This window comes from Sander lucioperca, chromosome 5 (assembly GCF_008315115.2).
Source record: "Sander lucioperca isolate FBNREF2018 chromosome 5, SLUC_FBN_1.2, whole genome shotgun sequence".
NCBI lineage: Eukaryota > Metazoa > Chordata > Actinopteri > Perciformes > Percidae > Sander > Sander lucioperca.
Genome location: NC_050177.1, coordinates 10,143,552 through 10,214,979, shown reverse-complemented (window position 1 = coordinate 10,214,979; position 71,428 = coordinate 10,143,552). Strand labels below are relative to the sequence as shown.

The window sequence follows — 71,428 nt, the reverse complement described above, 5'->3', positions numbered from 1 at the left end:
TTTCTGAAACATCCAAGATGTTCCAGGGTGTTGGTTTGAAGTTATTATGCCAGTGAGCTCATCATCTTCTAAGAAGCATCAAAAGATCATTGCTGTTTTTTGGGTGTGCACACAGTCAGCCTCTTCCTCTTTCCCTTTCTGTCTTTCTCGTGGGTGTATCTTTAGATCAATATTTGAGCGACCACATCCGCGTGAGTTTAACCAGTTAATGAGCGTAGAGAGGACATAGCCCTGTGTCTGGTCCCTCTGGATGTCTGGTTTGGCTTGGCTCTGGACTTGTTCCCTCTGGCCACTCTCACTGCATCTCTAGCTTATTAGTTTTCAGTCCAGGCCCTAGCAACAGGGAAACATTTACACCAATGCATAAAAGCACTCAATCAGCACAAGCCATTAATTAGGCCACTGTTTGTTGGATATTTCATGGAGGAAATGGAGAATTGTTGATAGAGAAGAGTAGCGAGGTGAGAGAGACGCTTCCTGTGCCAGCTGCTGCTTCTCTCTCTGCCCAGGATGAATAAGCAGCCAGCTGCTGCTGTCTGGACTGCCTCTCTGCAGCCTAGTATACATTTAAGGTCAATACAGGAAAAGGTTGTGGCATTGTCTGCATCTGTATTCAGGGCTCTTTGTGCTGCTGAAAACTGAAGGTGTGCGTCCACCGAGCGTGTTTTATTGACCATATACCATTGGCATATAAAGAGAGGGAGCTTAGCATAACAAGATGAAACACAGCCTCAGCTGACACTGATACTAAACACACAGTCATGTTTTCTCATCTGGTTTTAACACCAAAGTACCGACACCGCAGTCATGTGCTGCTGTTACAGAGGCTTGAATCAGTTTCGATTTGGCTCCGTCCAGGATACAAAATGTTTAATCTTCCTGTGGGATGACGGGTTACCAAAACTCTGAGCATTTCTTGTAAATCCACAAGCATTGCCGTGGTTCGCTTACAATTGGGCGGCGTTACGAAAACACACCCAAAACACCAACTAAACCCTGCTCTTAGTGTGACGACACTGAGATAAAATGCTCATCTTGTCTCGTAATATTAAAATACCATTCTACGGAGTACTTTACATGTATGCTTTCTAATCCTAGTAATAAATCACCAAAAAAGTGTGTCTAGTAGTAAAGCTAGTGTCCAGACAGTATTCCAGGGAACACAAAATGATCATTCACTATAGAAATATACCAGCCAAATCTAACCTAAGGGGAGAACACAAAGGGACTTTTGAAAGCAGTACAGACATTTTTTTTTTTTTAAGAAAGCCGGTAGGTAGTGATTAGAGAAGCCATGACAACAGTATTCTAGATGAGTTGTAAGGGCTTAGAACATAAGGGGAGAGAGCAAAGATGCCGAGACGAAGCTGCAGATAAAACTGCATCCTGAGCAGCTTCCAGGAAGTGAGTGTGAAGCAGGTGCCTGCATTTATGTTTACCACAACTGCTCTGGATAAGTAAAGATTAAAGCTCTACGTTGCCAGCATGATTGACCGACTGCCCTGCTGGTTTTGATTCTGGTTATCTTATCTGGGACAGGAAACCAGCAGTGCTCTGCATCCTGAGCCCTGGTCACAGGTCTCATAGAAGACACAACTCTCTTGTATTTGCTAGGCTTTACTTTTGTAACCTATGAATAGTAAAGACTGCGTCTAACCTCGACCCTCTCTTTCTTCAGATTGCAGGCTTTATCAACGCCATTCACCCATTTTGTGGCGACGCGGAGAACCTGACAGCCTTCCGCTTCTACGCCCTCAACCCCATCGTGGATCCCTGGGTCTTCATCATCTGCCGCAAGTCTGTGTTTCAACACCTTTGCTCTCTGCTGAGCTGCCGCTTCGGCAGAACAGCTGTGAAGACGACAGCACACTGTGCTCTGTCTTTACCCCTTGACGCTCACACTCAGCACAACTCCCAAGACGGGACAGTTCCACAGACCAACATGTTCTCCAGTTTACCTCTGTGACCCGAAAGAAGCCCTCGGGCAGTGCGGGGTGGCTGGAGGCTCGGAGGCCTTGATGCCTGATAAAACATTGGAGCAAATTTGTGAAATGAAACGTTAACATTTGCATACAGGACTCGCAATTTTAAGGCACAAAGACTTTGACAAAGAAGTATCCGTCACAATGGAAATCTTTCCCCATGAACAAAACTATTGCACTGGGTTTTAAACTTCCATTGACTAATGAAAACTTCCCAAGTTTCATGGAGAGTTGTGCCATGAACAAACAGCACTGTAACTTAGCACTAAGAAACACATGAAACCATATCATGCCTATGAAAAATCTAAATATATGCACTCGGGTAAAAGATATATGGGTAAACAATATGCATGAATGTATACTGTCTTCTTTTTTCTCTCAGCCTTTTCTTTAAGACTACTAGGTTGTCCACATCTACTGATCCATGACATGAGATGCAGATCACACTCAACATGAAGATGACGATTTATTTACAATTATAGTATTATGTAGTCAGTGACAGGTGAGTGTGATGTCACTTGGTTTCCCAGACAAGGTGAAGTATAAATAGAAACCATTAGCAGGCTAACAGTAGCCTTAATCTAGAGTAGTGTAACTAGAGACCCTTCCCTATCTCTACCCCCACTACTTCGAACTCGGCCTTCATTTTGATCTCAACTAGACACCTGTAAAGTTTTGTGACTGCATCTTGCACAGCAGCATGCCAACATGCTGATGTTTAGCAGGTACAATGTTCCCCATCTTAGTTTAGCATGTTTCCTTGCTAACATTTGCTAATCAGCACTAGACACAAAGTACAGCGGAGACTGATGTCATCAGTTTTGCAGATATTTTGTCATAAAACAAAGTGCTGAACAAACGTTTTCACCCGATGATGGCACTAAATGAAAACTGCCAAATTCACCAAAGTTATCATAATTCATCATCCTAGCACCATAGAGAACTGTGCCAAATATATGGCAATCCAAGCATGTCAACCTCAAGGTGGCATTCAACAAAAAGTCAGGGGATCACCAAGAGTCATCAGGCTTCATCTTCTCAGGAAACATGAATGTCTGTACAAGGTTTTATGGCCATCCATCTAATAGTTGTTGAGATAATTTAGTTTGCACCAAAGTGGTGGGCCAACAGACATCTCCAGAGCGATGCCGCTAGCGTGGCTAAAAAGTGGTTTTCTAAAAGACAAATCTTGAATTTGGATAAATGACTTATTTACTATAGAGTACAAGTCTGGCTTCCAGCTGTGTTGCATTTACATCATACCTGTGAAAATGGTCTTGGAAATGTGTACTTGTCTCGACTCATAGTGCAGCACTGTTCAACCTGCACTGACTGTAAACTATGAAACGTGAATATGAACATTATATGGGAATATATGCATTAATAGATTAGAATCACATCTTGTCAGTTGCTGTGGTCAGTTCGAAAAGGAACAACCTGTTGTAAAAAATTATCCAAAGCACTGTCGCGATCCTAAAATGCAATGAATTACAAGTACAAATAGATTGTTTATAGTTTGTTTTAGGCTGAAGTTGATCTGAAGGTAAACCTGCCTTTTAGCAAGTTATTAATCCAAGATGTAGGACTATTCCAGAGCTGAGATGATCAGGTTTAAAAGACTATTTTAATCTCAAGCGAATATTTTCTATTCCTGTCCAGCTGATAATGTTATTGTATTGCATGCACATTGGCTTCCACCCTTCCTTCTACTTCTCACTGATTTCTAAACTACCTATGATGATTGCCTGTGAATGTTAAAACTCTGCTGCTGCAAAATGCACTGTGAGAATTAGTTTTATGTTGTTGTTGTTGTTGTTGTTGTTGTTGTTGTTGTTGTGACTTTAATACCGTTACTGCATTTAAATGTAGTGTATTTATGCCTTTTCACTGTGCTATAATCTTGTGCATCCTTACAATTGTGCTGGTTTGGTTTATGCAATGGACTGCAGAGATACAGGGATAACAGACGTGGGGATTTGAGTTCAGTTTTTTATATATATATATATATATATATATATATATATATATATATATATTTTATTTATTTATTTTTTTTGGCTGTGTTGCTTTTTGCTTTATAGTTTTTACTCAGTCTTGCATGACCCGAGGTAAGTCAGACACAATACCACTTGCACATTTGGTCTTTGAGGGTATTTAAATTGAAAGAATACATGTTTAGATAATAAAGTTGTATTCATTATATGGTACACATTTTGTTCATGTGAAATAAAATATGAATGTAAGAAAAAAAACATCTCACAACGTATGTCTGTGTTTCCAGAGAGTAATGTTTATGCTGAATTTTTTCATACGTATCAGTCATACGTATTAAAAACAAACACTGCTCTCAGCCCATGTATAGTTCTTGAGTGTCATTAGACCTGAGTGTACATTTACAGGATATGAAATGAGAGAAGTGACGAGATAAACAGAAGATGATTTTGTTTATGTTTAGACAATCATTTATTTTTGTCTTGTTAAAACCCCTAACATCAATCTTGACTACTGGGTAACATTTTATTTGACATGCAGTGCTCTGTTTGAGACTGTAGCCATTTGGAAGTGAAATTAAGTTACATGACAACCATAATATGCTCCAGTACAGTAATTGATTGTTAACTTTGGAAATTACATTTTCCCCATAAATGTTATTGTGACATTCCGATTCCGGTTGCACTGTGTTTTTATTTTTATGTTCACTATTACGGAGAAAATGAAGCATGACATTTTAAAGGTTATTGCCTGCAAGTTGTTGTTATTGTAGGTAAACTGTTGTGGCTAGTCATGATGTAGCCTGAGGAAAGCAGACTGGTGGTTTTGAAATCCAATGTGGTTTTGACAGCACAGAACTGTAAAATGATACATCATTTATTTGAGGTTCTTCAGAAGTGAAAGGGCGTAAATTTCTAAAATGTGACGTGTTCACAGACGTGATTCAGAGTAATAGAAAGTGTTAATACATATTTACATTCAAAACTGCTGGTTTATGTGGGAAATAAGGAGGGCTCTTTTAAATAAAAAATGAAATGCAACAATAATGCAAGAGCTGAATGATAACAGCGTATTATGTAAACAGTCTCATTTTTATGTATTATTCTTTCATGATGATGTAAAACATTGAACTCAAAGTCTCATGTAAAATGTATAGTAAAAAGAGCAGCAGAGCTGTGGCTGGTACTGTAGCGCCACTATGTGGTGAACTAGTGTACACTTCTTAAACTGAATGTGCATTTGCAAGTCACTAGGTGCTTAAATTGCCTCCTCGACTCCTCCACTTGCCTCCCTTCCTCATCATCGGAGGAGAGGAAACAAGCAAATGTGCTTTAGAGGGATGGTACGTCCTTTACTCTGAAGCGTCACATGAAATAAGAGCTTTGAGACAGTCTTCACCGAGGAGGGACAGCACAACTTCCGGTTCACCCGAGAACTGAGGAGTCAAGGAGCGATCAAATAAGAGACATGAGATGCAGCTATAGTTTCTCCTCAGGCAACCACTTGTCAGTGTCAAAAAGGGTTAACTTAATATGATGTAAATCCTTGTAGTTGCAAACCGTGCAAGTTTGCTTCCCAGTTTTGAGTTGTGCAACAAAAAGATCACCCGTGGGGTTTGAGAGAATAATTCACATACAAGAGTAATTACAGTGGGATGTGGTTCCCAAAGTGGTTTATTTGATACTGATGCAGCGGGATTTCTTCATTACAAAAGCCACATGTTCGGAAGAATTACTTCTTAGAACTTAACCATGAAATTTCAAAAAGTTTCTTTGACGTAAAAAAAAAAAAAAAAAAAAAAAATGTCTGCTTTAAATCATGGGTGGAATACTTAACCTTGAGTTCAGACTGTCTACGCATTGAGTTTAGTCTTTAACTGTTCTTGACTCACATGCACAGCATCCTTCCCCCCCCCCCCCAGCACAAACACAGCTAAGTCACTTATCATTTCAACCAAGTCTAAAGCTGCCAGGAACCCGAAATACAAGAAAAATGACGCAGCAAGTGATTTTAATCCCAACTTGCTTATGTGCCCTTTTCATTCTATGCATGCGTGTAAATCAGAGAAAAGGTTAACTCTGCTTCAGCAATTTCAACTGGTTCTCAGCTCATCTTTACACGATTTATAACTTAAAAAAGGTATGTTACTGTAAATACATGCCCCGTGCATTCACCGATCATTTTTATTTTTAGTGACCTCTGAGCACATACCCATCACACCTTTAAAAACACAATTGTGTCAGACATTTGTCATTTTGAGAAGGAAAATTCAAATCCCAGAAATCTCCACGTAACTGACTCCAGAAGCTCTATGAGTAGCTTCCTGTTTCAAACAGTTTGATGACAATGGCTTCGTGGGGCCGCACTTCCAGCGTGTCCAGAGTTGTCGACCCCAAACGGTCCATTCTCGTGTTGGTCACGAACACTCCAGCTTTGGGCAGGCTCGGGGCCCAGGCGGGATCCAGGGAGTGAACCTCAGGCCCGACGTTGAGCAGAACGAGGAATTGGACACAACCCCAGGAGCGCAAGAAGGCCAGGATTGGGGGAGATGAAGGAGAGGGAAGAGTGGAGTTGGAGGAAGAGGAGGAGGAGTTGGAAGTATTGAAGGGGAGGAAAGTGAAGCTGCCAAACAGAAGAGCTTCTTCTCTTGCTCTGGAGTGACTGAGGGTGGTGAAGAGAGCAACAGCTTGCTTTTTCTCCTGTTCCTGAGGGAGGGATGGTGTCAAGATTTAAACATTACGACACAACTAATGCTTTGTGTCTTAATTTCAGCTTTACATGACTTAAATGTACTCAGGATACACTTTCTAGGAGGGAAATCTGGATCTATTACTCACTGTATGGGTGTCTGACGGTTCGTTCGCGTCTTCATGTGACGAGCCGACTTTCAGAGACACATTCTGTGAGACAGAAACGTTTCATTTGGTAATGTGAACTTTGAAAAATGCATCATTTATGGACTCAAAAGTCTCCCCACCTGTCTTGGGTCGAGGTCTTCGTCATACTGGACTGCAGGTGATCCTGGCAGTGTCATCATTAACACTAGGAGTAATTTCTTCAAGTCATGGGATGCGTTACCTCCAACCTGCAGAAACACATTGCAGTTGTACAATAACAACCTCTCTGCACCAAAGGGCTTTAAAGTGACATAGTACATTATTTATGTCATTCAGTCAATGCAGAAACGATTAATCAATCAGCAGAAAATTAAAATCGGTAACTCTCTTGGTCATTGATTGCACATGCATGCGTCTTACTGTCCAGCTGGGCCATATGTCTTCTTCTCTTGTTTGCAGGTGTGTCTCTATGGCGTCAGCGACTTCCTCAGGAGACAAGAGGTGTTGTGAAGTTGGCAGAATTGACCTCATGACCACATCCACCAGCGTAACATTGCGTTGGCTGGAGTTCTTCAGAGGAAGCAGAACGTCTCCCGTTTGTTTTACCACCACAATCCTAAAGAGACACACACACACACACACACACACACACACACACACACACACACACACACACACACACACACACACACACACACACACACACACACACACACACACACACACACACACACACACACACACACACAGGCACACTTATTAAGCTTCATTTCATAATGAAAAAAACTAAAACCTCTATCCACTGTATAATGATACCTTTCCTCATCCTCACTGCTGAATTCTTTAAAGACACCTTTCCACTCCAGGAGAGTCTGAAATGTTAAATATATTTTATTGGATGTAAGAGTGTGTGGAAAAACTTCTTGTTAGAAAACAAAACTTGTGTGTGGACATCATTTTACCTTTTCCGAATACGCTGCATCTGTGTCACAGATTGCAAAGCCTGCCACACCCTGCTCCAACCAGAACCGGAGTGCATGCTGTGGAAAAATATATAAATATATCATGTTTTAAGAAATCCAGCATCACAGAGAACTTAACATGTTTAAGTAGCATGACCAGAGAGCAGGTTTTACATGTGCTGTGAGGTTTGATGTCTCGTCTGGGTCTCCTGCTACACCCTGAGCTCCCAACAGATCCACCTCACAGACGTTTAACACCACTTTGAGATCTGCAGGTCCAATAAAAAAAAAAAAAAAAAAAAGCTCATTAAGTCTGCCTATGCAGGCTGTTTGAGAAAAAAGGAAGTCCTTCACTCACCTGCTCTGTTGCTCTCTGTGAGCACATGTAGGATCTGAGGCAGAGTCCCGAACCTTTCACCAGTCGCATTGAGGTTTAAAGGAGAAGCCTTCTTATCAAACAGACCCTCCAGGATGAGAGCTCCTATACCCAGGGACCTGAGGTAGGGAAGCTGCTCACACAGCGCTTCAGAGATTAAACATTAGACGGAGTTATTTTTTACATTTGTAGTACATTTTACATTTTGTAGTTACCATGTTTATAAAGTATTTAGAGCTTTTCTATGTTTTGTTCTTCATGTGACAGATGCAGATCATATATAATGTAGTAGTATGTAGTTTTTAAGGAGACTTATCTGCACTTCACAACTGTACATATGTTAGTTATTCAACTTTCCTGTGAAGGATCAAAAACTCTAATATTGTCAAAGCAATAAAATACCAGTGCTCTCTTAATCTCTTTTCTAAGTAAAATGCAAGAAGCATGCAGAATGCAGCATGCAGTAGCCTATGTGTAGTTTTCTGCCCTGAGGAAAATGTTATCTGCAACTCTTGGAAGTATGACAAACGTTGGGCTCAGATGGGTATTCTCAGCAATCCAAGAGCCTTAGTATTGCGGTCAGATTGAATTTTCGAATACATTGTGAACATAACTCTGATAAATATCAGGCAGCTGGAAGAAACTGGATCTCCACCATTTAACGATCTCTGAGCAAGACTACGTTACTAACCAAGCAAAAAAAGCAAACTTCTCTGGGACCAGGACAGCTTCAAGTTCACCGTTATGTCAACTGTTTTGTGCCAATTTAATATATTTTAAGGGATTTTGCACCACTAAATCCACAGTATCAACCAACATGATGAGGACCTTAAAGTGGGTTCTGCTTCTTTACATGAATCTTGAAATTATGTCTTTAAGAGTGGCCCTGTGTCAAGATTCACTTTAAGAACCTGTAGGCTATTATTTTGTTTGTTTTGTACATTCTTAATGTATTTTATTTAAAATACCACACAGCAAATATGGGACCAGTTTGTAAGCTATTATTGCAGAGAAATACTGAATGCATTGCACAGAGGGTGGGAATAACTGGAGATTAATAAGGGCCCAGCAGTTCATGTCTTTGCTCTAAGGCCCCCCAAACAGATTAATCCGGCCCCTGAAACTACACCAAGGCTCATTAAAAGGTCACTATAAAAACTCTAAGCAGCACTATGACGTTTTTCTTTTGATTTGCAAAAATGTTTGAAAAGGAAAACCTTAAGTGGCCACAAGGAGACAGGTAGTCAAAATTGTTGTTCTTTTTGATTTTGATACCGGGGTTTCCTCACCATTGATGCCCCCTGACCCCTCGGCCTGCAGCTGGTAGAACAGAGACTTCTGCCACCACTTGAGCGACGTAGCAACCGGCCGGGGGCTCATCATTACGATGGCGATGGAGGTGGCGAGCATGGCCATCCACGCCAGCCAGAACAGCAGCAACAGGTAACAACGCACCTTCCTCCACCCCGGACCCCCCGCGGCGACCTGCAGCTCGTCCTTGGTCATGGGCCGCCACTGCTGGAAAGGCTCCGGTTCAGTCTCCGGGATGAGCAGGGTGGCCGACTCTGCGTCGCCCACCCTGCCCGACAGCCTGGAGCCTGCCACGCTGCCGTACCCGGCGTCTCCTGCGTTCAGAGGCATCCTGCCCGGCTGCAAGTAGGTGACATATAGTTAGATTTGGTGGTTTAATTTCAGTGTGAATAAGCATGCAGACACTCGTGTTGTAGCAGGCAAGAGTTGGCCAACTGGTGCTGGGCTTAAGTTGTTTGGATTCTATATGTTTGGTTTATCCATTCCATACCTCATCAGCGGCCTCTTTATCACTTTGCTCCATGTGAACCACGAAGGGACTAACACAGGTGCTGCAGGATGTAACGTTTCCACACTACGCGCACACACAAAGCATGCAGCTCTGCCAGGACCTACAGCCAACTTCCCCCTGCTACTACCTGTCTCACACAGGTGTTTAAATGAATGAAATTAACCCTTGTTGTCTTCGGGTCACATTGGCCCGTTCTAAATTTTAGTTTTATATCAGAAAATATTGGACGTAGAAATAAGGGCTGAAAATGTGTAGAAGAAAAAGCAAAAACAAATTGTGAAAAAAAAGACGTCACAAATGTCAGAAAAAAAAGTTTTTTTCAAGGTTGAAGGGAAGACAACATGCTACAGGTCAGGTGACACACAAGCCATCACTGACATAAATAGGTTATAATAATTATAACCTATTTGACTGGCATCTGATTGACCAGTAAAATTCACTTCAATTCAATTTTATTTATAGTATCAATTCATAACAAGAGTTATCTCAAGACACTTTACAGATTCTAGACCACACTATCATTTACAAAGACCCAACAGTTCCAGTAATTCCACCAAGAGCAAGCATTGCTTGGATTGTAACTTCGAAAGACATCCATTTAATACTACAGTTGATTTTCATAAAAGATATACTTTTATCATATTTGCTCAAACTGTCACTATATCCTTACAGTACACGAATCCGACAATCTGGGAAAAACGTCACGTTCCTCTGCCTCTTCCTGGTGCTCCTAATGCCAGAACGAAAACAACCAATCAGCGCCGATCAAATATGAATCAAGATTATGTTACTGCGTTGCCCATTTCTCGCCTCAAAGATCGTCATAAACATTTTAAAGGAATGTTGATTTTGTTTCCCAATAATTCATATTGCATGCCTATCACATTGATAATTCTAAGTACTACGTGAGCCAACCCAAGCAGTTTTGTGTCACAAAGCAGATCCACACATAAAATGAAAAGATTATATAAAGACAACAAATGAACCCCTTACCTGACCTTTTATGACACTGTACTTTCTTCTTCTCTGTTTGTAACCTCTGTGTACTGTAGAATGCAGCTATTTTTGTCAAATTAAATTCTGGATTGAGACTATTTAAAAGATAATAAATGACAAAAATGAATTGACATTTCTGTTAGTTCCTATGGAATGGTGACATTTTGCAGAAACAAGCTTTAGCTGACAATAGTTGCTGGTTTAGGGGCCCTCTGGTGGCCATTATGATGTACTCGCTGCTGTATGGCGTAAACAGCTGCTTAGTTCACATAGTATGTCTTTGGACCATTGAAAGGCTTCAGCCAACCAGGTCAGGTTCTAACCCAGTATCATCCTGCTGTGAGGCAACACCAACCACTTTGTCCCCATGTTGCTTATTAAAATGCCACTGAAACACAACAACAACGCAGTCCTTACTCACATTGTCTGTCTGAGGTTTCAGGTCCTTTTCTTCTTTTCCACCTCTTCTTCCTCTTTGTCTTTGTCCACAAGTGTTCCCAGCTTAACAGTGCCGTCCTGAGTTGAATATTTGAGTGATCTCTCGTGTCAGGAGTGAGGAGGTGAAAAGGACTCTCTGTCCAATAAGTACTCTGCTCAGTCAAGTAATACAGAGGTGCTGAGCCTCACCACACCCTCGCAACACATTCTGAAGAACACATGACTGCCAAAAGAAAATGCCCCCTGAAGTCCCTCATGTGGTAGTTTTGACTTGCTTTTATTTTTGATACTGTAGATAGATGGAATTGTGATGTGTTTTATTTATCTCCTGTATAGTTTTCAGTCTGTGTGCTGAATGTCCCACACACTTTTATTTGGGTTTGAATGAAATGCAGGATTGTAAATTCAATGCCCGCCTCTGAATTTCAGCACATTGCCATACAATGAGAGATCTAAACTTTAATCTGGTATTACATTAATGTTTTGTGTGTGTAGGTAAAGAAATCAACTGAATAATAGTTGAAATTTTTGATAGAAAAGTAATGGGCAATTATTTTGATAACTGATTTAATCATGTGAGTAACTTTTCAAGCAAAACACGTCAAACATTTGCTGGTTCCAGCCTTCTCAAATTTGAAAATTTGCATTTATTTCTCTTGTATGGTCTAATAACTAAACATAGTTGTAGATTGGACTGTTGGTTGGACAAAGCGAACATTTTGAAGACATCACATTGGGCCTTTGGCCATTTTACTACTATTTTCTGACATTTTATAGACACAACTGTTTTAGTTAGAAATGACTCAACAGATAAATTGTTAATCAAATAGATGGAGTCCTAAACTACTGTAAATCTCAACAAATATTAGTATGTTCAAATAAGTGTGATAAATGTGACAGACATAATATTGTAAAATGAAACAAATATCAAAAATACTGCTCACAGCATAAACAAATTAACTTTATCATTTTATTGTATCCATCTATAACTTTAAATGTATATTAATGGAACAGACTATGCTATTTGTGTGTTCTGTACTAATCTGTTTAGTGCAAGAGAAGTCACACATCCTCTCTAAAGAGCCATAGGGGTCCATGTTTCATGACGTATGTGTGCTAATTCCTGGGAACATCTCTTCCCCCCCCTCCCCCCCCTCTCTCTTGCGTTCTTTCTCCTTTTGTGTCTCTCCCTCTGGCTTTCTTCTCTTATGGCACATGTTTACGTTCATGCTACAACAAGTAATTGCTATCCATGTCACCCTTGCTCCCTGACAGCATTGTGCAAACTAATTATTTACTGAGAGATACTGTGTTCCCTCACGAGAGCCTCTGATACACATGTAGCCCACGTGTGGAGCCACTGAATGGGTACATATCATGAAATACTTCTGTCAATAACAAATAATTTTAGAAAATATAGTGCCAAAATAAAAAAAAAAACAACACAGTGGGTATTTGATTTCAAATGTACTTTAATTTGCCAGAAAGCAAATGCACAAAGAAAATATATTACACAATCATCGTTAGTTCAGTGCTCATCTGAAAATGTAAAGTCTCTCATTTAAGATGCTCTCCATGGAGACGGTGAAGCTGGTGATGATTCTGTTTCCATGGTAACAGCTTTTTTTAGTTTGAGTCCTCCTCTGACCCTTCGGTGTCCTGAAATGTCACAGGACAATAATGTTACCAACACTGAATATTGATTTTCAAAATCAAAGGTCACGACTTTTGGTTTAGTTTATTTCAAGAGAAATTCTCTCCCTTAAATCTTCTTTAGTTTTTGCCATTATTATCAATATTCCTAATAGTTATTTTCATTATCAATTAATTGATTAATTATTTCTGCAATAATTAGATTAATTACACTGAATTGAATATCATCGTGGTATGGACTGTTAATGACATCACCTCGGGCTTAAGGACATTGTAAAAGAGATTTTTTTTTTGCTACTTGATTTCTTAGAGACCAAATGATTAAACAATTAATTGAAAAAGTAATCAACGAAATCGGTAGTGAAAATCACTTGGTGCAGCCTTAAAAGAGTGAGATAATGGCTGAGATTGTTTTAAGTGCCTTCATCTTATGGCCTCCAAATGTAATGTGACTCATATGTCTTACCCATAGACATAAAATAATTTCTATTGCTTTACCATAGCCTCCTGAGATCTGAGAGTCATGATGTGTTTCTGATATGAAGAGATGATACAGTCTCGCCTGCAAAGAGAGAAACAGTGGTTTTATGTCAAAAGGATTTCAGTTTTGATTCCCAAAAGATCTTCATGTGTTTTGATGGTTTTCTTTGCTCAGACTCACTTGCTGGTGATGCCTCCTCCTGGTGGGAGCCCTGGTATCTCTTCTGCAGCCAGGAATTTGATCACGTATACAAGGTCAGGGTCCTCATCTCTGGACCTAATCATCTGGATAATTTCTGTGAAGGGCGGTAGTCAAAACAATATGGTTATAAACCAGGGAGCTAACAGTAGTTTAAAGTGCTTTACTGTGGGGGTTTGGAGTGACAAATCACCTTCCACTTTCATATCAATCTGTTGCTCCAGCGCTGCCTCCTGCTGCAGTGACTCTTGTGACACCTGGGGGGCGCCGGGGAAGCAGATGATGATGATGCTCATGTTATCCAAGCTGCCCTGCAGAGGGAGACAGAAATATCAGAGAAGGCTGCAGTTTAAATTCAAGTTGAAATGAACTAGACACTGGTGGAAGGTAACTAAGTGCATCTACATTTTGAGGTTTGTGACTGCTGTTGTTACTGATAATTACGAGTTAGTCTGCATATTGAGATTTTCAAAACCTTATAATGAGGCATATACATTGCACATTTGGCTTTGTTATGCATTATGTCTAACTGTGCATGTCTAAAATATACATAGTTAAGATTAGCTCCAACGCAACTAAGTGTTACATTAAAATGCTGCTCCTAAGTTAAATAGGCGATTATAACCCAATAATATAATATATAATAATCTAGCATGTAGCCTTCTGTTTGCATAATGACTATTTTTACTTTTGATACTTAAAGTAAATTTGACTGATAATGCTTCTGCAAAAGTGTGAATGCAGTACAGCTTTCCACCACTTGAAATCACTTGAAATACACCTGTTGATAGGTGTACAGTAATAGCAGGGGACTGATGTCTGCGTCAGGTTGGATGGCGATATATATTTTGGTTTGGAAGATATCAATCTCCTCCTATATCACAGTTAAGGTATAGAGGATGGTGATGATTTTGCTGATTTGCAAACACAATAGGCTTTTGAAAAATGCAACTGTGTGGTGGGATGCTATTTCGGCCGATATTAGCTTATTGCAGGTATATCTTATCAGTGTATATGTCAGCCGATAAGTAACAAAAATGACAGAAATGCCAAACTACTACAAACTCACTATGCCAGGAAGTCAATGCAGTTTTATAACCATCGGCCAGTTTGTTACGACATCAGAGATGCGATGAGTGAGGCTCAGTGTGTACTGGAACATGCAGTCTTTCAGCAGGTACAGTAAGCCTTTTTTAGGTGAAATAAATAGCAGCCCATCCCGGCCAGGATAAAGCCTCTGAGCCGGTGTGTATTGAGCAGTAACACTGAGCTCCCGTCAGTCCTAATCCGAGCCATGTGTAGCATTTCTTCCCTCCTATCCCGTGTCTCAGGATTCCGTAATACAGCTATTTATAGGGCGTGCTCAGGGCTCATCAGTCGTGCAGTAACTAACAAGGATTACAAAAGAGCTGCAGGAAAAGGCTACTTACATAACAACCTCACAGTCTCCCACAAAGACTCTGCCCTCAGGGTACCCCTGCCTTCAACGCCCCACATTAATGTAAACGTTTCCCATTCATAAAACACTGTGCGTCACAGAAAAATCCAATGAAATATCCAATTTGGAGGAGTTCTGCTGAGGTAAGACCAAATGGGTACTACTACTGCGCATGTAGACAAGTGTTGGGTAATTAATAGATAATTCTTTTCAGTTATATTTTGCAGTCTAATCTGTGCTTTTAGTAAACACATATGAGAGGGATAACACCCATACTTAAAAATCTAAATTGTACCCAATAATCTGGAATGGCTGCTCTGACTAACTCTAAATTAGGCACTTTGTGGAAACATAACTTAAACATTTTGGATACATTTTTTTCAGTATGTCCACAAAATAGTCATAGGGATTTTTTTTAATCAATTCAGGATATACAGTATAGGTTCTAGAGCAGATTGACACAGAACACATAATTCACATGGAAGTTTGAGACCTAAATGTCTTCATTCACTGTGCCACCACCTGTGTTATAGTTGGGGCTGAGTATTGAACCTCAATGCCTTTGTTTTATTGATCGTCACATATTTTTTCTTTGATTAGATAGCTCCTGGTTTTTATCCAATTTGAAACAATTTTATTTTAAAAGGAGCTGTACTCAATATTCAGAACATTAATATAGCAGTAAACAACTATTTGCTATGTAAGATAAGATATAGTGGAGTAATGGCATCCTGAGCAGAGAATGAAGTTACACTCCCTCTGTGTATATCCAAGCTTCTCTGTTCTTTGTTGTGATAACCGGTCTGGTCGCGCGTGCATGTTAGTGCCTTGTCCATCTGTATCAGACGCTGAGGGCCATGACAAAACGACTGTATTTGATAAGTTGGGAAACTGCCGTGCGGAGGCAATCCCAGACCACTTTCTATTCTGAATATCGAGTACAGCCCCTTTTTAAATTCAGGCAAAGCTTAACATTTGAGAACACTGGCTTCTTATATTACATATTAAAAATATTAAATCTTATAAACCATTTTCAAATCGTAATGGGTTTTGTAAAATACCCAGGGTCAACTTTCACTCTCGATGTTTAAACATGTCAAAGTAAAATTGTGCTTTTGGCAAAGATATTTTGGTATCAAATCCGCAGTTGTATTGAAAAATTACAAACAATACCTAAACCTAGTCATGGATCGCGAAAACCACTGAGGTACCAGTGGCAAATCATTATCCTCTTACTCACTTTTTTCGTTCATTTTTAGCAAAATATATCAGTCTGTTTGCCATTCCAGTGATTCTTCCTTCCTGGTGCAATAGTTGAATCTGAAAGGTTATTTCTCATTCAATCATTAACCACACACGGATTAAAATGTATCTGTCAGTATCAGAATCTTTTATCAAAGCCTTTTATTTTCCTATTGTTTCATGCACCTTGTCTGCATACTGTGGTGTTGACGTCTTACCTTATAGAGACAGAGGTCGATCACTTGGCTGCAAATGTCTCTCAGGTCATCGCACACCTGCAGACGGCTGCGCACAAAGGCACACAGTTCCTCATTACCAATGGCGTCCCACACACCGTCACATGCTAGAATTAGGAACTCGTCTTCAGGTGTCCTCTCCAGCTCATACACTTCTGGCTCCGGCGACACTAGCTGCTCCGTCTCTGGCCTCCAGTCCACCTCCTTGAAGTCAAAGTCCCCTAGTGCTCTGGAAACGGCCAGCGAGCCGTTGACTCTCTGCAGGGTCACCGAGCCTCCAGCGTTCTGGATGCGCTCCTTTTCTCTGGGGTTGAATGGCTTGTGGTCCTCTGTGTAGAAGACCACCTGGCCGTTACGACAGAGCACGGTTCGAGAGTCCCCACAGTTGATAAAGTAAATGTAGCGTGGCGAAGTCAAGACAGCTGCTGCAGTGGAGCCACTGTGGTCCCAGTTGTCCTGGCGAGTCAGTTTGTGCATGTGGCGATCAATGTTCAGGAAGCCTTCGCGAATCCCCTCCTTCACCTGCTCGGGGTCCTCGTTTGCTTTGACCCCACCTGTAAGAAATGACACTGCCTTGTTATTTGTTGTTTGAGGCCAACACACTGCAGATCCACGGCATAGAGAAGACATCATTTGTGCTATTGTGCAATGACATGGCGAATACAGTTTCAAGCTAGAACCTTTTATTTACTCAAGAAAAATGTCTTTTTCAAGAGTGCCCTGGCCATCATAGGCAGCAGTAACAAGAGATACAGACTGAAGATTACAGCCTTTAATGTAACGATTGTTAATTTTCTCTCATATGGCTAACCAACCAGTTCACAGCTCTAAAAGTATCAAACTTGACATCTGAATGAAAGTCATAGCTCCATTTTTAGTTTTGATCCCCAAACCTTTTTATCACTTTGCTCGGTGCTGTAAAGAAAAATGCCACAATATCCAGAATTCTTGTCCAAATCCAAAAATTGGCGCACATTATGTTGTATGTGGATTTGATCAACTTTCAGTATTGTATATGCACTGTGGCATATTCGATTCCCAAAGCAATCTCACCCTTAAACCCGAATCGTTTAAGCTTTTAATCTGCTTTAAATCTGCTACTTTCATGGACTTTTGTTTGTGCAAATGTATTAGTTAATCATTATATTACTTCATCTTGAATCCAATAGAGTAGAAGTCTTGTTTGTAACCCAACATATTTATTGGAAATGCAAATTCAGTATGTTTTTAATTTAAATGGCGACTTCAAATGGTGTAAAATGACTACAGTAAGTGCATCTAAACTCTGTGTGAACAAGAGCTAGATGTCATTACAAAGTGTATCCCTCTCAAACGAACAACTAATGCTAAGATATTTTGAACCGTCTTGAGTAATTAGATTCATCCTATTAGTCACTAATTGTTCTGTACCTGTAGCTAGGATGTGCTCCAGCAGGTGTTTAGAGCAGTACTGTGCCACTGTGGTGCCTGCATGTCCATCATAAACTGCAAAGTATCCCCACTCTGTCAGCTCTCCTTTCAGCTGGGGCATGCAGGTGTGAGCATCCTCCATCTGAGCCCTCCAGCCCTGCATGCTCCCCACAGCGTAGTTCACCCCCAATTGAGAACCCCCCTCTGACACATGCTTCTCCAAGATGGGACGATCCAGGTACGGGCTCGGCATCAAGTCGTCCTCATCCAAATCGTCCTCCTCCCCAGACCCAGTTTCCTTGGGCCCCCCTTTGAAGAAAAAGGTGACCATCTTCTCCGTCTCTTTGACCAGCTGACGGAGGAAAGAGGGCACCTCCACATTGCTGGCCCGCCTGGCCGTCTTCATCGCTCCTCGGAGCCTGCGTTCAAGCTTCCTCCTCGAACTGGCTGCAGCCCGTTTTCTCCTGGTGCCCCACCTCCGGCCCTGTGTTTTCCTCAGCAGTTCCAGCGCAACAGTTAAGCAGGTAAACAAAAAGTGACTTCAAATAAGAATAATCGTGTTAAATTAAAAACTGTGTTGGTTTTCTGTTAACAATTATCAGGCCCATTTTTGCAGTCTGAGAATCCTTCTGTGACAATAAGATCTTTAGGTGTCTTCCTCTCTCTGTCTCTCTGTTTCTGTTTCTGGCTTCCCTCATTTCTCTTCTTTACCCAGCCTGTATCAGCCCTGCTCTTCTATTGGCCTGTCTATTTCTGTTGATTTACCCCTCTTCTCTACCCCCACCCACTGCCTCTTTTCCCTTACGCTGTCTGTCCGTGTAATGCTGTTGGATAATCACCTGGCCTTCAAGGCAGCCCAGGTAACCTGTGTCTGGACACGTGAATGGATTATGAGCATGACATTTTACAACACGGTGGGATCCTTTAATTGATCTTACATGTCTGTGTGGGATTATACAGTGCTCAGCATAAGTGAATACACCCATGCTAAAGTTGACTAAAAAGAGGAATAAAAAAATCATCTTTTGGATATTGATCTTAATGCCTTAATTAAAAAAATGAGGAAAAATCCAACCTTTTAAGGACACCAATTTTCTTTGTCAATGAATAATGTATCGTGAATAAATAAATGTTCTTCCTTAAAATACAGAGGGCATAAGTAAGTACACCCCTATGTTAAAATTCCCACAGAGGCAGGCAGATTTTTTTATTATAAAAATAGCCCCACATCATCACATACCCTTCACCATACCTAGATATTGCCATTGTTTTATTTCAGTTAGCCTAATAGCTGGTTTGATTTGCATTGAGAGATGATTTTGTGGAAAGTACCCCATGCCAATCTCTAGGTATGGTGAAGGGTATGTGATGATGTGGGGCTACTTTAATTCCAAAGGCCAAGGGAACTTTATCAGGATGCATAGTATCCTGGATCCATGAAATAACTGGCCTTTAAAAATAAAAATCTGCCTGCCTCTATGGGAATTTAACATAGGGGTGTACTTATGCCCCCTGTATTCTAAGGAAGAACATTTATTTATTTACTATACATTATTCACTCACAAAGAAAAGTGGTGTCCTTTTAAGGTTGGATTTTTCCTAATTTTTTGTAATTAAGGCATTAAGATTAATTTCCAAAAGATGATTTTTATTCCTCTTTTTAGTCAACTTTAGCATGGGTATGTAATGTTATGCTGAGCACTGTATGTCTGATACAAGACATTTTTATTCCAAATAACTTAATTTTTCTAATTTTCCTTAGTGAGGGACAATTACAGTAGGCTGAGTAAACAACACTGGACACTTGTTTCTTTTACATAGGTTTGTGACTTTTGACATTATGGCAGAACTATTGAGTCAAAATATTCAATAAGAATTTAGCAGTCTGAGTCTGGCAGATAGCTGAAACTGCCTTTTATCAAGGTCTGGAGCTTCCGACATACAGTATACCATGGTCTTCATTAGCAGAGTGAGTTTGCCCAGTTTGGCCGATGTTCCCGAGGTCAAGAATAAACATTGAAATGCAACTGTTAAGCCACAGTGTACAAGAAGTCCCTAAATTGCTAAGAAAAAATGGAAATTTGAACTAACTTTCCATAACAACTGGGGCCTGTCTCACAAAGCGAGATTAATGGGTTAACGTTTCTGTGGGCTTAACTCTGGTTTTCCGGTATCATCTGGGAAAGATCAACGATGTTGTTGTAGGCAAAATTAAAAAATACACATTTAAACTATGATTTAAAAAGAATAAATAAAATATAATAAAGACAAAATAAAAAAGTTACTCTGCAGTTCATTCTATAAATAATTCTAAATAAGTAAATGACAGCCTTTCTAAATTTGTGTTATATGTTGACACCTACTTGAACCCTACCCTGTCCCGTATGTGACTTGCTGATTCCGTGTTGGCACTGCATGACAGCTCTGTGTCTTAACCTCCGTGTCTTTAATCTCATCAAGTAGGGCTAAAGCATTTATCAGCTAACGTTGTTCTCCACTAGCAGTGTTTCAGGTGATGGGTGTTTGTTTACCTTTATTTTGACTAAGGACGCACACAGCAAATGAGATTCCCTACCCATTCAAATCACTTGCATGGGTGGGGAAGTCTTGTTTTGCAAAATTAAGACCATGTTTCCCATTATTTCTTTTAATTATTTTAAGTGACTAAGCAATGTCACTTACAGAGCAATATCTATCTAATCTTGAAAACATTACCTAGCAATATCCATAAAAAGCTACCGGTCATACCAGACCTAGTCTCGCTTTGCCAGACCTTCCTCCACAGTGCTGCAGAGGAGGGTCTGGCTAGTCCACGCAGCATTCCGGGGTGGGAGAAAAACGTGCTCTGGTTTATTGGCATTTCTTTTAACCAATCACAGTCGTCGGACACAATGACGGTGCCTCTGCAAAATAGCCTCGAGAAGGAACTTGTTTTGGTGGAACTTGTGGTGTACATTCAAAAGTTGTTTTAGTCATGCAACAGAAATCTCAGATTGGACAGATGGTCTAGCTAGCTGTCTGGATTTACACTGCAGAGATCTGAGGAGCAGTTAACCATAGTCCTCAGAAATCGACCTGAGTTCAGAATGTCAACACAAAGAAAGTGGAAGGTATGGGACGTCCGGCCTAAAAAAAGGGACAGCACCTGAACAATCCCGGAAGTGGAACGTCTTCGATATAGACTATACCAGACCAGGTTTTAGCAGCAAAACTCGTAAGTCTATTGAATTGAGCAAAGGTCCATAATATCGCTTATGAATTAAACTATTGGTTTGTAAAATAAACCTTAAAATGTCTTATGCTGTATTTGTTATTACTATGTTTAATGCCTTATTTAAAGGGAAATTATATATAAATCAAAGCAAAGAGGCCGCACATTTTCCTGCAGTTGCTACTCTAACCTTTTTCCATTGATCGTGATCCAAACAGTTTGTTGCAGCAGCAGCAGCAGCAATGACACACTGCTACCCCCTACTTTTCACTATTGCACAGGCCTCACTCCCTATTGTAAAAAAATCTTAGATGTGTTTTGTTGTAAAGTTGTGATTTATTTGTGAAACATGAATATTTCTTATGTTAAATTGGAATATGAAACACTGTATATTACTTAAACATAGCAAAGCTGATAAACCTTACATGCTGCATTTGCGCATCTTTAAATGCATCCTTCTCTGTGTACATTTTTTTATGCTAATGTATAACATACATTATTAATGACTTGTTACTCCTTCTCTTACAGCCTGCCCCTATAGGATCCTGGCATGAAATCACATGACGAGGGAGATGAATGGGAGATGACAGACGGACACAGGGGCATACTCTTGCTTCTCTCGCTTTTGCTGTAGCGTACATTACTAAAGCTGCAGTCATAACGATGCAAGAGGAAATGACGAGAGCAGGGAGGATGGTGGAGGCAGGCGGGCAGGGCGGGGCTGCTGAGTGAAAGCAGCGGGAGGCAGGAGAGTGAGGAAGCGGCTAAACAGACAACCAAGAAACCGAGGGAGGAGGAGGGAGAGAGACAGTATATCCACAGGACGTGAGTGCCGGCAGCAGAGGAGGGAGGGGGGCTTCCAGACTGGATGGGCCCAGCGATGCCTTGATGGAGTATGGGCCAGGTTTTAGGATTCTCCCACTGCCGTGAGTCTGCTTTTGTTCTGCTCTTTGTATCTGTGTTTCCGTGTCGGAGGTCTGCATATCTCACTTTCGTTATCTCTATATATATAGATATATATCTATATATACTGTATATATAGATAATTCAGCTCAGCATTTTCTCTTGCTGCCTGCTGTAAGCATCGTATGTGTTAGCTCAGCCTCCTCCCTCCCCTCCCTGCCTACTCTCCATTCCTCTCTCCTACCTTTTGATAAACACATGGCTGAATGAATAGATGCAGTGCAGAGGGAGACCATTTCTGTTGTCTTTGCCTCCCATTGATTTGCAGATGTTTATGTGGTTGTGTACGAGAAGGCTTTGCAGGCAGACTCCCTAAAATCTTCTTTTGTGCTTTCACATCTATGTTTTATTTGATCTTTTTCTCACAATATTTACCTGATCTTCTCTACAATTTACATTAAAGCGCGGAGAAGAGAATATGCTGCATTCTTTGCTCTGCCTGGGTTGATTTATAAGCTAATGTCATGCTGGCTATCTAATGTAGTGAAGGCCTTTACTGCCAGCAGTTTAGCTCTGTAAGGAAATGAGTCTGTATTCACTCACCTACAGTATGCTACAGTATGAGGAGTGTACGGTTGTCAGTGCAGGCACATGAGTAAGATGAATGTGGAATGTATGAGTTTACAGCATGTAAAAGCAGCAACAATTTACATTTCTGACAATCTTTTGCTACTGCATGTTTACTCGTAGATTTATGTAAAATTGTGTCTGTTTTCTTGCAGAGGAATATGGCTCTGTGGCGTCCACTCCAGACTCGACGCCTCCATGCACCGATGGTACGAAGCAGAAATGTGACACATATTCTGTCTCACAATACTTAAAAAAAAAAATAGGAGATCCCTGCTTCCTGAAGCCTTTTGAACTTAACATTAGAGGAATACATCTGAACATCTCTCACCTGTAAAACACGAGCATGGGTAAACACACAAGTACATTGTGATCACAGCTACATTTTGGAAGGAGAGTGCACTTATCAATGAGGGTTTCATTCACTTTAGATGTCACACCTTTTTTCTCCCAAACATCAAATGATACACCCGGCTGCTTTCATCTGACATATCTATTTATTAAAAGCAAAATCACTCTCCTTGTATGACACTGAACTAATATACGCGCTGTTAGCAGGCTAGCAGCAGTCTCTATAACTGGGGTGAGCACATTTATTTGTTGTTATCTCCATTCAGGCGGAAATGAGGAGTCCGAGATGTGCGAGCTGCAAACGGCCAGGGAGTGGTCTGACGATGAGGATGGGGGAGATGGAGATCCAGATGATGACGAGGGGCTGGCTTCATCCCTGTCCATCTGGGGCACGCCGCACCAGAACACCTTAGAGCTGACTTTCTCTTACATCGCCATCGCTGAGGCCGAAGCGGTGGGAGCCTCGCGACACCTCCGTGACCGACGCAGGGGCAGCTCTCGGGGGATTCGCACTCCTTTGATCCGCACGGACACCCTGGAAGCATTGCTGGACTCCCCAGAGTCTGACGTAGACTGGGACCCTCACGCCTTCCTCAGTCGAGAGGAAGAAGAGGAAGCATCAGAAAGGAGAGCGCAGGAGAGGGTGGAGGCGAGTGCAGCCGTGAGGAGGGAGCAGCACAGGCAACCTGAGACTATTACAAATCAGCCCTCTCTCCAAAATCCAGACCCAGAAACTCAGGGGAGAGACGCAGAAATCCAAAGAGAGGAGCCTCCGAGCAGTCTGACCCAGACTGCCCAGCGTCCCTCTGCGTCTTTGTCTTCCCAGCATCAGAGCCCATTGCAGATATTTCAGGGTGAGAAACGGGAGGAATGTGTGAAGAGGTTGTTTTAGTCTGTATAGCGGAAGACTAAAAGATGCAGTGTCTGGGAATGCTCGTGGTGCAACACAAAGATGCAGCTGAACAGGCTATTTGCTCAAGTGACAAGTAATTTAAAGTAGGCTGCAAACAACAATGGATGATTTACTGTTCTCTACATACAGTACAATTAACAGGATGAATGCACCTCTTACTGGGCTGTCATTGGTTCTGGTTGTCTACATAGTAAAGCATAGTGGGCTTGTCAAATATCTCACAAACTTGTCAAACTTGTCACCTCATTTTTAAAAAATAGGCCGTAGTTGCAGGATTGTACTTCATTTTGTATGTTAACGTGTAGTTTAAATGGCTGTTCTCAATGTTCAGGAGTGTCGAGAGGTGTCATCATTTAAACATACCCAACAGTTCTGGTTGGGCTCAGTTCATTCCGAAGCTTCTTCCCAGATCTAAATCATCCCATAAGCATGTACAGCAAGTCAGTGGTGATGTCATGTCATCATGATGGTGACATCATCTTTTGTTTCCCGGTAGCAGCAGCAGTCTCGCAGACCCCTGAGCCAGAATCCCCCGTCACCAGGGAAACCATTTCAGTCAAGCTGCTCACATCTGTGCGACCCAGAGGCCCGGCATCCTCGTCACCAGCTGCCATTGGTCGAAACTCTCAGGAACAGCTGGTCAGCGATCACTGGTTTTCAGCACTTGACCTATCAGAGGACCTGACTGTATGCACCCACATAGCAGGTACAAGATTTCACCTCTGTATCTTTAAATGTTCTCTTTCTTCTGACCACCGTCTGTCCACCTCCCTCCCATCTCTCTGTCTTTGTCTTGTTGCTGAGTGAGATTCTTTCACTCAGCTCGTTAATCAATACTTTAAATAAGGAAAATATCAGATTTCGCTTTCAGCATGGACCTGTGAGAGCAGCAGACAAAGATAGGACCACCCCCTCAGAAGTCCTGCCTGTCCATTGTGTCTCCATGGTAATCCTCTCCTGGGATTTTAAGGAATGATTGGCTAATTGTGGAGAAAGCATTCTTGGCATTGGCTGACTTTTTGGACTCGCACACCGCCACCGCTGATGTCGGAGTGTGTCGCTGTTTGACACACACACACAGACACACACACACACACACACACACACACACACACACACACACACACACACACACGTCTCTTTCTGTATGTGTGTGTGTGTGTGTGTGTGTGTGTGTGTGTGTGTGTGTGTGTCTTTAAATGCAGGTTTGTGGGAGTTTGTTTGAGACACAGATTAAGGGAGAAACACAGAGCAAGAGATAACATCCTGTCTTCCAGCTTGATGGCATTTTAAGTGTCAGTCAGAGTAGAGCCCAGTCTTATTTTAGTGGATGTGGGGGGTTCAGTAAACCCTCAGACCGTTGATGAATGTTTTGTTAGGCTAATGAAAGAGTTTAGGATGTCACACATGCATCTATTGAAGCATCATATCTCTTCTGATTTGATTACTTGTTTTAGGGGCTGCATACCAAACCTCAATGTTTTTTCTCTAGCACCGAGTAACTGTCAAATGTCAAAAGCTGGCCAATTTTAGAAAGCATCTTATTTAGGTATTGAAACTCATGTATCATGGCGGCTACTTGTTGGACTATACTAGGTATTTATGTTTTAAACTAAATCATTTCTGAAGACAAACTACATTTGAATGTCTTAATGTCTAGGTAAACAGATCAAGTGAGTAAGTCTTGTACAAATTTACAGCGATTCAAATAGATGAATAACCCACTGAAACAAACTGTCAGTTCTGTCCGACTATCAGGCTATTTGTTGCCAAGTCTACACACCTCCTCTTTGGAGTTTTTTTTACAATGAAACAAGCTTTATTTTCTCTATAGAAAAAGTAAAATCATCCCTAGAAAATCAAGCCCCTCAATTATGTATTATCAGTATTGGTGGCACTGAAAGGTTTGGCTTGGTGACATAACAGAAAATAAACCCTGCTTCTCCTGTTTCAGGTGTTAAATGGCACACAAAACGAACGTAACTGAGTATAACTTTATCTGAGGTCAAAGGAACTCCTTATATTCATTCTGCTTTAGAATGAACTTTTGCGTTAAGGAAAAACATTGAGTGATTTTGAGAGTACTGTGTGATTGTCGTGAATCATCTCTTTATGTGTGAAGCTCTTGGAGTCTGTGAAAGGTGGGCGGTGCTGCGAACAAGATTATTTTGGGCTGTCAGGCCTTTGGACTGCTGAGCGAGCAGGGGGTGGCCAAAAACAGCTCAGAGGGGCTAGGGGAGAATAGCGGGACAGAGAGTGTGAGGGGAACACTGCAGCGGCAACCAAAATGGCCAGTAAAGGTGAGAACATGCACGTTAAGTGAAAAGAGGATATTTCAGACACCTAGACGATGTTTAGGTATTTGCTTACAGTTGCGATTTGATGGTCAGCTACTGCAAAGAGACGTGTTTGATTTCAGAGAGAAGGCAGAGGAAAGCTATAGATTCAAGTGTGAAGGGGTGGAAACCACTTCTTCAGTCTTTATGTGAACTGTTTAGCTTTGTGACTTTGGTGTAGTGGTGAAAAGGCCGGCCTATCAGGGGACTAAAGGTGGGAATTGAGCACATCTCGCGCTTCTCTTTGATCATTTAACAAGCAGAGTTTCGGGAGACGTCACTCAGCTAGAGGTGTGTTTGGCTTTTAACTGATGAGCTGTTCAGATGTAGCAGGGTAGTCTCCGTATCAGAAGCCCTAATTCCTAATTCAAATTGACAACAGTCATTCAAATGAGTGTAAACTGTCATGTGTGGCATGGTTTTTGGCAGATAGTTAACTTTGCCAGCTGGGTTCTCTTACATTTTAGTGTTTCCTCTTTAGGCGGAAGAGCTGGCACGAGACATTTCACACTGTAGTACTACAGTGTGAAACCCTGCAGCCAATCAGAATTTAGTATTCACCCAGACCATGGTATAAATGATGTTAAATGAGATGGTGTCAGGCTGGGTTTACATGAGCCATGGGATTTATGTTGTCATTGGTTAATTGGCTGGTTAATTGGCTAACTCATTAATTGGATTAATAATTTATCTATGCAATCACTCCCTCAATGCTCATTCATATAAAGGTAACTTAGTCAAACAATTAGTACACTAAGATACATTCTGCTGGTTTGGATTGCAGTATTGTGGTACAGAGAGTGTTCTAACTGATTGGAGGTAATTACTACTCACTGAGTTATTCGCTGTATCATCGCATCTACAGATACGATGATACCAGCTGCACATGAAGTACACTTTAAGTATATTAATGTTCGTACATCAGGTTAAGCTGAAGTTAGAAATTGCAATAAAAAGAAACAGGAAGTCCCCCCCGTTAGGCTACCTAAAGGCTGCAATGTTTATTATATCCAACAATACATAAGTGTTTGAGAATATGAAATGCATGTTTTCACCCACGAGGTAGATGATGATGCAGCTTGTGTTAGATTTAAAGAAATAGTTTGACATTTTGAGGAAACGCTTATTTGCTTTCTTGCTGAGAGTTAGTTGAGTAGACACTTCTCTCTTCTCTGTGCTTTAAATATGAAGCTGAAGCAAGAAGCCAATTAGCTTAGCTCAGCATAAAGACAGCTAGTCTGGCTCAGTCCGAAGGTAACAAAACCAGTGTGAAAATGGTGACTCCAGGAAGTCACTGCACCTGGCCAAGAAACATTACCGCCCGTCATTTTTACATTTCAGTTTTTGTATAGATTAAGCATGCAGGTTACAAAGTGTTAATTACTGAGCTTAAAAAGTCCTGGTAGTTGGCTTGCATTACTTCAGATTCAGAATCAGAAAGGGCTTTATTGCCATGGTGTTGTTGGTGCATGTCACACATTCTCTAAATATAAGAAGAATAAAAAAAAATATATAAACAATATAAGTATAAACATATACACACAGTATGTATTAATAAAGATAGAAATAAATGTAAAATAAATAATAAAATAAGTTAAACAGCAGTAAAAAGGAACTTTTGGAGAGAGCCAAGCTAGCTGTTTCCACCTTTTCCCCAACCAAACAATAATGAGAGTGGTATGGATCTTCTCATCTCACTCTCATATTTCCCAAAATGTAAAACTAGTCCTTAAAAATACTCTTTACAGGGCTGCCACTTTACAAAATGCTCAACCATCACCAGTGCAGGATGTGGGTAGTTCTATTAGAGCCCAACCGATATTATCGGCGGGCCAATATTAGGCATTTTCCAAACTATCGGTATCTGCATTTATAATGGCCGATAAATGAATATTTAAAAAATAAAAACGGACGAAACACCTTTCAACCATGTTATGAGTGTTGGCGTTGCATAGTTTGCCCACCAGAGGGCAACACTTTTTGATTTTTGTTGTTATTGTGTTTTTGTTCAAAGGATTTTAAGTTTCATATCTTAAGTTTGTATTTTTATACATTTAATTTATCAGAACTTTAATATATGTTGATGTTCCTCTGATCTGTTGTGACAATAAATCAAAACAAGTTTATTTTTATTTATTTGTTGTTTATTTGAATAGGGACAGATACAAAAAAAAAACATAGATTATTACATAAAGAACAATCCGATGCCTGTATCACAGTGTTTATAGCCGTGGCTAATTCGCAACACCTGTCCCTAGAAGGGCTTTTAACAGTTAAAATAATAAAGGAGTCAAATTTTTACAGTGAATACAATAAAAATGTCCAGAAACCAGTTAGCAGCAATAAAAATAAATGTAGTAAATAAACACATTCACTCGAACTCACACAGATGCACACCTCACATACATACAGCTATACATTTCATATGGCATGATCACACTGCTGCTGCTGTATGAACCATGCTTTTGATAGAAAACTGCATTATCCTATTATTTTAGTGAGGACTCATAAATAACTACCAATAACAAATGTTAGGGAAATCTGTTTATGTTTTGTTGAGCGTTTCTGGATTTTTTTTTAAATGTATATCGGCCGATATATCGGAATATCGGATTTTTAAATCACCAAATATTTGTATCGATATCGGCCTTAAAAATCCTTTATTGGTTGGTTCAATAGTTCTATAGTATAGTACAGTGCCCATGTTTTTAAAAATAACAGTGTCTTTTATGTGTCCCTTGTTTAGCATAGACATTGTCCATAGATTAGATGCTCTCTCTATTGTTCTCATTAAATCAGTTGCCTACTATGACACCATGTACTGAGTCCCTGAATGACAGCAGCATAAACAAACACATTGGACAGGATGACAGGTGTGTTCCAGGGGCATCATGGGTATTAATTGTGTGCAGTGATGCTTATAAATAACCCACCTGCTGTCAGTGCACTCTATTCAAAGAGGCCTCCCTTAATTCTAATGCAGGCTTAGCATTTCGCTGAATGACAAGCACACGAGCTATAGTGTTACAACATACCCTGTAATTACACAACTCAGAAACGCTGAAGAAACACTTTTGTAATGCATCATGGTTATAAGGTTATGCTATGTAACGATAAAAAAAGGATCTTCAAAGCCATGTGTTCTACTGGATATACTGAAGTTGTCCACTCTTCTAAAGCATGACTCTATGCAAGTCTCAGTCTCCAAGGCAGCTGTTGCCTGTGTGACAGAGAGGGACACCAACAGGGTGTGGAAAAGAGGCTGCTGACGGCCTGATGTCGGTCAGCAGGTGCTGTGAAACGCTGCATTTAAACTCTCCTCGACCGCTTGTTTTCCTCCCTCTTTCATCTGAGGGCTAAATTTAGCCCAAGCCAGAGCCTGACGTGTCACCATAGCTGCTGTGTGTGTTCTGTCATGCTGGAGGCTGGAAATTCTCTGCCTCATGTCCCTCGCTTCTGTTTCTCTGGCCTCTCTTCCCCTTCCTATCCCTATCGTCAGAACTACTGTATCTTCCTGCCTCTCTTCCTCTATAGTTCCTCTGTAGTTCCTAGCTTCCAGCCTTCCAGCCTAAGGGCTGGAAGCTGAGTGTTGTTGCTCCTCTGTTTAAACCAGGAAGGATGCAGTAACTCACAATTATGTCAGCCCTGTACAGCCAGAAAATCTCTGCTTGAGTTTTACAAATCAGCTTGTTTATGATTTTTACACACATATGACTTGAGCATTTCTGTGAGTATTTGGTTCACACATTTTGGTAATTGATAAAGTACCACCAGTATGTAAATAATTCTCTAAACTGGTTCAGGACCTCTGGATCGCTGCAACATTTTCACAATGTTTATCCATTTTAATTCAATTATTCAAAATGAAATGTCTAATTATCAGTTTATCATGTCTCAGCAGCCACCTGTACATTACCCCCTGGTTTTTCTACTCTGTACTTTATTTCTTAATCCTCTCCACTGTTTTACATACTTACATCACTATCATCCTCTCTAATAATTTTCACCTTTCTCTTCCCCTTCCTTTTTTCTCCCTTCACTCCCCTTGTCTTTCAGTTATGGACCTGATCTACTGGAAGGACACAGAGCGCACAGGCATGATCCTGACAGGGTTAGTGGTCGGCCTGCTGTCCCTGTTCCAGCTCAGCGTTATCACTGTGCTCTCCACCGTCTCCCTGGCTGTCATGTGCTTCACCATTTCAGTGCGCATCTACTACCAAGTCCTCTACATCCTCAACTGGGGCGATGGAGAACATCCCTTCAAGTATGTTGCCATGCTTTTATTTATTATTTATTTAATTTCATTCTTTTTCCCCAGTTTTCTAAAAAGAATAAGACAAGTGGTCAAGATAGGACAAAAGAAAAATGACACGACACACAGAGGCGGATTAACCCCATTCAGTCACAGTGCATGAATGTTTTCCAAAAGAGTTCATTTGGCCACAAGCCTTTCCACTCCAATTTCTATTTCCTGCGTTTTAAAATTCACCTATTGTTCACTGTATATATCCAATAATTAAATATTTAGTGGTTCCTCCAATTATTGTGATTAAGCCTGGTGGTGCCCTCGCCAATTGAAAAGCTAGGGCCTTTTGACCTCAGGATACTGACGGGAGTGACAGGAGGGGGTTTATATCTGCTTGGATTGCAGACAAAAAAGGACATGAATCACTGTGTCAATAAACATCATTACTTGGTAAAAAGTACAGGAAGGATGACGTTTCTGTTTATTGTCAATAGCTGACGATACTATCTTTTTCAGCCTCTTTTTTCCTTTTATCTAATGTCCTCTTCTTGTCTCGTTTTCTTTCAGGTCATACTTGGACCTGGACATCAGTTTCAGTGGAGAGGAAGCTGACCGGTATATGCAGAAAGCCATTGTCATGGCTCTGTCTGCTGTTGACTCTCTGAAGGGACTCTTTTTTGTTGGAAACCTCTTGGAGTCAATCAAGGTGAGAGCAAATTAAGTTAGCCTTACTGTGTCTGTGTGTGTGTGTGTGTGTGTGTGTGTGTGTGTGTGTGTGTGTGTGTGTGTGTGTGTGTGTGTGTGTGTGTGTGTGTGTGTGTGTGTTAATGACCTGTCCAGAAAGATTTGCTTCACCCTGTCTATAACCTCTTCCCTTCATTAACCAAGACATCAGTTCCCTCTCTGCATTCTTTCATTCATTTTGCTCCATCATCTGTCATCTTCCTTCCTCCATCATCCCAGTGCCCTCCATCACTGGAGACAACCGCATTGTCAGAGCTGACGACTCTGCTCCTAAATTAGAGCAATATCACTGACAGCAACTGTCAGCCCCAATGACATATATTTTTGGTAATCATGTGGGAAGCAATCGGTGCCTTTGGGGGGGGGACTTTTAAAAGGAATTTGAATTGGTACTTACAGCATGAAAAGGAGGCAGTCTCCCTCGCCTTTCTCATCTATGCGTTTTATCCTGCCTTGGGGTATACCTTGCTAGCAGAGCCAAAGCATTATTGTAATGTTTATCAAACTCAGATGTAAATAAATCTGTCAGTATCACTCGCATCACCCAAAATATGTTGCCACTGTCTTTTTATTCTACGCTCTTTACTTTGTATCAACGGAATTAACAGTACGCTTTGTTGCATATTTTTTTAGAGTAAAGCTGCAGTTGGTAACTTTTATAAAAATGTTTCTTTTTGTCATATTTGCTGAAAGTAGCTCATGAGACAGATTATCTGTGAAAAAATCATGTTCCTATGCCTCCACCTTGTGCTAATAATAGCATTTCCAAGATTCCACCGCATCTGAAGAAAAATTCAACTAGTCATAGAGCTGAGGAGTCTCAAGTATGAATCAATATTCTGTTACTGCACTGCCTATTGCCTAATGTTTTCAGAAACATATTTTAGTGTACTGTTTAGCTGTACGTTAGAAAGTATTTTCCGCTTGGTCGGCTGGTTGGCCAGTGCTTGGTTTTAGCTTGACTGTTTCCCAGATAATCTGTCTCATGTGCTTCTGTCAGGATATAGTGACAGTTTCAACAAATATGACAAAATGTTTTTTTATCAAAGTTACCAACTGCAGCTTTAAAGCGGGGCAGCTATTGTTCGTAGTATTGCTTGTTCTATCTGTCAAGTCAACAAACTTAACCCCAAATTGGATGAAGGCATTTGCAAAATGAATGTTGTCATAATGCTGAGCATGATATACAGTATGTATATTTGTTCTAGCACTAACATACATATATTGCTTTTCATTGTTAATGTTTATTGTTAATTGTACATTAACATTGTTAATATTATACTGAAATAAGAAATATAATACACATTAAAAATAATTCAGTTGGCAATGCAGTTATAAAAATCTTAAAAGCAAACTTTTGCAAAAACAAGAAATCTTCCGTAATAAATAAAAATAAATGTAACAAATATAATAAATGTGACCAATTAGGCCAGGTGCTACTATATATAGAGCATTTACTGCACCCCATTGTTGGTAAGTAAACTTCACCGATCGTATTGGAATTAAAGGGAAAATATTTTATTTGTATTACAATCAGCTGAAATGTCCATATACATTACATTAATGCACATCAAATACCAGCAATCAGTTCAAATCATCCCTAATATAATTATGACATGTAAGTCATTGACAGCAGCCGTTTGGGACTAGACAGACTTAACACATTGGCAGTAAATGATGAGTCAGTGCAAGCTGCCAAAATCCCAGGACCTCCCAGTCTCAACCCTGACCTGGCCGGTATGTGACATGACACACAGGAGGAGGTACACAGAGTCACCCGGGATAAGCTGGATTTCCATCTCAGACGAGGGTGTCCTATATCAGGGTAACACTGGATCCCATTCGCAGTACTGTGACACTGTAAGATATAAGGGGAAACACAAATACCCAAAATGGGAGTCTCGTACTTGGAGCTATTTCCTTTCTTCACCAAGTAGAAAATGATCTCAGAATTGATCATTTTGTGGGGACTTATGCCATACTGCAGCATGATTTACTGCTTCCTGCAGACATGCACACATGGTTAATAGGAGTTTAGTCTATATCCACGACGTTCCACTTCCCGGATTGCGCCAGCATTTCCGCCAGATGACGCTGTTTTTGCCCGGATATCAGTTACGTTTTGCTTTCTTTGTGTTGGAATTTTAAACTCCGGTCAATTTCTGAGGACTATGGTTAACTGCTCCTCAGATCTCTGCAGGGTAAACCCAGACAGCTAGCTAGACTATCTGTCCAATCTGAGTATATCGCATGACTAAAACAACTTTTGAACTTACACGTTTCACCAAAACAAGTTCCTTCCCGAGGCTATTTACCAGCTGCACATTTTCTCCGTCCGGCGCTTAGTGCCGCCCATGACGATTGTGTTTGGTTTAAAGAAATGCCAATAAACCAGAGCACGTTTTTCTCCCATCCTGGAATGCTGTGTGGACTAGCCAGTCCCTCCTCCGCAGCGCTGTGGAAGAGGGTCTGGCAAAGTAAAACTGATGGGAGTTAAACTAACTTCTCTTTCTCTTGGTCTTAGTTACTGGTTCTGATGTACCTTGTGACATACCTGGGAGACCTGTGCAATGGCCTTACTCTGCTCATCATCAGTAAGAAACCAATCTCATCGCCAGAAATATGGAATTTACAAGCATAAACTTAAACATACTGCATGGCTGTTATATTAACTACTCTTACTTCTTCTCCAGGTGTGATCGCTGTCTTTTCTCTGCCACTTTTCTACCAAAAACGCCAGGTAATAACTCTCTTCATGTATTCTTTATACTGCCACTTTGTCAGTTGTCCTTTATTACCATATCCATAAACATGTATTTTTCTTTATTTCTGTTATTTGACAGGAGCAGGTGGACATCTTCATTGCAAAAATCCAGGCCCACATTGACAACGTCAAGGACACGTGAGTATGGCGCCATCTTCTGGCACAATGTTGCAGTCAACAGGTATTTTGCTACTGAGGCATTTTGTGACAAACTGATCTTAAGGGTCCGTCCCAAATGTACCCACACTTGGTATTTATGTTTCTGGAAGCTGCCAACAGTGTCGTTGTGCCTCTGACTGAAAGCTTGTGCGTGCACTTATCAGAGGTGCACGCTTGATTAATGAAGACATCCTGTCACTCCAACAAAAACAAAAACATGGCTCAGTGGAGCTCAGATGCTTTGTTTGGGTTTATTTCATTTTCCACATAATAAACAATTAAGTAGCATTACAATTACAATCAAATGACAGTGAAAAATAACATTCAGAAGCTGGGAGCAATAATCAACACTATGAATAATGTTAATAAGGTAATTAAATCTGTCTAAAAGAACATAGGTTTACTGTACATAAAAGAGACATGATATCATGTGCAAAATATTTCTCAATATTATTGCTAGAAGGGTGATTTGGAACATGGTCACCACAATGGCCACTACAAGTCCTAACCATTAAAATAGCCTACTGTAATAATAATAATTGTCGACCTGCACAAGTCCTAACTACTCGTCTATTTATCTTCCACAGCTTCCACAGACTTTCCCATGGTGGTGGCCCTCCACCTGACCCAACTCCCGGTGGTGCCAAACCCAAAACCCAGTAAACACTGATGGACAAGAATTTAAAGAAAAAGCTCCCACTCAGATGTCTTACCCAGCAGTCTGTGCTCAGATCTCCAGAGAACACAGCTCCAGAGACTGGGGAAGGGAGGTTACTTAAACGGACAATGATGAGGATCATGCATGGTACTTTATACTCTAACTGTATCTAAGTTATGGGGGGTGGAGGTTGGGGTTTGGGTTAAAACCTAATCAAGGTGACTCTTGCTGCTGACGTCAGAGATGGAAAGATTCGATGACACAGCTTGTCGTATGTGACCATCCTTGGAAATATTCACTGTTTTTAATATGTAATATCTGACTCAAAAAGTGTCTTAGATGGTTGAGAGTTGTAGTCCAAATCAGGTATAAGACCAGAAATGGGAAGTTCCCACACCGACAGCTACTTACCTGAGAAAGTCAGTTGTTAAGGTGAAAAACAGGGGTCATCATCATTCATGGCAGCATAAAACTGGCAATTAAAGATGCATGTGTCGGCACATGTACTTTTTCTGAATGCATATTCATTCTCCTGACTGTGTGTGTGTGTGTGTGTGTGTGTGTGTGTGTGTGTGTGTGTGTAAAATTCCATGGCATCCAGCTTTCTGAAATGAAAATGTTACATACAAGCAATTAAAGTCACATCTCTTCTTTATTTTCCAAAATGTTCTGTTTCTTCTCACCTGCACAGGCATTCACTTTCTTTCACACACTCATTCATTTCAGTTTTTTTATTTTTATCGTGGCATATTTTCTCATGTTACTTCCTTCATTCATTGCTTACACTACTGGGAAGTTGTAACATAATATTTAAAGCGATAGATATAGATTATTCTGCTACAAGTCCAATAATTAGGATGTATCATGAAGGAAGGGAATCACTTGACAGGAAGTTCCCTAATACACGGAGCATCAGAAATGTCTGCATTGATTTTAGAATCGGATAGACCGATAATACAAAAGCTCTAAGATTTCATATATCCTCTCTGAACTTTTAATATGATTCTATCCAGCCTTGTGAAGGAATGTGGGAGTGAAATACAGCAGGTGCCTTTCTAACTGCAGGTTATAGTGCTGATCTCATTTCACATCACTTACAACTGCTGAAAACAGCTTACAGCGACTTCTCCCAAAACAAACCACTTCTCATCATCTGACCATTGCCTTCCTTAGAATGGTGTTTTGGATATGTATGATACTTGTGTGATGTGCACCATGACAAGTTATTTTAATTGTAAGTAGATCCATTTTAGGAATAATAAAAAAAAAATCAGGATACTCCGTGGCTCCACATTTACCCATTAGCAGTTCACTTTTAAAGCTCTAACCACAATGTCTGTTTTTATGCCTTATTATTGCATAATATACAATGTGAATGTGTGTTATGTTAACAGACATGATCCAAAAATCCCAAATATGATGGCCCGTTAGTCTTAGACATCATGTGCTGCTTAGTATTGGACCTACAGTAGTCGCACACACACTGGCCTCCTGTAGAAGTTTTCTGTGTTATTACAAATTAAGTATTTCTGTCTTGGATTTCTTCAGCAAAGAGAATGAAGATCACAGTGAAATTAAAGGTGCACTATGCGTTCCTGCATGGTTTCAGCGCAATTGAATTTTTGTCTCAAATCGTAGGCATCTGTCCTTGATCCCCTAGCTGCCTGCCCCCTGAATACCCTGTGAAAAAGCCTGGTCTCGGGAGACAACACAGGGGTCTTAAACGTCAAACAAACACTAGAGGCACAGGATAGGCACCAAAATACAACAAACACGTTCCAGCCAATCACCGACAAGATGGTTGGGGGAAGGGGTGGGGGTTTGTGACAGTTAGTCAGTTAAGGGCATTATACACTTGCCGCAGCCGGTGGTCGCGATACTAGTTGCAGTCTTCTCCTGAACAGAGGTGGCGCTAATGAGGAAAGGCTAACGACTTTGCTATTTCTACGGACTAGAAGAAGAAGTAAAAGGTAAACAACAGCAGAACTGGCAGCAGCATTTACCTCAATGCTTCGATTTGATTCGATGACCTACTTGGTCGGATCAAGCCTTTCATTCCCCATAAAAGAACTCATCTTAACCCAGTAAGTTTACAAGAGAGACTTGCAGTCACTCTGAGAGTCCTGGCATCCGGTTGCCCAGGAGCTCGTTCATGCTTCCTGTTTCCGCTTTGTCGCGCGCCGCTGAAAAAAAAAAAGAGTGGTGCGCGACCTCTGCTCGCGCGCTATAAATCCGGGCGCGCCAGCAAGATCTACATCATTTTGACGTCACGATGGCGCGCGCCAGCTTGGCTGCGGCTACTGTAAAAAACGCATTAGTCATGACAGTTATGGAAACATGGGGGGGAGGGGCGAGCTTGCTCTGTTTTGTTTTGAATTTACTTGGAACATCAACAGAAGTAATGTCATGCAGGAACGCACAGTGCACCTTTATAGGCACTCATTTACTTTTCTAGCCACACACCTTGGCATATACAAAAAAGGACCATTCACTGAAATCTGTCTTGTCAAACTATTAAACAAAAATGTTAATTTAGTCAAACTCACTAATCGTTTTCGTAGAACTGTCTCACGAAGTCTAGACTACCAGATGCTTGTTTTTTTATATTTGCAGTGTAGATTAAAGATAAATCAAAACAGGAAAGTAACTTTAGTTCATTTAAAATCAGTCAGTATCAGCCATATGCATTATAGTAGTACAATGACTATTTTGTATTCTTGAAAATAACGAGTTTTAATCTTGGAAAAATAAACACTCTGAAAAAGATAAAACCAAGTGTATAGTGTGACTTTTTCAGATAGATACAGTGCACGGATATATAGATAGATAGATAGATAGATGTTTAATATGTTAGAGACTGGACAGAAAGGACACAAAATAACCTCATAATTATCTAACCAGTGGAAATGCATTCCAAACATTAAAGGTAAAGGGAGGTTTACATCATCAGGTTGATATAGAACACAGGCCTCACATTTATACAAATTGTACTGTACGTGTACCCCAGAGATGTCTTCATATACCGGTGCATTTAGATACATTTTTGTCACACCAGAAACTGTACATTTGCCAAAGGGATATTCAGCCTGTTCTCATGAACCATACGTTCGAAAAGCTACGAAAAGTTAAGCACTGTAATTCGTATGATTCACACGTTTTTTTAGTTGTTGCTGTGTGCACCACATTGACTGCAAGAACGCGGCTGGCTGCATAGGGAGGTGGTTGGGGAGGGAGGGAGGATGGATGTTAACATATGCTCACAAGCCAGGAAGCGGAGTTCGTTTCCCGGGGAAAACTTTCACCCATGCGTGTTCCTTGGGAGTGTTTTAATACAAACGACAATCTTTTCCTAAACTTAACTAGTCGTTTTGGTGGCTAAACTTAACTTTTGACGCAGCACAACGCTTACTTTTTCTTGCCTAAACTTAACCGTAATCTCCGCCAAAATGACCGGCAGCTCACGGTACTCTGTACCCGGCTTACAGTCACCTGTTCTGGGGTAACTAGACCACCAACTACCACTGACCTGACAGAGCACCATGACCGGCAGCTCACCGTGCTCTGTACCCAGCGCACAGTCACCTATTCTGGGGTAACTGAACCACCAACTACCGCTGACCTGACGAAGCACCACTACCGGCAACTCACGGTGCTCTGTACCCAGCGCACATTCACCTGTACTGGGGTAACTAGACCACCAACTACCGCTGACCTGACGAAGCACTACGACCGGCAGCTCGTGGTGCTCTGTAACCAGCGCACACGTCACCTATTCTGGAGTAACTAACCTGGTCAAGACCACTAACTACCGCAGCTGACCTGGCGGTGCTCTGTACCCAGCGCGCAGCACCTATTCTGGTGGTAACTGAACCACCAACTACCGCTGACCTGACAAAGCACCACAACCTGCAGCTCGCGGTGCTCTGTACCCAGCGCACATTCAGATACTTATTGATGTTTCTGGAACTTGGTGCCCTGTTTGTTTCTGGTCCAGTGTTACTTAATTTTTAAAATATTTTATATCTGATGTAAAGTTAAGATGTTGCATGCATTTACATGTGGAGTTTGTGAAACTATGCTCCACTTGCCCTGTGAGTGAGTAGCCTATGTATTTCATGTCAGTTTCTGTTTGCTCTTGCACCCAACCACAAGGTGGCAACACAAGTCAAGACATTACTTTTGTTAACTTTTTCCAAGTGTCCAGTGTGTCTGACTGCTTGGAACTAGGAAACTGGATCACTTCAGTCACTGGACAGACTGGAAAACTACTCAATCAGAGGGAGAGTTACCTTTGAATTTGTGTATTTCTTATACAAATATCCCTTGAATGAGCTATATTTTGGTTGTGTGCATTCTCCAGTTGTTTGTGGCCACTGGCTGACTCCACTGGCTACAACTTGAAATAGGTCAGCTGGTCTGAGTAGGTTTGAAATTTCAGCACTTGATGTATCATGTTCGAAATGGACATCAAGGTTGTCCTCTTCTCACTGGTGAGGACAAGTATGGACTTGCCCACACAGGTTTAAACTCAATGAGCTCATGGCAACTTCACAGTTAGTTGGCCCAAAAAAATGACACAGTTGTGCTGTGAAGTAGATTAACTGATATTATATATATATATATATATATATATATATATATATATATATATATATATATATATATATATATATATATATATATATATATATATATATAAGTTAAACAAATTGATGGGTTTTTATTCCAATTTCCCTAAAGAACCCAGTAGGAGTATTTTATATGCTCTTATTATTATTATTATTATTATTATTATTATTATTATTATTATTATTATTACTGTTGTTGTTGTTGTTGTTTTTTAAATTATCAACTTTTTCTTTTATAGGCCAACAGACTTCTCTGTTCAGCCCTGCGCTGTTGGGAGGTGAAGTGGGTGGGATTAGTCAAATCAATCTGAAGATATAACCCCTTAGACCCGCCCAGGCTCCAAGTTCCAGGCTTTAGTCCTGATGCTGATCTTCCACAGTAGATTTGGCAGCGCGCAGGACAGCAGGAAAGGTTTTTACGAATCCAGCTCGAGTTTATAAGCAATTGGCTAACTCGTAGTAGAGAAGGAACCCTGTTCTCATGGTGGGTCCTTTATCTGCCCCGTCGAGGAGAGCGTGGTGAAGTGCTGGTTGATTGAATGACACCCCCAGTCAACATGGATTACGGACGGATGGCCCCTCCGGTACCCCCGCACAATCCCGTACCAACCCGGCCAGGGCAGGCGCAGGAGCGGCTGCTGAAGTGCGTCCTGCTCGGTGACGGAGCGGTGGGCAAAACTAGTCTGGTGGTCAGCTACACAACTAATGGCTACCCAACCAAATACGTCCCTACTGCATTTGATGACTTCTCAGGTAAAATCCAGTTATTGCCTTTTCAGATTCTTTACAATATGTTTGGGAAATAAGGAATACCACCCCTCATTTTCCTGGATTAGAGGTTAACAAAGACACTGCTAGATTTGCAAAGTTAAAATATGATTGTATAACTACTAAAACTAATTGGTGAATTGAGATTGGAGCCTAGGGTCACGTTTTATTGAATGAAACTTTAATGACATTTGGAGTTAGTCAATTCGTTTCCACCTGCCTGACCATCTCACTCATTTTCACTGAACTCTTTAGCTTTGAGAGCACCCGTCCACTCTGCCATGTTACTCCATGATCATGATGTTATGATATATGTCTTTACTATTATCTGCCTTCTATCGGTGTTAATGCACATGAGTTATCCTCCCTGAACATCCTTCAAAGAGGAAACTTGTTTTAAACTGATCAGTGTCGGCATGAAATAATACACCTGTGACCTGTTGATCACTTTCATGATCACATCTTCAGACAGTCCCTCCTAGCCCTTCTTCAGACACTTCAAACCTCACTCTGTCAGATGTATATATTTCTATCAGCTATTATTGTCACTGCATGAGTATGGTAGTATTGATACATTAAAAAATCACACATGAACAGATTTTTTGTGCTTATTTAGAAATAAGGAATTAATACTGGACATTGTGTCCTGTAAACTTAATCATTGTTGCCATTAATCTTTGTTAATTTTCTGATATTAAACTGATGAGCAGTAAGACTAACAACTTGTCCAACACACATCCCATAAAACACTCACTGAGAACACACACCGCCCTCATAGAGTGCTGGCTCAACCCTCCCATACAGAACAGGTTCAGGGGTTTTGGATTGCACAACTCTGCCTATTGTTGTCAGCCTTGACCCGCGAGCCCTCTCCTCTATCCTGGAATGGGCACATCTGTTGCACTGGCTCAAAGGCAGATATTGTCTTTCGCCTTGGCCTGACAGAGAGTGATTGTGCAGTTGGGGTTCTTAATGGTGATGTCATTTCTCGGTGCCCTGGAATCGGAGCATCCTCTTGAAAGCTGACTTCTGAGCAGTTAGGTAATGCCACAGGTGGCAGAGACACAGAGGAGCGGGAGGCTAGGAGAGGGGACAATAAGTGGGAGTTTTGGTCCAGAAAATCAAAGGAGTATCATATGTCAGGGATTAGGAAATTATTACACAATGGCAGCTCCCTCTCACTTTTCTTTCTTTCTCTCCTCCCGCTCTGTCTCCTTGTTTTTGTAATGCCATGATGTCTTACTACATGAATAGTTCCAGCAAACTCTTTGATCAGGTGGTATGACCGACCACACATGCTCCAGGCGTATTGTAAATGTTTCCATGTGCCTGCTGCTCTGCACTTTGCGCACTCTTCTGAAAAAAAATAAATGGCCCTAGAATGAAACTGTAAAATGACTCGTCCACTCTTCCAATCTGGAAGTGAGGCCTATTGGAAGAAAGTCACTGAACAAACCCCCTATTACACAACCTTGGAATGGCCTCTTTGAAAACACAACAGAGAACAAAGCTCAAAGAGTGGTCCAAGCGACAGTAAAGTGTTATGGTTTCAACAGTAACTGGCAGAGTGGGTGGGCGAGACAGAGCAGGCCGTCTGTGAGCGGGAAGAGCGGAGCAGGGGGTCTTTGTGTTTTCAACTGGCAGGCTTTTGTTTATACCAGAATAATCTTGTGTGTGTGTGTGTGTTCGTGTGTGTGTGTGTGTGTGTGTGTACACATGTGTGTCAGATGGGGGCTTTATAGTCTACACAGCAGTGACTTATTGTCTCTGTCTCTCTGTTTCTGTGTCCACAGCTGTGGTTCAGGTGGATGGAAACCCAGTTAGACTACAGTTGTGTGACACTGCAGGACAGGTGAGTTTTTTTTTTTGTTCACACAAACACGTATTGCATTACATGTTTGGCACCCTCTGGATCACAGCGTATGCCCTGGTCTTATTATACATCCATGTGCATGCCTTTCAACCTTTGCTACACATAAATGTCACATTTTAGCCATGCTAGTGGCGTGGCTCTGCGGATGGTAATGTAAATTGGTCGGTCGGTCCACCACATTGGTTCAGATTGAAATATGTCAACAACAATGGATTCCAATGAAATTGGCGCGAAAAATCCAATAGTTTCATTAGTTTTACTGTTTTTATCGTCTGCCCACGTTGCCTTTATTCACATAATGCCTCTTGCCTGCTATTTCAGTTAGCTCATCTGTATAGAAAAATATAAAATCCCTGGGTTCTGCTGTCAATCTTCATCATTGCTCTATAGAATAGGTACATCTCATTGTAGTGAAGTGACAGGGTGCTGAAAGAAAGTGGAAAGCCTGCAGGTTTAGATAGGAGGTGATGAAAACACATTTCTTTTTCTCTCTGTCTCTGCTGTGAAGGACACAGTGGTACAGGGAGCTTGCCAGGCAAACGTTATTGACTCATTATTATGTTGGTACTTAACAGCAGTCTTATAAAGAACAAGTTGTGAAAGAGTGTTTTATTTCCCTGCAGCATGGGTGGTTGTTTCATAATCCAACTCAAAAGAACCCTGCCCTGGGAGCAGCATATTTGACATTTACAAATGTTGCGAGGGTACTGCCAGTTCTACACACAATCAAAGACATTGACGTTGAACAAGCCCATCCAATACATGCAAAACCTCACAGCATGTTGCAAGCTGCACACAGTGTTAAAACTGTGCACACACATGCAGACAAGTTCGGGCAAATACGTGCAGATAAAAGTTGGCAAATACTTATTATAGGCCCACTCGTGCAATTTCATAAGAGGGCAGCGAGAGAGAGACAGAGAGCGAGAGAGAGAGAGAGAGCCCAGACAGAAAGACAGAAACGTCTAGCGAAAAAGCATAACAGCTGCTGCCAAAACTGATAAACAAAGTTGCTCCTTACTCAGAGATGTTGATGTCTGTACGTTCTGCAGATGGACCTACGTCACCAGACTGCAAAGCTTGTGTGGGAATCTCACAAGTTGATAAGTGTCCACTGCAGTAATTGAGCTTTGCATGTTAACTGTTTAAATTTACTGTTTGTGCAGATTCGGCTGTGTTTTAAAATCACAAGGAGCCGGAGCACAGAGCATTGTTTAGGCAAGGAGGGATTAGGAGATTTGTGCTGGAAAGGAGTGGGTAAAGGGAAAGAAGGTGAGGTTTGTGTCAAGTTTCTGCCAACCTTAATCTGTGTACTCAAGGGTGCCGGAGGCCCTTGTTAGTCAAAGCTGTGTGACTCCAAAGTGTTAATTTAAGAGATTTACTGTATATGATATAAATGAGTGGGCAGGGCTTGTGTATACTTTGTATTAGCACAATATAAACACTATTTCGTTTTTTTATTGAATGGTTATTGGCACAATTCCTTTTCCTGTGATGTTGTAGAAGTCGAGTGTGTTCACCAGTGAAGCGATTACTAAAAGTGCATTAGTGTGTAGTCAGTCTGGGTGAGAAGTGAAGGGAAACAAGTCATCACGGAGTAAAGATTCAGAGCTAAATGCAATAAAATGTAAGATTAATTTGCCTGGTATTTATACATTATGGACTTACCCACATTGCTAACTTATCTGTTTCTGTCTCCATTAGGATGAGTTTGACAAACTCCGCCACTTCTGCTACAGCCGGACTGACGCCTTGCTGCTCTGCTTCAGCGTGGTCAGCCCAGCCTCCTTCCAAAACGTCTGGGAGAAGTGGGTTCCCGAAATCCGCCGCCGCTGCCCCCTCACGCCCATCCTCCTCGTGGGCACACAGTGCGACCTGCGGCAGGACGTCAAAGTGCTGATTGAGCTGGCGAGGCGGAGGGAGAGGCCGGTGCTGGAGGAAGACGCCAGGGCGCTGTCGGAAAAAATTGGGGCAGTGACGTACGTTGAGTGCTCGGCGCTGACACAAAAGAATCTAAAGGAGGTGTTTGATGCGGCCATTGCCGTTGGGCTGAGGCAGTCTGACAGGAGAGTGAGGCGGGAGAGGAAGGTCCGCAGCACAGCCGATAAGATGAAGATGCTCTCCAAGTCCTGGTGGAAGAAGTATGTGTGTGTCCAGTAGGGAGGGAGGAGACGATTTTCCCTGTGACTGATGATAAAACTGGAACTGGAACTGACTTGTTGGTGGGGCCTGATTTGGATGTAAGGACTTGTTTTGTTTTTTACATTCACCTGGACGACCCCAGATTTACTAGCCAAAATGACTTTAATTCAGTGGAGCAATAGCTAAACAGAGGCGGAGTGTGCCTGCCTGAGCTGTAGAGTTGTTGCAGAAAACATCCCTTTGTTGATGCCTAAAAGACCACTGTCTGCTCCTCAGAGCCAGTCTGAACTGTTAAATATGACTGTGACCAGCATTGAACCAAAAATAATGGAGCTAATAAAGTTTTATGGCACATGGACTGCATATCATACTGGACGTGTCCAAATGAAACGTGAGCTGAGGTGTTGATGTTCTGTACTAAAAGTATACTCCTCCTATGTGTCTGATTTGATGCCCTTCTTTAACAAAGTATATTGTTTTCAGTGTTCTACACTGTAATTCAGCCCCCAACACTTTTGATAGATTTATTTAACTGAAATCAAAACATGAAGGTAATGTAAACTAGCTTAAATACCCAATCAAAGATGCAATAATTCTACTGTTGAGAGCCAAAGCCAGTCCTAGACCTTGTTTCCTAAATCAAAAGCAACTCCAGTCACATCTTGTTAAGAGTCAAACGTGTAACTGTTCACATTTATTTCAACTGACTCTCTTTTGGATTACCATTAAATGTACATGAGTATACATTCTTTTTAAATCTATGAGTTCTTGGGGAGTGTTGTTGTCCAGCCATCCAGTTCTGTTTAAACTGCAAGTTGTGTAGGGATTTCTTTCCACCAGCTTGTGTCTGTGCCACGTTTTAAAGAGTTGCTACAGCTGTCACACTGTTAGTCGACCACATAGTTGGAGTTCTGTTAGCTCCTTCCCAATATACACCTACTACAGTAGATTGATGCCACCAAATATTAAGTAATCCGAATGCCTGTTAATGTTGATTATCCAATCTGTACTGGATAACACATGCCTGCCGTTCAGCTTCACCTCAAGTGAAAAGTTAGTTTTCAGAACTTTACTGTTACCGTTACAAGGTTGCAGCAATAAGTTGGGTGGTGCCACTGTACATTGCACTTATCACACACAATCCAAACACATCACTGAAGTCTCGCCATGCAATGGCCTTTGGAGCATTGGTGTGCATTAGATATAGAGCAGGTAAATGCATCTGTAGCGCTTGAGATGCAGGTTTACTCAGTGTCACTGAAACAGAAGTAGCTGAGCTGCATGTTTCCTGCACTACCACCGGTTTGGATGATCACAAGGTCTTTCTTTGTCATTGCATTCAGGGCCTTAAACAGATAATTATCTGTCTTTCTGGGTCAGTATATTGGAGCTCTCTCTCCTCTTTTGAAATTATACAGTAAATGAGGTGAAATCACCAAAGAGACTGATTCTATGTTTTGCTTCTTATTTTTCAGAAGCCTGTCATTCAGCTCTGTATATTTATCTGTTCCTTTTGGGCCAATTAACTGATCAGCAGCAATACAAAGCAGATGTATGAAATATTGTATGCCATTATGTATGTTACATAGTAATCATTTATGATGTTTGTAATGTCATCAGGATACATCTGTGTGTACATACAGTATATAAGTGACTCAGTCATTGGCTGTGCTGTCCAACTCTAAATGGTACTTAACAGAATGAGTGTTTCTGTTGCTGTCTGATTTTTGGCATGAGAGCAGTTTGTTGAGCTGTATGAGCGGAACAAAATAAAATGTGAAATATTTAACCTGTTTATACCGTTGACTCTTCCATTGGAGATACGTTATCTCAGCTGTCACACTGAAGAGACAATTATGTGATGATAAGAGTGGAGGGGTGTTTGTTACACGCTTGCTTTCTGAAGTCAAAGGTTATTAGAGTATGAATAGGTGTTAAGACAGATCTCATGTGTTTTGTATGCGCTTCAAAAGGAAATGTATCTATACAGAAAATTACCAAAAAGAAAGAGGGACCTGGTCTAAATACAGATGTTTCCAACCAAAATGAAGGTCAGTTGGCTATTGCTAAAAGTGTACAGTACATGCAGCCTTACATACTTTTACAAGTCTTAAGTGAAACAAAAACACATTGTGAATTAGAAATGCACTACTAGTTTGAGGGTGACTTCCAAATTCTTTCAATATTTAGTTTAATTTATTTGACAATATGAATATAAAGGAGGATATTACATCTAACACAACTAGAAAAATGTTAAGGATGGTCAACATGTACTTTTCTGGTCCTTTTTAAAGATAAAATATTCACTATATAGTCCAATATATAGCGGGCTCGCTATTGTTGTCTGAATCTCTATTAGGAATTATTATACCCTATATAGTTGACTTGTATCCTATAATGCACAATGAAATTTGGTGTACAATTGATGGCCACTATTAACTATGAGCTAAACATGCATTGCTAAGACAGAATAAAAAGTTTGGTATCCAGTTGAAAACTGCTGGATATGTAATGACCTGAGGAGTTTTTTAATTTTGCAATGTGATTCACTGCATAGTCCCTGACATACAAAATAATTTACTATATAGTAGTGAGTAGCGAATAAGTAAACAATGTCAGCCACAGACAGTCTCCTGAATTAACTAAAAGCTACATTTTCACAAAGTTAGGAAAGAGTTAAATGTGACTTCAAAGATTTAGCTGCAGAGATTTTGTCGGCACCAAGACTTCTAACTATGCATGATCAGATGATTATAATTGCCTGAAATAGGATTTTTCTCATATTCATAGCTACATGTCTGCACCACAGTAGACAATAATAGGCAGAGAATGACAGTTAGCTAGGTATCTTGTACTTGTTTAGAAGCGCTAATGATAGGGTAGGCAGCTAAAAGAGAGTTTGTCGTCTGGCAGACTGCAGATGAGTATGTTGTCCAGCCTCAGAGTGGTGAAACTGGGGTAGAAGTGGTGCCAAGTGGTCTAATTATGATAGTCAGGGTGGCTCCACTTTCCACCAATATTTTAGCAGGAAACCTCATTGTTGTCTCCTAGCAAAGCAGCCATCTTGTGAAACGTCCTGTGATTTAGCAGTGTGGCTTGTGTGTTTGACTGTAATATCTACCTGTCTGCTCAAAGTACTAGTTATTGTCTGTGATGGGAATATTGAGCTGTCAATCACGAAACTAACAGACAGGAAACATAGCAGGGGTTAGGTCTAGACATCTCTTAAATTTCACAGTGAAATTGTTAGACTGTGTATTCATGTGCAAGTGTCTGCCTAACTTAGACTGCTCTGCTTAATCCAAATACCCAACCTGTCCCTGAGGTAGAAAAGTGAATAAAATACTCTACTTCATAAAACAGAAGAGGTCAGTGTTAAGTAAACATATGTGGGGGCATTTGTGTAACCATATGTAAATGTAAAACACGTCAATGAGCCAACATCACCAAACAAAATATTACCATTCCAGTGGTAATCTAACTGTATGCATTAGAGCCATTTCATGGTCACAGGTTCACGTAGGCAAACGTTTGTGGCTCAATCTAATGGCTTCCACTGTGGGTTCAGTCCAATAGAGCTGCTCTGTTTCTCTCTTAGAGTATCTGTAGTACTGAGGTAATGAGTCTGAATTCCTCTAGTATAACCACAGCCACCTTAGAAAGTTTTTGAATAGCTATACAACCAAACTTTTTTTCTGAGTATAGAAAAAAGTTAAAATATATTTTCTGTCCCTGTCCAATATTGTCTAAACATTTTTTTAAAGCATTTTCTACACTAACTAGTATTTTGTATATACTATAATACTAAGGTTTCCGCCTTAATCAAGTTTAATCCTAAAGGAATAGGTTAGTTGAACATTTTAGAAACTACACTCAGTCGCTGTCTTGCTGAGAATTAGATGAAAAGATCGATACCACTTTCATATCTGTCCAATTCAACGGGAAGCTAGAACCAGCAGCCAGTTATCTTAGCTTAGCATAAAAACTGGGAGAAATGGCTAGCTGGCTCTGTATAGCGCATAATCCCTGTAAAACCACAAATTGTAAATTTTCATTTTTGTATTGATTAAACAAACAAGACATAACATATTAATCAGTGAGCCTTAGAGGCGCTGGTAGGCGGATTTTGTTACCTTCAGAGGGAGCCAAGGTAGCTGTTTCGCCCGGTTTCCAGTTTTTATGCTAAGCTACACTAACAGCTTCATAGTGAATGGACAGATATGAGAGTGGTGTCCATCATCTAATCTACCTTGGCAAGAAAGCAAATAAGCAATTGCAATTTTTTAAAAGTTGAACTATTCCTTTAAGATAATAGTCAAAAAACATAACATATAACCAGCATGTGGTTGGATGGCACAGCCCTGGATGGAATCAGTATAAATCTCCTTTTTAAATGAATGCTGGGTGAAATAATGGTGTGAAATGGGTAGCCCAGTCGGCTGGAGCCTGCTTCAGCTTTAACAACTCAGATGGTCATTGAACTTTTCATTCCTGTAAACCCAATTCCTTACATAACTTCTGAGAATCATTTAGGTAACAAGTGAACTCTGACTCCACATGAAAGAGCAGCTCTGTAATCAGTTTTGATGTCTTAAAGTTGGTGAAGGATTTCTTGTGCACCCCTCAGATAATTGCCAGCATAATGACTTGAGCTCAGCCCATGGGGCGGGATTTGTGAGGGACATTAACCATTTTGATCAGGTCTGTGGGATGAGAAGGGATCCAACTAGTAGACTGTGGCCTACTTTGTACATTGTCGTAAGGATTAACTGTTGGCCAAGCTCTTGTAATGCGATGCAATATGTCTGAGGCCCTGATTAAAAGACACCCACATGTAGACTCAACCAACGATTGAGTACAGTTCATTACTCTTGACAGAAATCTGCTTTCAAAGTATATTTAAGACCTTAGTCTCTCTCCTGTAACAAGTTACTTCAGTGAACTGTTTTCATGTTCTTATAAGTTCACAGGACTATAAGTGTTGAGTGCTGTGTTATAATACGCAGGTTTACTGAGAAGTGAGGATGGTCTTCAGTGTGCTTGAAATGTATGGAACCCCAAAATGTTCAATATTAAATAAATAAAAGAATACATTATAAAATAATCATACAAATGAATTCCGTAAAATATATAAATAAATGTTTTTGTAAATTTCATAATTCAATTTTATTGGATATAATTTTGATTTCACTTTATCTCAAAATGCCCATTTTAAAATCTTTTTTTATTTCATCATGGCATTTTTTTTTATAATGCACAATCTATTCATAATATTGCTTTTCATGACAATAGTGTTGTCACCGCCCTCTCACCCCCTGCCTCTCTTAAGTTAGCAAGCTCAGCAACTGCTACCAAAGTTAACCAGTTAGCTCCTGTTAGCTAGAGCAACAACAATGCCAACGTTATTCTGAATCAGCCAACTAGAGGCTGTTGTTGTAGGTGGGGAAGTGCCAGTTCACCAGGGTTTCAAAGTCAAAAGTTCATTCAGACACATTTTTCTGCCCATTGTGTAGATTTTGAATCACATGGAAATCAGAGCCAGACAATAACCCATCCATTGGGGTGGATGGGGAGGCCTATGTGGTCTCCAGCCATATTCCCAAGTCCCCTTCATTGCCATTTCTCTTCCAACCATCCACACAATGCATTTAGACTTTCCCTTCTTTCCCCATAACTTGGGGCTCAGCCCAAACCTAAGGGGCTTCAGGGGCATGCACTATTTTCCAAGCCAATTGATAATAGAATGTCTATAAATCTGTATTTCCAAGGAAAAAATCATCCCGTAGAGCCTACATCCTATTTCGTATCTAATTGTTCTCCAACTCTCTTTATCATTCTGAAACCAGAACACAACAAATGTCCTGCCACCTAAAATGAGGCAAAATGGTCTCATGTTGCTAATTTTAAGTTACATAACATAGATAGGGTAGGAATTTGGTGTAAACAGCATTTCTCATCTTGAAACCTATTTTTGTTACTAGAGAGTAGTTCATAAAATGACTGTTTAGCTGACAAATCTGCTAAATTTGAATCCATCCCATAATAATCTGGCCTGCTCTGATTGCAAAGCAAGGATCCCCAGCAACACCAAGTAAATGTGGTCTTCAATACTCTGAATTGAATAATAGGCCAATAAGAGCTTTTAGCTTACTCAACTATATTAGATACCTTTAAAAACCTTTTAAAACGATTTGTGGCATCTGGAGCTTGCGCCGCCCCTGCTCCACCCATCTACACACCTGTTCCCACTTCCCTCATCTGCTCTGTTGTTGCCTGACCCTCCTGCTCACCTGCATCTTATTCCCTCATCAGCCTCTCAGTTGCCATACAATCAAAGTTGCCATGTTCCTTCATGCCTTTTCTGTCCAGCAACCGGAACCTGAACCCAACTCGGACCCAGTACCTGAACCTGTCTGCTGTACATGCTAGTAAGCCTATATACATATACAGTCATAAATTACTGAACTGATCCTGTTCGCCTGCTTCATGTGCATTTGAGTCCTATCCCTGTTCCCTGTATTCACTACATCGTGACATGTGGAAAGCTTCAGTAGTGGTAAAATGTTCATGTTTGGATTTAAAGCAGCTTGAATCAATATAGAGAGAGTACGTGATGTAAAACAAGTTTCTGCTGTATAGAAGACGGTTGCCACAAGTCCATGTCCATGTCAAAATATAAACAAATAAGAGAATCTCTTCACTCATAAGACGTTTGTTTTTCTCTGAATATTGGTCGTTGGTGGTACTGTGTGACAGCAGTGTCAGACTGAAACTGGTATTTACTGTAGTACTGCACTGTCCTAACCACCTGCATTGTACTACACCAGTTGTATACGGTGGCCGACAGGGGCAAACGCCCTGCAACTTAAGAAAACACACGCAAATAGACAAAACACAAGCAAATTAAGAAAACAACTTCATTAATTTGACAACACATGCGCAGCATTCAGCAAACGCGCTGCAAATATCACAACACAACCAAATACATAAACGTGCTGCAAAGACACACAACACAACCAAATAGATAAACGCGCTGCAAATATGAAACGATGCAAAAAGAAAAGCACACAAACCCCGAAAACAAATGCAACAAAAAAGCATCCAGATTACACAACGGAAGTTCTCCAGACCTCTAGAGGAAGCAGCTAGTGGAACAGCTGGATTTTCGACCGTTATTAACCGATATTAAATTCATATTATTATTATTATTATTATTATTATTATTAATAACATAATATATTATTAATATACAGTCTATGCTCCTGTCTCATGCCCTCCCGGCTGTTGCCGTCCCCGAGCTTCGGCTTTTCAAAATAAAAGTTTGCGTCTGGTCCGCTATGTCTTTGTACTTTGGTGTGTTGGATGTTTGTGAACTAAACAGTACGGCAATCATACTAATGAATACAATAACTTTTTCAGCAGATGTCTTACTTACAACACGTTGGAGTTAGCAAAGCAGTTTTGTGTTTATTTGTGTGAGCAGGATTTATTCAGTTTGATAAATCCCACGGTAAATTGGCTGGTTTACTAACATGGAGGGACTAGAAATCCTGTCTGTTTTTTGTATTTCAAGAGCGAATTGCTCCACAATATGAATACAGATTGATCACTTATTTTGTTGGTAACCGTTGTTGTATAATCACAATATTACACTTGAGGAAGCCTACACTTCAGTAATTTCGGACCTCGAAATTAAACCCTCTCATGTGGCTTAAACAAACGTCAACGTTAAACGCTGATGCAGTTTTAAATGTTTTATCACCACGAGTTTACAGACGTCTCTGCTGATTGAGTATCAGCTGGGACCTGAGCCGAGACACACCCACCAAACCAGAGAAAACAGATCTCAAACATAGAGACTTAATATTTACAGTCTATGCAGTCTATGCAGTTTCTCTCTCTCTCTCTCCCTCTCTCTCTCTCTCTCTCTCTCTCTCTCTCTCTCTCTCTCTCTCTCTCTCCCTCCCTCCCTCTCTCCCCGTGAGGTCGAAAATCAAGCTGTTCCTCTTAGCTGCTCCCTCTAGAGGCCTGGAGAACTTCCGTTGTGTAATCTGGATGCAGCGTTTTTTTGTTGCATTTGTTTTCTGGGTTTGTGTGTTTTTCTTTTTGCATCGTTTCATATTTGCAGCGCGTTTATCTATTTGGTTGTGTTGTGTGTATTTGCAGCGCGTTTATCTATTTGGTTGTGTTGTGTGTATTTGCAGCGCGTTTATGTATTTGGTTGTGTTGTGTGTATTTGCAGCGCGTTTATGTATTTGGTTGCGTTGTGTGCATTTGCAGTGCGTTTATGTATTTGGTTGTGTTGTGTGTATTTGCAGTGTGTTTGCTGAATGCTGCGCATGTGTTGTCAAATTAATGAAGTTGTTTTTCTTTTTGCATCGCTTCTTTTTTCGGGGTTTGCGTGCTTTTCTTTTTGCATCGTTTCATATTTGCAGTGCGTTTAACTATTTGGTTGTGTTGTGGTATTTGCAGCGCGTTTGCTGAATGCTGCACATGTGTTGTCAAATTAATGAAGTTGTTTTCTTAATTTGCTTGTGTTTTGTCTATTTGCGTGTGTTTTCTTAAGTTGCAGGGCGTTTGCCCCTGTCGGCCACCGTAGTTGTAGGAAATACAGTACATATGTACCAGTGAACTAATACACATTAAAAGGCACAACAAATGGAGGTCAAACAGTTATGATTATAAAGTCAATATAGAAAAAGATCTGTTAAGTGAACAGAGATTTCTGGAGAGACATTGAGTTTGGTTTGATCCCAAAAAAAGGAGTTTGATTTGAGAAGTTTTATGAATACAAATAGCTACTTTGTCTGAGCTCTCTTTACATTTCTTCTGAGGAGTAAAGATACAACCTGCTGTTAGCTAACAGTGTGGTTGCAGGAGTGGCCTGTCTGGCATGTTACAGTATGGCGTTGCTGGCAGGATTATGTTTTAATAAGCTTATATAAACACCCCCCACAGTGTGGTCTCATTATGGGAAGCTAATTGAGTCGCTCTGTCCCTGGGTCAACAGGGCCTCTTTGAACAGCTCAGTGTTTTGCTATAAAGAGGCCCATCTCTGCATCCAGAACATCTGTCCTGTGGTCTGTTGAACATGTGTCTTTTCTTCAGGCAAACTGTTTGGACTTGTACATTTTTGTATCTTTGCACTTGCACATGAACAGTGTGTGTATGTAAAGGTGCTTCAACTGGAGCCTCCAAGTTAATTCATATAAAAGTGACTATAGACTACAATACCTTGCTGCTCAAGCAAATTCTTTGTAAAGCAGTTTAGCTATTTGCCAACCTGACACAGTTCTTTCAACTGCTCTTACAGCCTTGCTTGTATTTTGGTCCATTTGTATGCTTTTTATTTCTTATTTTTAGATATGCTAGCGGCATGGCAACCCACACTGATATACATGTATCTAAAAAACTATTGGATATATTGCCGTGAAATTTGGTTCCAGACATTCATGTCCCCCTCAGGAGGAATTGTAATAACTTTAAAAATAACTAAAGCCATTATAGAAGTAAGCTTCACTCCCTTTCTTTCTTACAACATGACTGCTGTTGTAAGAGCTGTTTTTTTTGTGTTTTTACTCAGATACATTCGATTTTCTGTGATCATAGTGATTAATCCAGTTGTGAAAGTAGAGCATGAAACAAACTTGCAACTGGCAAAAGTTCATACAGTGTATTGCTTCATTCACAAATGCACACACCTGTGTGCTTGTCACGTGTGGCCTTTATGATATATTGGTTTTCTGCTACACTCTCCTCTCCATTGAAGATTGTAGTTAATGATTTACTTTTCTGACTTATGTCAGAATTTCACGACTTGAAGATTCAGCTGTAAACATTTTGGATTTCTATTCTCTGGTGTTCAGAAACTAACCAGATGCTATGTGCTTCTTGATAAGGAGAGCAGCTGTTTGCAGAGCGTCTCAAGTTGCCTTCACTGTACTTGGTTTCAGTGTTTAGTGCCAAATTGTATCTGGGGCATGAAAAGTAGTCCTTCCCTGACTCTAGAAAGTGATGGTGATGAAAGAAACTGGATCACATGAGTAGAGACTTTCGGGTCTAATTCAATAAGGTTTGGATTTCCAAGAGGAACCACCCTTTTTAACTTTTTCCTCTTCTGTAGATCATATTCCCTGGTTTGAATCCAACTGTACGTCTGATGTCACTAAGAGAGATTGTGATTGGTTCACAGCTGCAGCCTACTTGGCTGATGTTATCTGATTGGCCTCCAGAGACATGCATTGTTCCCTGTGTTGAAATGGCTCATGGGTGTAGTGACCTCATTTACTCTGGAACATATGGGAATATTTTCTATTTTTTCTTCCTTGTCTCTTTCTCTCATGTTTGAATCTCTTTATCTTGTGCTTCCCCTTTCTTTCTGATGCCTCTATCACTTGCACTCTCTTTATCAGTTCATTCTCTGTTTGATTGTTGACAGCCTGTGGTGCTTTGATCCTTGCATGAGGAGAACACTACACTGTAGTTTGACTCTATATAGCACACTAAGTAGTTCAATAAGTGTTTCTGGACTTCTTTATTCGGTATCAGGCTAGGACTAAAATATCTTTTGCAACAAAAACAAAAATTGCTGAATAATCCAGCATGGACGTTTCTTTTCTGCCAATACAATATGTGAAGCTGCATTACCTTTTTCTCTGTATGACATGGCTCACACTTGAGACGTGTGTGTGTGTGTGTGTGTGTGTGTGTGTGTGTGTGTGTGTGTGTGTGTGTGTGTGTGTGTGTGTGTGTGATGCCTTGGTCTTGATGTCATCCTGTGGTTTACCAATGTTTGGACTGCAAATCCAATAGCCTTCAGTTTGACTGATTTACACAGGACAAAGACACCTCAGATAACATGTGTGTGATTCACCGGTTTAATATTGATCACACACCCTGACTGAGGGTTTCCAAACATCCATGCACAACTTATGTTATCAACAAAAGCGCAATTTCATTCCAAATGTAAACCAGTGGGTTTAGTGGTCACTAATAATGTCAGGAGTGAAGCTGATTATTTACCCACCCCTGTAACTTATTAGTGACTTGACCAGCTCAACAGGATAGATGGACCAAAGTGTTCCTGTTGCCAAAGTAAACATTGATAGTTTAGTTCCACATAGTCAATATTGACTGAGCTTGTGGTCATCAATTCTAAAGAGAAATTGAATGTTGAGACTTTCCTTCCAACAAAAAAGAACAGTATCAGTTGTGTCAGCAAATGTGTTCAAGGGGCAAAGTCATCTAGCAGCTGAAGGAATCAGACTCTTGTCTATCAGGAGTTAAGGAGGAACTAGTGTGACATTATTATGGAGCCACAAAGTCCGCAGAGGGAGGAGTTCAGTTCGATGGATCAACAAAACCTCTGTATTTGACATGGGAGACCATGGGAGAACAATCAGCATTGTTAGTTTTTTTTTTTTAACCGTGACCACGATTGTTCCCTTACTTTGACCAAGCAGGTATTTTTAGCCATGCTGGCAGCAAGGCTCTAGACAATGTTGTTGGTCATAGTGTCTTTCAGTCGGTTGATCCACCACTTTTGTCCAGACTGAAATGTTTCAAAAACTATTTCATGGACTGTCATGAGTCATGGCACTTTAGTTCAAACATTCATTCAACATTCATCCATGTCCCCCTAGGGATGAATTGTAATAACATTGGTTATCCTCTGACTTTTCATCTAGCGCCATCATCTGGTCATAAGTTTGTCCAATATCAAGATCATCAGTAGTTCTTTGTGTTTTTGTGCTGATTAGTAAATGGTAGCATGCTAACATGCTAAACTAAGATGGTGAACAAGATAAACATTATTGCGCAACATCAGCATGTGATTTGGCGCAATTCCATCAACTGGTTTGGAGCGAATAAACTAGGCTACAGCGTAGTTTCGTCGCAAGTTTGCGCTACAGGCTACTTATGCCTGTAATCCACCAGTATACAGAGTAAACGAAGTAGAGGTTGCTGACTGAAAACAAAACAAGTCGCATTGGCCATCTAACTTATCTAACTCATGTATGATAGAAAAATGGAGAGAGGTCTTCAGGAATTTGGTTCAATTGGGCAAGTTTCAATTGTTCTTTCATGTCGCCTAATATTGGCCATGTTTAATGCTGTCCAGAGACGAAGACAAATGAATATAATATCCAGGAAGACGCTGACAGTGGAAACAGCTGATCAGTCATGAGAGATCAATACATCAGAACTTATTCACCAAAGGTGTTTCCATATCCTATTTAGTGCATTAACTCTTTTTCGACAAAGGCAAAAAAAAAAAGTGAGTGTAAAAACATTTTTGCGCAATTGAAGTTTGATCGCATTTTTCCCGTTTTCATACAGCTTTTCTAATGCAGAACTTCAAACGCAGCTAAATTATAAATTACATATTAATTCATTTGGAAGACTTTTAGAAATGTTTGTTGTTGGAACTGTATATCCAACAGAACAGTTATTAAATATTGCAGATTTAATGGAATCATATTTCTTTCCTCCAGTTTTTCTCACATCTTCATTTCTCATCTTGCAGTGACGCATTAAAGATATACACGTTACCTCATGTTAAAACATTTTGATAAACTGTCAGTGCTGGAAGCTGGGAAGTGCTACATTGCCTCATCATTTGTTTCAAACTGTTTGAAATGAATAAGTGGATAAGTGACCTCTTTCTCAGTTCTTGGCACTTGATCAACATATATGCTCTCCTTGCTCAGGCTGAGGAGATGCATCTTGACGGGAAACAGAACCTCTCATGGCCAGTCTGTTCTCCTCTCTGACCTACTGTTGGAGACATGAAATCTGGATCTGGACCCATAGAGGCTTTAGCTCTGCAAGCCCAGACCAAGCCAGCTGCTGGCAGTTACAGGGCCAGTTATGTAAGTGTGTCCCTCTCTCCCTATGAGGCTCAGCTCCTTGCCTCACACCACACTGTGCATAAAGCTCTTTATCGCTAACTGAGATAACACCTACAAAAGCGCTCCACTTCCCTGTCCCTTTACAGTGGAGCAATTTTACAGCTCGCTGGAAAACAACATGGTTCAACTTGTACTTCTGACGTACTTTTAGTTCTTCACTGCTTTTTTCTTTTGTACATTTTGTGTTGCAAGTTCTTTGATTTGCGCTCCGCTGCACTCTCTCTCTCACCCTTTATCATCCTCACTCTTGGCAGTCTCTCCCTAGACTTCTTTTGTTTCTTCCGCACCCACACTCACCCACTCCCATTACCACCCCCCACTCTGCTCACTTTTTAGAGTTGCCCTTTATCCCACTTCTGAATATCTGCATTCACTTTCCTGATTGAATGCCAAAAACAATGACTTATTCTTCAGGCCCTGGCCAGCAGAAGGACATTACCTCCTCGTCTCTTTGCCTTCCCAGTCCCTTTCTTTCTTTTATCTTTTTCGTTCATTCTCCACCTTCAAGTTTCAGGGTCTGTTCACAAATGGTATTTTAATATTTTTCTCTCTTTTGTAACATACTCGTCCATTTTCTCTTTTTATTCATCCTACTATCCTTCTCAGTCGCTCTCTTGTCCTATACTTCCTAGCCCGGTATTTACCAGTCAATCCTCCATCACCACCATCAAAACCATTAACACACACACATGCACACACTCCTGAATCTGCTAGATCTAGTAGTCTATCATCCCCGACAGTGAGCTCACACTGAGACTTTGTTTGTCCACTAAAGTCAAAAGCAGAGCTGCCTTCAATGATTGATTGCTCAGTAATCCCACAGTAACGACACAACACACGCTAAAATCACTGTTGCAGCGTGTGCTCTGTCCGGCGCACATCAGGTAACAAGCACCCAGAGACAGATCACATGATTGGCTGAAACAGCCTGACGATCATCACCGTCCCCCTCTTTCACCATAGGATATAAATGCTTCCATTTTTAGCATTTAATTGCGGAAGCCATTACTGTGATCCACAAAGTCACGGCGGCCCTAACTAGAGCCGAACTGCCCGCACTGACCCTGCGACCTCAGCCCCCAAGCAAGCTTTGAAACATGAGAAAGCAGCCGTGACCTCTGACCTCCAGGCTCCCACCTCCCACGGTAAGAGGAGCCCCCTCTTTCTCCCCATTCGGACAGGATGTGACCTATGAGAGGAGCTCTGTAGGAGGGCCTCGACCCCTTACACTGTCCAGACTAAGTGTCTGGACCAACCTAATCTGAGAATACAACAAGCTGTAAGAGTTTCAAATAAGTGTTAAAATAACAATCAATGTTCATTATCATGTTGTAGTTTATTTACTATCAAATGTATATTTTAAATCACTGATGATCATTAGATTGTGTAGTGTTTCTCTTATTATCCTACCCATTGCATTGGTTACCATTCATTTTGTTTCCATTTATGTTGGAAATTGTGTTAAGGTAGGTAACCTGTCACAAAGAACTTTTTATTCTGGAAAAAGTTATGTCATTGTTAAATAGTTGAAAGGAGTTGAAAGTGATTGATGAGAAATATCTGCACTGTAATACCAGGCAATGATAACATATCTTTAAGAACAGACAGACATGATGTCAACTGTGATGGATTACTGATCTCAAGCACGTTTCAAGTGACTGCAAGTTGATTCATAACGTATTGAACTGAATGGAAACTAATGGCTGTCTTGCATGCATGATAAATGCATTTAGACATCTCAAACACTGTGGTATGTGGTAACGAGAAGTATGATTTTTGGGGTTTCAATTTTGTATACAAACAATTTTTTATCCAGGATTGATTCACCAAAGTGAGTATGCCAGTTTTGCTTTACAAAATATTTAAAGAAATGTCTTAAAGCTACATTATGTAAGAATTTCTCCCATCTAGCGGTGAAATTGTATATGATAACCAACTGAATATTACTTTCTAGCCCCTCCCATTCCGAGTGCATTTTAACTCCTATGGTGGCCGTATTATTCCAAGAAGTACGACTTTGTCCGTGAGTGTTCCTTCCAGTGTAATAATAGTTTTATGTTATTTTGGTACCATTTCATTCAACATCAGCTATCAGGTTCCCAAACATATGCAAGCTAATGTTAGTAAAGTATCAGTGCTATCGTTATTCTGTATATTGTACGAGATTAATAGTGTAAGGCAATGTTTACAGCGTAGGAGAGAAGCAACGGAGGTTTGTGTTTTTAATATATTTCTCTGAGCAGTATGAACAATGTCAATGAAACCGAAATTAGCTCTTAGTATCTCCATCGTTTACACGCAGCTGTTCTAGCTGTAGCTAGTCTGTGTTACAACTGCACATGACGTGAGTTGTCTGCCAGGGAAATCACGACACATATGATTATGTTTATGTTACAAGGTAGACAATCCTTTTTTATCATTGACGCGAGGAAAAGTATCCTAGACGTCGTTCTAGCGTTATGCACAACCATGCTATAGTTAGCCAAGCAACTATAAAACTTTGAATTTACACAAATAGGCAGAATTACCTGTCGAGAAGAAAGCAGGCAACTTTGGTGTCCCTTTTTAAAATCCTTGCTCCTTATGAGCTCTTTCCATCTTGGAAAAGACACTCCAATATTAACTTTGGTCTTGTTGCTTTGCCTGTCGCGTTGTCATTTTAATTCTTTTTTTAACTTCCGTGGCGACTCCGTTACATGTCCTAGAGAATAGGCATGATCCTCCATCTTCAACAGGTTTTCAAATCTGCCGGCAGTCGTGAGTAATCTTCTCCTCCTCCCTGGCACTGAGTGTAAAAGCGCGAAAGGCGGAGGCATGTCCCTCTTTGGCTAATGTATTTTAAAGATGGAGGTACAACATGGCGGCCGTCATTCGAGCGACTCGCTCGTATGTATTCTGAATGATTCTGAATGGCAGATTCTACACGTACGACAATACTTTGATTAGTTGGTGGAAGTAATTATACATGAATGAGCACATATTTGTGAAAGAACAAAGGGGTTTTTGCTACGAATCAACTCAAAAAATTACACAATGGAGCTTTAATGTAACATTTCTCCAGGTGCTTTTTTTTTCCTAGCAACACTATATATGAATGAATCCAGTCACTTCCAGTAAAGTTTATAAGAGCACAGTCTCTTTGTGGTGCCACTGGGCAATATGAATCCACATCATCCATTTGCTTTTGTCTCTGTATGTATCTAAGGCTTATCTCAGAGTGCACCACTGAAACGTAGGCAAACCACCATCCAAGCTTCGCTATTCAATTTAGAAAATGGCTTTGATGCTTTTGACTGATGTGTTTTGTCCGATTCCTTTTCAGTTTGGGCCTTTTAATTCTTTTCTTTGTTGGTCTGCAGAGCGTCAGCCAACAAAACATCAGGAAGAGCTGAGTTGTTAAGAACAGGGAGAGGGTTTTGGGAACGGGGTCATGACGTCTGGTGTGTGTCAGCAGCAAAGCTGCTTTCACCACCAGAAGAATGAGAACAAAGACCTGCTGCAGGATTTCACTAAGTCTAAATACCTACAGTTTAATAATATGACGTGTTGTTCTGGTAAATAAAAATTTACCAGTTTAGTTTGGTGCAACACTTCTCATTACGAAACTTCAACGGGCAATCTAGCACGTTAGTGTTGTTTTAATAATGTGGTCACAAGAGACAGATTGAAAAAAGAATGGCCAAAGCAGCAGATTTTGAGACTTGTATTGAGACTTTTATTATGGTCCAAGCTCCACATACTCTCAATCCTCCACTTCCCACAATGCAACAAAGTGGCATCTTTCACTGGACTTTACCTACCTCCAGCGCCACAGAAGACATTGTAGAACTAATTACATACAAGTTTGAATATACTACTTTACTGCTAGAATTTTGCGTTTGTCATCACTGTTTGATGAAGTGAGTATGTAGAGGTTCATTTTCTCAGTCAAGGTTGAACAGATGGTTGTTAATGGATACAGGCTTGTGTGTGTGTCACTGGGCTGATGGGAGTGAACCAAGTGAGACAAGAAGGGAGGGAGAGAACTAGATACAGAAACTTGGGAAAGACAGAGGGAGGGAGAGATGGAGCGGAGGAGACGGTGAGGGAGTGTGATGCGAGTAAAACTGAGAGGTCAAATCGAAAGCGCTGCAATTTTGCCCGGTTGTGGGAAAAAGGGTCCTATGACGGCTGCAGCCAAAAGCCAAATTCAAGGAGAAGCTGTATTTGTTTTTAAGGTTTTTGTAATAATGTGGATAATTTCCGAGGACAAAGTGAGGCTTTATTCCGGGGAGACAGAGGGGGGAGACGGAGAAAGAGAATGAATGAATACCTCCTTGCGGCAGCCTCCTAATTGGTCTTATTACTGTGTAACTTCCTGGTGAATGCATGCCGCTCTGACCTTGGCTTTTGAAATACAGACCCATGGCGTCTCAGAGCTGCCAGTCGATGGAGGACTTGGAGGAACAACCACTCTCTGTGTGTGTGTGTGCGCGTTTGCGTGTGTGTGTGTGTGTGTGTGTGTGTGTGTGTGTGCCCAAGAAAGACTGGGGAGTTAGTGGTGATCCGTCTGACATAAATCTTGGACACTGACACAGAATCTGTTCCCACGTCAGGTCTGCTGCTGAATATGAATACTACAGTGGGACGCAGGGGGCTGAGACCTGGATTAGACAGCCAGCAGCAGCAGTTTGTATCTGTCACTCAATTCACCAGATTGATTGAGGCTGATGACTGTTGACACACACACCGTGCTTGGACCTGTATCTTGTACATTTTCCTGTACTCCTACAAATGCACATACCTCCTCACTTGTATTTTCAGCAGGGTGTGTATGGTGCACTTTTACAGTGTTTGTCTCTTCTGAAACACACAGTGGATGCCTGTCACTTGCTTGAGTGGGGAGCAGAGAGAAGTCCCTCAGGCCAGTTAATGTCACGGCTCAAACACAACTCTTCCTTTTTCAAACCAGCATGAACAAGACATCATTCAGTACATTCTTCTAGATCAAATAATCAATCCATTTTTTCAATCTTCATGTTCTCTCTCTTTCGTTCTCTCTCCTTTCTTGTTCTGGCTTTCTCTGAATTGAATTGAATTCTGCCTTCTGCCCCAACCTACCATTATCTTTGTCCTGCATAGTTGTGGTGAACTTGAAGTGATGTCTGATGACTTCTACTGTATATACATTGAAATTGTGTGATCTTGCAGTTTATGTGAGAGGTTTATCAGAGTACATTTCACATACTGAAACCAATCATCTCTCCTGGAAATGTTTGCTTATATACTACTGATGTTTTGGGGTTGTTTTTTTTGCCAATGATGTTTTGAGAGAAACTTTGCTGCCTGGATTATGTTCAGTGGCAATGTTTGAATGTAGGAATTGCTTGTCTCATGCCTCAAGTCACTGTCAAGGGGGTAAGCCTCTCCCCGGAACACGTAGCTCCTATGGCGCCATTTTGATGCTACCAAGCCATCACCTCCCGTTAGCATTCCATTGACTGCCATTCATTTTGGCGCCATTTTGACAGTGAATAACTTTACATCTGAAGGGTTTAAATACTCTATTTGTCCACTGTTTATTTCTAAAGAAACATGACAATGTATAAAAAGCTCCATTACCTTGTATCTCACGTTATGGCTCCGTAATAGACGTTTTTGTAAAAATAGTCTAACGATTGTATCATAACCACTTACTGTCGCGTAGTAGAGGAATTACCGTATAGTACAGGAGAAGCTCGCAGGCAGTTTCGACTTACATTCGCCGTTTAAGTTTAATTACTAATGTTACCTAGCATTTTAGTTAGCAATAATTAGCCTGTGCCTATGTTATCTCCTTACATATACCTACGCTCTCCGTCTCTGCAAGATTGGGAATGATTGAGATTTCTCTTGGCACAGCTACCAGAAGACTTCCAACTTTCAGACAGGTTGCTCACGTCACATCTACGTCTTCAAGCTCAGTTGGAGGCTGCTCAGTAACGCTCAGCCATCACCGGGAAAGTGCTTCTAATATCCTTCACTGGTCCAGTTTATATACTGTCTATGGTCACTGTTGACGTTTTCAGTGTTTAAGTCCACAATCTTTCCTTTCTATTAACCAAGTGATTTGAGTGCTTAAACATAACCATAGCAAACCTTAATCATGCTTTGCTATGAGCAGATATTGTATTGAAAGAGCATACATTTTTGGTAACACTTTATATTAAGGGTACATTAATTATCATGAATTAACGCATGACTTCATGCATGAAAAAGCATGAATACATTCATGTAGTACTTCATGAACTATCAGTAATGTACCATGATTAATAGTATCTTATGCATGACTTAATGCAGGAATAATACGTTAATTAATGCATCCAATAAGGTATGCCAATCACATGATTTATTGATGATGATGTCTTCTTCATTGGTAAGTCTGTAGTTAAAGTGAAATGGCGCGTTCATGCCACCTCGGAATGACAGGGAATCCCCGTGATTACGTTGTTTTTCCGACTACCAGCGTTCACATGGTTAGGATGGTGTCAGTCTATGGATGGTGTCGGGAATGATGCGTGTTCTTCTTCCTCTGTTATATTGGCGTTTGGCATAACAACTTGTTGCACGACTGCCACCAAATGTTGGGTGTAGCCTAGAGCATCAGGTGTGCGAAAACCTGGTGAAAACATGGAGGCCACAATAATTTGCTGCTGTTTTCTTATGCGAGCATACAAACAGCACATCGTCAGGTGTTTGTGTTATCTGCAGGACAACGAACGGGAAAGGACACGGATAATGTGTTGTTGTTTTTTTATACATAGGCCTATTTATGAATAATTTGAAACATGTCTGTGTATGTTTCTCAGCAGAGGCGTTTGTCCACAATAAACAGTTTATTGTCATTGAAATATGTTTAGTGAACCAAAGTCGCCTTCATCAAACGTCAGTTGTTAACAACGCGTCACCAACTGGGAAACTCGGTTAGCAAAATCTAGCCCGAGTTTCCCACCTCTAATTCCGACAGGAAGGGACGTGAATGATGACGTTTTCACTCGGAAAAACGTTTTTCCGATGTCCATGAACACACGGAAAGGCTAAAACAAACTTGTAGTGTAGTGTTGTCATCATGATTAACTAAACATTACTTCATTACTTCATCATGTTTGTGGCCCTTCAAATAAAGTGCTGACCTGGTCCATCTATAACATTTAATAAATAAGATGATTAATCATCTTTGTGACCCCTCAAACAAAAACAGACACTCAGAAGTTATTTAGCCTGTCACCTTTACTACAGATTTACTAATGTAGAAGACATGAACATCATCAATAAATCAGAAATCATGATTGAAATACCTTAATTGATGCATTAATTAACATATTGTTCCTGCATTAAGTCATGTATGAGATACCATTAATCCTTGTACAGTACATTACTGATAGTTCCTGAAGTACTACATGAATGAATTCATGTTGTTTCATGCATGAAGTCATGCATGAATTGATGATAATTCATGTACCCTTATTATAAAGTATTACCAAATATTTTAATGGAACATGTTGTCAATGTGCAAATACATTCAGAATTGTTACGACTTGCGTTAATTGAAGTAAGAATTCTTTAGACATTAGTTCATTTTTAATGGTAGGGTCCATCCTTCCAAGAACCTAATTCAGATGGCATTACCTTTCTCTCAAGATGCTTTTACATTCAGCAGTGTGTCATGTCTGTCCACTGCGCTGCTTCAGCTCTCTTTAATTTGAATATATCCATTATTTATTGCCCTGTAACAAAAAGGTTTAACAGCCTTTCTGTTTGCTTAATTATAACGAATTATGTAGTTTGCAGCTCTTTCTTTATCTCATTACATACTTATACTAATTTCCCTGTTTGCCTTAACACTAGGTTATGCTTCCCCACATATCTCATATCTCCCCTTTCATTCACAGAGAAGAACACATTTATTCTGTTCATTCCTTCTCTCTCATTTGGACGTCCCAACATTCTGTGTAGCCTAAAATGAATGTTTGCCCGGTGACTGCGTTGGCCAGCTGCTGCAGATGTCTCAGTGGGCCTATAGATAGAATCACTCTCGACTGGCAGGCCAATCTCCAAACTGAAACACACACACACACACACACACACACACAAAGACTGGAAATCAGACAGCAAAATCCAGATGGATTAAAGGCTGCAATACTGTATCACACTACTCAAAAAACATGCAGGAGTGCATGCTAACATGGCCTGACACTAGATATTTTGTAACTCTACTGTACAGTGATGCATAAAATCAAATGCCATAGTAACCTGATTGTTGTCGTTAGTATTATGTTGCTGCTGAGTGAGTTAAAGTTGAGCTGGCGCTCCGTTAGCCATGGAAAACCTGAGTCCAAGTGACACCTGACATCTGTTTAAACTGTGTTGTCATCAGGATGTCTGTCTGCTGTTCCACCTGTGTGTCTGTTTGAATAACAATGAGTCTTTATTGTATCAAACTGGTTCATAAGCTCTTATTTAAATGATAAGAGCAAGCAGCTGACTTATAATAGTTTGTGGAACAGAAACCAAAGAAACGGGACACTCCTACATGTTATTCAAGAAACATGGGTGGGATGCTATTTACTGTATAAGAATATTATACTCTATGTTCGTGTTTTTTGAATGGATGGTGTTGTTTTGTCAATGGAGGTGGGAGGTGGAGGGGTCAGCTGTTGGGAGTGAGCGGCAGGTTGACGTATCACTCCCAACAGTGTATCAGTGTCTCTGTCAAAGAGCCTTATTGATGAGTTGTGGAGCGAAGACGCATAAACAAGAGGTGGCATTCTGTCATCCCAACATGCCACAGCATGTGCACTGTGCACTGTATGTCCGCCCTAATGCATTACTCTGTTCTTCCATCACCCCCCCCCTTACATAACCCACCCCAGGCCCCACTGTTATGTACTATTTATCCACACACACTCCAATGAACAAAAGATGACAGATTTACACAACCCACAAAGCAGACATGCCGTACTGACTGTACGCATTTTGCATCATTTAAATGTATTAAGTCGAAATGTATTAAACAGACTTTGCTTAAACATTTATCTAATGAAAGCACTTGCAGCTACTTCAGACCCCTCTGACTGGGGAGTGAATCAGACCCTAGAAACACTCAGTAACATAAATATAGTAAGATAAACAGAACCGACAAGCTGCTGGATGAGGCTGCTATGTTATATAAAGCCAACGGTCTATTTAAGACATGCTGGATAATGCAAACAAATGCTTTCTCATCTCTGCACCTGGAATTAGACATGCAACCCCAGCAAGTTATTACTAAAGATAAAATAGGTCAGAAAAGCAGCATAGTAACATTTTGTGTGTGTATGTGGGCTGATGAAAAGTGGGCAGGGTCGGATGAGTGCTGTTTTATTGCCTGTTGATTGACAGGAGCCCCGGGGCTGCAGACAGAGGGTATAACTAGGGGATGTAGACTTAAAGTAAATGATGGGCACAATGGTGCAACTCCAGGCAATACAACCTGAGCTTGGGGGAGAAAAGGGGCGTTTTAAAGAAAGGAGATAAAGTAGGATAGGATAGAAGGTGGGAGGGAAGCAGACGAGAGGGGGCAGAGGACAGATAAGGAGGTGGGAGTTTTTTTTTTTTAAAAGTGTGGAAAGTCGAGTGGAGAAAGTTTAGGAGGAGAAGAAGAAGAACAGGAATGGGGGGGAGACATTGTCATAAATCTTCTGTTAGTGAAGCAGAAACGGGCTGTAAAAACTGTCCCCGGAATGAATTGCTTTGAAATACACACTTCAGCCTTGTCAGTAGCTCTGCAGCACTGACGTCATAGTCAGTAAGAGGGAGAACAGTAAATATCAGGCCCGTTATGAAAGAGGTTTGTGAGGATAGGCCCAACAAGGCTGCTGCTGCGAAAATCTCTCTCTCTCTCTCTCTCTCTCTCTCTCTCTCTCTCTCTCTCTCTGGTTATTATGGTGAAACTAGTGGACTTTGTTTCCCTATGGAACGGAGGGAGCTCCTTCCAGTATCGATAAGACCTGAGAGGCATGTGTGTCAGTGTGATCATGGGAGCGTGTAATAAAAACAGCTCTGGAATGCCTGCACAAGTCAATTTGTTTATTCAAGCTCACTGACACACACACACACACACACACACACACACACACACACACACACACACCATACACCTGAGGATTATTTCAGAGTCCTGACATTGTGTTGATTGCTGCTCCTGTTTCAGACAAAAAAATTCTGGATGTAGATTCACACACAAAAAATCACCCTTTCACACTCCCCCCGACTCCTAGAGGAATTGAGTATGGGCGAGGAGGGCTTGAGAGAGGAGAGAGATTACACACCCCTGCCGGGCAATTGAGGGCAAATATGGGGCATGTCACACTGCTGAGGGCAGAGCCCCTCTAAGCCCAATCTCAAGGGTTTATCCCACAGCTCAGGGCTTTAAACCACATATCAGTTTTCATGCCAAATATCAGATTTAAGGCTATATAGGGCATACATATAACTGAGCATTTTTTTCATGTTTTTGGCTCTGTGCTGTCAACTCTCTGAAGTCTTAATGTCACAGTGGCAACTGGTTGACAATATATCAACACTTTCTATTCTTTGGAAGTTTTCATATCATGCGATAAAAGCTCAGAGTGAAATGTGTTACTATATTTGGTGTTAACTAAATAAAAAGCACTTTAAAATCCCCTATGCTCCACATAGTGACACATGCCTGATATGAGCCAAAACGGTGTCTCTGTTCAAGTATTGTTTGAGTTCACTGAATATCATTGGAAGAAAGTCTCATATTTCTCAATCCCACTGTTCAGTGCACTGTTTGGAAAATATAGTTTTCTTCAGCACCTTCCTGTTTGCAGCGTGACCTCCTCTGACAGGACACACAGACTTTGCATTTGTGGAAACAAACAAACACCAGGCACGTGTTGAGGGATGCACACACAAACAGGGAGACAGGAAGGAACAGATGTAGGAGTGTAATTTCATGTTTACATTCAAGCAGTGTGCTCAGGATGGCGTTAATCTGCATTGTTGTGCTTGGAGACCTCTTACAGGACTATCAGTGTTATGCAAGATGTTCTTTTTACTCCATTTTGTTAGAATTCCTGACATTTGATTGGTGCTCATGAAGGGACCAGTGCATTGATTATCCATTTGTGACAACCAAATTTCTTGACCTGATTAAACTTGTGTACACCATCCTCACAGATTTAGCATGGGAACAAACTGGAAAAAGACAACTGGCTATCTCTGCTTCAGGCATCTGCCCTGCGCACTATCATATGTCACACATGTATGCAACATACGTAACATATGCCCGTATGAAACTATTGAAACAACACACACACATACCATGTTCCCCAGCTGCTGTGGGCCACTTGTTTTTTTTTCACTGTGACCCATGTCTTCTGTCACTTGGGAGAAAACCAGAGCTTGTCTCAGGTTGCACTCCCAACATCTGCCACCTTTGACGCACATCTTTTCTTGTTTCTCCCTCTCACACACACATGCACGTATTCTTAATTTGTCCCAATAAGTGGTGGGAACACATGCTCAGATCATTTGATCAAGTGAAAGTAACAATATAAATATTTCTGTTGTGTAGAAGTTCTGAATTTATATTTTTCCAAAGTAAAAGTTCAGAAGTACCCAGGAAAACATGGTCAAAAGTATATGGACACCCAATCATTATACCCTTACATGATTGCTGAACATCTCATTTTAAAAACATGGTCATTAATATGCTGCTTTTCTGCTTTTCTGAAAAGGCTTTCCACAGGATTATGGAGCCTGGCTGCAGGTTTTTGCTCCCATTCAGCCACAAAAGAATTAGTGACAGTGATGTTGGGTGAGAAGGCTTGGCTTGCAATTTATTCCAAAGGTGTTGGCTGACGTTGAGGTCATGGGTCTGTGCAGGCCAGTGAAGTTCTTCCAAACCAAACTGGGAAAACCATTTCATTATGGACCTGGCTTTGCGCTCGGAAGCATCGTCATGCTGAAACAGGAAAGGGCCTTCCCCAAACTGTGTTGGAGGCACACTATAGTCTAAAAAATATCAGTGTATGTGGACATGAGTGTCCAAATACCTTTGGCCATACAGTGTATAGTATCAAAAGCTAGGACTCATTATACAGAACATTTGACATTTTGGGAAGTAAGCTTATTTGCTTTCTTGCCAAGAGTTAGATGAGAAGATTGATAGTAAGAAGTAAGAACGACTTCCCCAACTCGTGGAGCAAAAAGCACCATTTGAAATGTAGTAGAATAGCATAAAATGGAAATACTCATGTACAAACTTTCCTAAAGTACAGTATATGACTTTGATGCTTTCCCAGTCTGGTTGTAAGGATGAAATCTTAGCTCTCTGTATGTCTTTTTTGTGAGTACAAGTACAAGACAAGGGCCAAAACACTTGTTTAGGGGGATTTTGAGGCTTGGCATGTTTTATACAGTACAAGCAGTCTTCATACAAGGAAATCTAAATCAACTCTGCCTTAAATATGAGAGAGAAAAAAAAAAGTTAGAAACACAATATATCTCTGCTGTCAGACTGTTCACCAAAATCCCCCTTGTTTTTCCAAGAAAATCCCCATTGGGTTGATTCCCTAAAACAACTTAAATTGCTGAAACCAAAATGTTTTGCTCAAGGGCATTCATGTGATATAAGCCAATTGACCTTGTACCTGTTCATCATTACATGCATGTTTAAATGAGATGTTTGTATGTAGCTAATGAATACCTCCACCACACATCCTACATAATCTTCTCTCTGTATCAGTGCCAGAAAATGTGTTAATACCCTCGCTGATTTGGTGTAATTAAAGAGCAGCGAGAGCAGCTCATTTGAAGGAGTTACTGCACAGCGGAAATCCATTTTTTTTTTTTTTTTTTAGAGTTCATAGAAACCACACAGGTAATCCAAACATCTGTGCTTATTTTAAAATACAACTGACAAAAGTCTGGAAGATTTCCATCCCACCTTATCTTTGCATCAATTATCAACAGCTCATGTCTGTTGTTGCAGACAAACACACGCGCACACACACACACACACACACACACACACACACACACACACACACACACACACACACTTACACACGCAGTCATGTGCTGATATGAATAGCAGCCATTGTTCCCTTTGAGGCCTGCTCCCAGCATGAGTGCTGTGCTGAGCAGGTAAGTGGTGGTGGGTAAACTGATCTACCCCTGGGCTCTGCTACACCCCACCTCCTAACCCTAACCCCCACACACGCACACACACACACACACACACACACACACACACACACACACCGTTGCCATTGTTCCCCCTCCATGTTTTCCCATGTCTCCCTGCTTCCTGGGCCCCTGCACTACCTGCCGGCACATTCCTGCGCCGGCCCTGTCACATCTCTTTTTCTTCACACTCTTTGTTGCTCTGTTTCCACTGTCACTCTTTCTTTATTACTGTGTTTGCCTGTTGCTCTCTTCCCCTTCTGTGTGTGTGTGTGTGTGTGTGTGTGTGTGTGTGTGTGTGTGTGTGTGTTTTATCTGTTATGCTTTGTCCACCGCTGACCTGCAACATTCACACACCAAACACAGCGCAGCACACGTCAGGACAACGTGACAGTAGCTGTATGCGGACTCTGATTTAAAAAAAATAATAATAATAATCATTTCTGCTCTTTAAGCGATCTTTATTGTATATTTTAGGGCTATAGAGGGCTTCTACAGCTCACTGCATTCTCCATGTGTAGCTATAATAAACATGCATAATACTGGAAAAATAAAAGCCTGATACAGAATAATATAAACACTACCAATACTAATGCACTTTTTACTGCTGTTTGAGTAAGGAAGGGTTTTAGGAAAATACTGAGCTTTAAAAAAAAATTCAACCACATATTTGTGACCCATTTAAAAGATGTATGTCTGCAGTAACCAATTATAGGCAACAGACTATAGGGTGATTTCATGTCGTTCACGGAGAAGGGAACCCGGAAATGAGTGGGAGGAAATGCAACCTTACCAAGCCACGGCCAAGCAAACCAATCACAGCTGGTGAGGTCGCCGTGACGTGTGTTAGATTTCTGGGGAGGTGCATGTCAGGCTATGGCGTAGGGTCTGTATCTACGCGTATGTACATAGGTGTACA

At 40.8% G+C, this 71,428-nt stretch overlaps 5 protein-coding genes across 9 annotated transcripts in view; 3 read left to right on the top strand and 2 right to left on the bottom strand.

Moving 5' to 3' along the window:
• The window catches only part of ptgir (prostaglandin I2 receptor), a 31,156-nt gene extending 26,927 nt beyond the window's left edge, over window positions 1–4,229 (top strand). The window contains exon 3 of the mRNA XM_031296688.2: window positions 1,679–4,229. Coding sequence (XP_031152548.1) covers window positions 1,679–1,966 — 288 coding nt within the window. The 3' untranslated portion in view covers window positions 1,967–4,229. The remainder of the gene's footprint in view (window positions 1–1,678) is intronic.
• Window positions 4,230–5,982: 1,753 nt separating this feature from the next.
• On the bottom strand, window positions 5,983–9,983 carry LOC116047730 (4F2 cell-surface antigen heavy chain). The gene is made up of 10 exons (XM_031296689.2): window positions 9,951–9,983; window positions 9,439–9,799; window positions 8,132–8,296; window positions 7,948–8,042; window positions 7,774–7,851; window positions 7,628–7,683; window positions 7,232–7,427; window positions 6,952–7,059; window positions 6,812–6,874; window positions 5,983–6,679 (listed from the first exon to the last, which is right to left on the bottom strand). Exons 1-10 carry the CDS (start codon window positions 9,981–9,983, stop codon window positions 6,284–6,286), a joined length of 1,551 nt encoding a protein of 516 aa, XP_031152549.1. The 3' UTR covers window positions 5,983–6,283.
• Window positions 9,984–12,859: 2,876 nt separating this feature from the next.
• On the bottom strand, window positions 12,860–18,803 carry ppm1na (protein phosphatase, Mg2+/Mn2+ dependent, 1Na (putative)). The gene is made up of 6 exons (XM_031296693.2): window positions 18,064–18,803; window positions 16,636–17,207; window positions 13,931–14,048; window positions 13,720–13,834; window positions 13,557–13,620; window positions 12,860–13,064 (listed from the first exon to the last, which is right to left on the bottom strand). Exons 1-6 carry the CDS (start codon window positions 18,467–18,469, stop codon window positions 13,032–13,034), a joined length of 1,308 nt encoding a protein of 435 aa, XP_031152553.1. The 5' UTR covers window positions 18,470–18,803; the 3' UTR covers window positions 12,860–13,031.
• A 3,040-nt stretch (window positions 18,804–21,843) lies between these two features.
• rtn2a (reticulon 2a) lies at window positions 21,844–35,640 on the top strand. 5 transcript variants are annotated; one of them, XM_036001454.1, is made up of 10 exons: window positions 21,844–22,200; window positions 22,960–23,013; window positions 23,422–24,009; window positions 24,574–24,774; window positions 30,461–30,668; window positions 31,218–31,356; window positions 33,919–33,988; window positions 34,088–34,134; window positions 34,238–34,296; window positions 34,905–35,640. In XM_036001454.1, the coding sequence occupies exons 1-10, from the start codon at window positions 22,170–22,172 to the stop codon at window positions 34,978–34,980; spliced, it is 1,473 nt and encodes a 490-aa protein (XP_035857347.1). In that variant the 5' UTR covers window positions 21,844–22,169; the 3' UTR covers window positions 34,981–35,640. The 5 variants fall into 5 exon arrangements, with proteins under 5 accessions (XP_035857347.1, XP_035857346.1, XP_031152551.1 ...); XM_036001453.1 differs by having other exon boundaries at window positions 24,571–24,774; XM_031296691.2 differs by having other exon boundaries at window positions 24,568–24,774.
• Window positions 35,641–39,935: 4,295 nt separating this feature from the next.
• Window positions 39,936–46,175, top strand: rhoub (ras homolog family member Ub). The gene is made up of 3 exons (XM_031296707.2): window positions 39,936–40,356; window positions 42,165–42,223; window positions 43,949–46,175. Exons 1-3 carry the CDS (start codon window positions 40,143–40,145, stop codon window positions 44,402–44,404), a joined length of 729 nt encoding a protein of 242 aa, XP_031152567.1. The 5' UTR covers window positions 39,936–40,142; the 3' UTR covers window positions 44,405–46,175.
• Window positions 46,176–71,428: the final 25,253 nt, after the last annotated feature.

Bases quoted from the DNA above. Each gene is read 5' to 3' on its own strand.
- LOC116047730 (XM_031296689.2), bottom strand. From the start codon at position 9,983: ATGGAGCAAAGTGATAAAGAGGCCGCTGATGAG. The intron at 7,684-7,773 runs GTAAAATGATGT...TTAACATTTCAG, and splicing joins ATGCAGCGTATTCGGAAAAG to ACTCTCCTGGAGTGGAAAGG. The intron at 6,680-6,811 runs GTGAGTAATAGA...TCCCTCCCTCAG, and splicing joins AACCGTCAGACACCCATACA to GAACAGGAGAAAAAGCAAGC.
- ppm1na (XM_031296693.2), bottom strand. From the start codon at position 18,469: ATGAAGACGGCCAGGCGGGCCAGCAATGTGGAGGTGCCCTCTTTCCTC. The intron at 13,835-13,930 runs GTGATTTGTCAC...CGCCCTTCACAG, and splicing joins GATTGATATGAAAGTGGAAG to AAATTATCCAGATGATTAGG. The intron at 13,065-13,556 runs GTAAAGCAATAG...GTGACATTTCAG, and splicing joins TCAGATCTCAGGAGGCTATG to GACACCGAAGGGTCAGAGGA.
- rtn2a (XM_031296690.2), top strand. From the start codon at position 22,170: ATGGGCCAGGTTTTAGGATTCTCCCACTGCC. The intron at 24,010-24,564 runs GTGAGAAACGGG...GTTTCCCGGTAG, and splicing joins CCCATTGCAGATATTTCAGG to CAGCAGCAGTCTCGCAGACC. The intron at 34,297-34,904 runs GTGAGTATGGCG...TATCTTCCACAG, and splicing joins ATTGACAACGTCAAGGACAC to CTTCCACAGACTTTCCCATG.
- rhoub (XM_031296707.2), top strand. From the start codon at position 40,143: ATGACACCCCCAGTCAACATGGATTACGGACGGATGGCCCCTCCGGTA. The intron at 40,357-42,164 runs GTAAAATCCAGT...CTGTGTCCACAG, and splicing joins TGCATTTGATGACTTCTCAG to CTGTGGTTCAGGTGGATGGA. The intron at 42,224-43,948 runs GTGAGTTTTTTT...TGTCTCCATTAG, and splicing joins TGTGTGACACTGCAGGACAG to GATGAGTTTGACAAACTCCG.